This window comes from Xenopus laevis, chromosome 8S (assembly GCF_017654675.1).
Source record: "Xenopus laevis strain J_2021 chromosome 8S, Xenopus_laevis_v10.1, whole genome shotgun sequence".
Taxonomy (NCBI): Eukaryota; Metazoa; Chordata; class Amphibia; order Anura; family Pipidae; genus Xenopus; species Xenopus laevis.
The window spans coordinates 48579921-48652009 of record NC_054386.1 but is presented as its reverse complement, the minus strand read 5'-3'; the positions used below and the strand labels follow the sequence as shown (position 1 = coordinate 48652009).

The window sequence follows — 72089 nt, the reverse complement described above, 5'->3', positions numbered from 1 at the left end:
CCGCCTTGAGTTGTCGGATACTTTTAAACAATCTATTATTAGGATTAGTTCTGTACTCTAGCTCAGTGTGCTCCAATCACTGTGTAAATGTATTCACTTTCATAGTTTTTTCCCTTTTCTTTTTTGAAAAATTTTAATAATAATACCCCTGATGTAGGTTTTATGAGCTTCCCAAAGTATTGATTCATTAACATCAGGGGTATTCTTAATTTCGAAATAGGAAAGTAACTCCTGTTCAATTTGGGAACGAACTTGAGGGTTTGTAAGGATGGCTTCATTCAACCTCCATATCGGAGTACGACTCAGAGAATCTAAATCGTGTAGAACAACTTTCACAGGATTATGGTCTGACCAAGAGCAGACAGGGATTGTTGCCGAGATTACTTTTGGCAGAAGTGGGAGACCAAGTAAGACATAGTCAATTCTGGAGTAAGTCTTATTAGGGTTCGAGTAGAAGGTATAATCGCTTTTAAAGGGATTATGCTCTCTCCATGCATCAGCAAGCCCCATGTCTTTTAGTTTCGTTAGTAAGACTTTTGAAATAGATTCAGAATATTTCTTAAGTGGGTTCATAGGATCATAACGATCTTTTTTAGCATATAAAGTAGCGTTCAAATCGCCTCCTATAATTACTTGTCCTCTGTGGTGTACGGACAAAGATGTGAAAAATCTATTATAGAATTTATGTTGGTGATCATTCGGGCTATATACTGATGCTAAGGTGTAGATCGTTTCCCCAATAAGACAAACAATAATGACAAAATGCCCTTGCGGGTCGGGCACACACTTTAACAATTTAAATGGTACATTTTTGTTAATAAAGATTCCCACGCCCTTCTGTTTCTTCTCCGCCGTGGCCAAAAAAACATGTGGGAATTGGCTGTGAAAATAATTAGAAATTGAAGTCCTAGAAAAATGTGTTTCCTGCAAAAAAAGTATTTGTATTCCCATAGATTTATAATAGCGAAAGGCCATAGAGCGTTTTTGAGGGCTATTAAGCCCCTTGACATTATGCGTCAAAAAAACCGCCATTGTAGTACCGTGAAAAAACAACTCTTCAGATAATCATACCATTCCCAAAGTAACATTAGGCATTGAGCCAGCCAGAAACAAAGTGGATCCAATGTCCTTGAAATGTCAGTGCAGCATAATTAGGAAAAAAAGGAGAAAATCAGAAAAAAAAATGGAAACCAGTATGGTCGAAAAAAGAAAAACATTGAAAAGTCGCAGCAAGAGAAAATCTAACTGGGGGTGAAACTGTAATACCCTTATTGGATATACATAACCAGAACAGTCCACACTAAGATGTGGCCCCTCACTCAAAAGGATCATATGAGTGGGAAATGTCTCAATGTGGAGAATATGTTCCAGTAACATCCTCACCGATGACATTTGTATAGTGGCGAGAGGGGTAACGTCCTCCCGGCCGAGGAAGTGTCACAGAATAAACTAAACGCTACGTGGTGTAGTGTAGCGTAACAAGCTCCCATATAGAGAACAGGTGCAGAGACATATAAAAAAGAAACGGTTTTACCATTTGCGGATAAGGTCTCATGGGGATTTCAGCGGTGCTTTCTCCCATATAGTAGCCAACGGGCTTCTTGGGGATGGCGGTGTTTGAGCGGGCGCGGAGTGAGGACGATCAGGCAGGCTTTGATCCGAAGCTATTCTCAACAAGCGAAGTGTCGCTTGCCCCTCTTTCAGCGACTTGACCAGATGTTGCTTGCTGTTGTAGGTGAATAACAACTTGAATGAAAAGCCCCAACGATACAGGATATTGTGTTGCCGCAATAGCTGTGTGACAGGGCGTAACTCCCTTCTCCGCTGAATAGTAATGCTTACCAGATCCGAAAAGATTTGGAAAGAGTTCGAGTTATAGCTTAAGTCCGCAGTTCCTCGAACGGCCGCCATGACCGCCTCCTTCGTTGCGTAGTAATGAAATCGTAAGATGATATCTCGAGCCATCCCGTTGACCTTTCTAGGCCCCTCAACTTGTTTAATTTGAACACTGAGCTGCATTTGTTTCCTTGTCAGACCAAAGGGTGAGGAGGTGATAGATAGAAGGTGAGGAAAAAAGTTTTTCCCTCATAAGAAAGTGAAATAATGCGCTCTTACCACCGGACGGTACCTTGAACCAATACCTCCGTACCTTTGCCTAAACCTCCCCTCCTTTTCTCTTCCTCCTTTTCTCCCTCCCCTGCCTCTTTAACCCCCCTCTACCCTTTTTTTTTCTTCCTTCTTTCCTCTCCCTCTACCCCCCCTTTTTTTTCTCTCTTTTTCTCCTCTCTCACTTGTCCTCCCCCTTTCCCTCCCTCTTCCCTATCTACATATATCCAGTACATAACACATGATGCAAACACCAAGACAACCCCCACTAAGGGGATTCACACAATAATAAATGTAGTTAGCATTAACGCTAATGGCCTCAACTGACCCAATTCTGCTAAGCTCAGAACTGAGAAGCCTAAAGGCGCAAGTAGCCTTCATACAAGAAACCCACTTTAAGGACTCTTCGACCCCCAAGTGATCCAACAGAAATGTACCACAGCATACCCCAAAAAAATAAGACCAAAGGAACAGCTATCCTGTTGCGGAAAAACCTTAATTTTAAAGTCCTGGCCACAAAGAGTGACCCTGCTGGAAGATTTGTCTTTGTGAAGGGCACCTTAGATACCCAGAAGATCACTTTCGTATCTATATACTTACCAAATGAACGACAAGACAAAGTATTCCACACTATTGCAGAAAAGCTACTGGGATTCTCGGAAGACTTATTAATCCTCGTGGGGAGGATCCCCAGATCGACTGCTCTATGCAAAAGTCCAGTATTGCACACCGAACCTTCAGTAATATAAAAGACCTACACCAGCTACAAGTGGTAGATGCCTGGAGACTTGTAAAACCTAAAGAAAAGGACTAAACCTTCTATTCAGCGAGACACAGCTTTTACACCAGCACTATCTTAGTGCACTAGGTAATGTGGACATTCATACCCGCTCCTGGTCAGATCACGCTCCCATTTCAATGATGGTATCCCTGAATACAGACTCACCCAAAAGGGGCAAATGGAGACTGAATGAGTAAAAATAAAAGACAACACCATACTGGGCGAAGTTAAATCTGCCATCAGAAACTACTTAAAAGAAAATGTGATGGAGGATGTCAATCCAGTGACAGCCTGGGAAACCCATAAGTTTTGCATTAGGGGGACACTGATTCAGTTCTGCTCTAGGAGAAAACAAGCTCATAAAGCAAAACTGAAATCCAAAACCTTGAAAATACTCAAATGCACTCCCTCCCCAGAAGTGTTCTCTAAGCTTACTACCCTACAAGCAGAATTGGCAGACCATCACAACCTCTTTACTGAAAAAGTCATTACAAGAATGAGACACAGTTTCTACGAACAAGGGAACAGTGCGGTAAACTGCTAGCTCTCTTATTAAAAGCACGAACTACAATGAACCACATTCATAGCATACAAAGCAAAAAAGGTGATAAATTCCATCACAGCCCCCAGATAGCACAAGAATTTCACAAATACTATACCAATTTATACCAGATCAAGACCCCCACAACAATAGATGGCAGCTATGGCTGCATTCCTAAATAGGCTGTCCATTCCGCGATTATCTCTAGCACAGAAACTTTCTATGGAGGCCGATATTACTGGAGAGGAGGTCTCTCAGGCGATCAGCCCTTCCCCAATGGGCAAAAGCCCTGGGCCTGATCATACCCCACATGAGAAAAGCATTCAACGCGTTACAAGATAAAGCTGAATTCTCACATAATTCACTAGATGCGCACATTACTCTCCTGTTAAATGCAAACACCCAGATAGCTACAGATAAACGCAGACATTAAGGGGCAGATGTATGAAGGGTCGAATATCTAGGGTTAATTAACCCTCGATATTCGACTAGGAACTAAAATCGTTCGACTTCGAATATCGAAGTCGAACGATTTTGCGCAAATCCTGCGATCGAACGATCAAAGGATTATTCGTTCGATCGAACGATTAAATCCTTCGAATCGAACGATTCGAAGGATTTTAATACAACGATCGAAGGAATATCCTTCGATCAAAAAATCTCAGGCAAGCCTATGGGGACCTTCCCCATAGGCTAACATTGACTTCGGTAGCTTTTAGCTGCCGAAGTAGGGGGTCGAAGTTTTTCTTAAAGAGACAGTACTTCGACTATTCAATGGTCGAAGTAGCCCAAAAAACACTTCGAAATTCAACGTTTTTTTAATTCGAATCCTTCACTCGAGCTTTGTAAATGTGCCCCTAAGATCTTGGCGAAATTAGTGGCCACCAGGATACAAACAGTACTGAGTCAACTGATAGGACTCAACCAAACAGGCTCTATTCCTGGAAGGGAGACAAGAGACAATACCAAAATCATGCTTTATGCAAAACACAAGAAAATCCCTTTCATGCTGCTGTCAACTGATGCCGAAAAGGCCTCTGATAGGGTCAGTTGGGCATACATGTTTTCTTGCCTTGCGAAGTTCAGATTTGGGGAACACTTATGCCACTGGATCAGGTCATTATACAAGGGGTTAGGGTTGCAAGGGTTAGGGTGAATGGAGTTCTCTCTGAATAAATAACAATCAAAAATGGCACCCGCCAGGGTTGCCCTGTCTCACCCACCTTATTTGCTCTAGCTCTGGAGCCTCTGCTCATACAAATATGCTTACATCCTGACATCTCTGGGATACACAATACAAAGTCGCCGTATATGCGGATGATCTGCTCCTATTTCTGACAAATACGTTATTTACAATTCCAAATTTTAATAATCTCTTTGAGGTATATGGCCAAATTAGCAATTTCATGATCAATTTTTCCAAGTCCCAAGCTATGAATGTCTCCTTACCACCTCAAATGATCCAAGCACTTTCAAAAATTTCCCATACAGCTGGGTTAACAGGCAATTTACTTACCTGGGAATAGCTACCACTAAGGACTACGACAACTGGATAGAAAGAAACTGTAAAATACTACATGCTAAAATAAACAAAGACCTGCGAAACTGGACTAAACAACCACTATCCTGGATAGGAAGAATTCATGTAATCAATCAAACATAATGCCATGACTTCTTTATCTGTTTCAATGTGTTCCTCTTTTGTACCCCAATACCTGGCTAAAGTCTTTCCAATCCGCTATAAATAAATTTATCTGGAACGACCGTCCAATTAAAACTGCTATCTTATATAGGAAAAAGGCAGAGAGTGGATTGGCTCTCCCAGACTGCATCAGATATCTAAGAGCAACGCTACTTCTGGGATAATAGATTGGTCCCATTACCTAGACAATAAAGAGTGGATAGAGATAGAGCAACAATCCACAGCCACACACCTGATCCACCTGCCGTAGATAGACAAAACCCACCACAGGATAATACATAACTCCCACCCATTACTCAAAAGCACTATGGCAACCTGGGACCTGTTTAGCGGAAATCACAAGATCTTTGCCTTTCCCTCACCGCTATTACCTATTACAAACAACCCAGCATTTCCCTCTGCACTCAGACCTAATACCTTCAAAGACTGGCCGGTTAATTGACACTTACAATTTATCCATATAAACCAAATATCAAAAATATCAAAGGACAACTGGCGGACTTAATACTTCTCAGACAGGCCAGACCTATGGCAGATTTACAAGACTATAAATATTACCAGCTCAAACATTTCTTTAGGTACTTAGAAGGTTCCAATAAAATGGGTAGACCCATTACCCCCTTTGAAAAGTTGTGTAGTAGCACCTCCTCACCAAAACACAGCATATCTCTTATATATGAGTGTGGGCCCAGAGATAGTACAAATATATTGATTAAATATGAGTATGTGCCATGGGATGCTAAACAAGGGCTCACATTTAGCAATATAGGGTATTGGGAGCTAAATGAATAAATGGGTGGATTTAGAAAAAAGCATAAAAGAACATATATACTCAGAATATTGATGTTATTGCTGCATATTTGCAGGTTTAAATTACATCCATTAATATCCTGACTGAATCAGGTCGGGTGATATTGTGTCCAAAGCTAGAGTTTGTGGCAAGGTGGGATATCTGTGAAAGGAACAGAAATACATATTGAAGGATGACCATGAGAGACAGTGCCATCTAACACCAGCTACTGAGAGCAATATGGAATAAAGCGAACCAAGCCCTTGGAGGAAAACCCTAGATGCAGCAAGGACAATATCTCGTCTATTGAATAGGTAAGTGGGGGAATAATGGAAGGGACAAACAAGATTGATATAATCTCAATAAATCGTTTAATCTCTGGGAATCTCGGTTGTATCATTTTACCTGGCTGTGGTAAATTGTGGAATCTACATTTCATACACTATACAGATAATATTGTGGAATACAAAACAACTAAGTCTGCAGGAAACACTATGGGAGAAGACAAGCCAAGAATTCATTAGAGGAGGAAAGAGCAAAAGGCAGTCGAACAGAAGGACACAAGTGGCACATAAGAAGATTTGGGGCATTTACATGAGCAGATTTGGGGCATTTCAGCATCTACGACCTTTAGTAGTTTGAGAGGTTGGTCCAAAACACCAGAATTCAAAGCCAAAGTTTTCCCTAATGATTTGGGCAAAAGACCAGATTTTCAGAACAAAATCTTGGGAAGAGGGGGGAGAGAGCGCTGCTCAAGTATAGTTTCTCTGTGCCCCCTGCGGGAGACACAACCCCAATAAACCTCTCTCCATTTTACAGATAAACCCTCAGTAAACATATACATGTTGGTACATATACAATATGGAATAAAGAGAACCAAGTCCTTGGAGAAAAAACCCCAGATGCAGCAAGGACATTATCTTGTCTATTGAATAGGTAAGTGGGGTGTAATGGAAGTGGCATACAATCCTGCCTGGATCATAAAGTCCCCGACTCTGGAAAGTATGAAATTTGTGGACAAAACAGTTCCACAGTCTGCATAAGGACTTGCGCTAATTCTCTGCAAAGGCTGAGTATGGCTCATACAGTAAGATGGTGCATATTTCTCACTGGTGACTGAACATATCAACTGAGGAGAGAATCAACTCATTCGTCTAATTCATAACATACCCCAAAACTGCCACTTGTAATAGTATTGGATACCATATTCATCCTAAATGAGGGAACATAAAGAGCTGGAGAAGTGATACTGTATGTAACCAGTTCCACTTTCCAGGTTCATTGGCAGAGCACTCAACTAATGTATTTTTTGAAGACTTACACTACCCTCAATATTGGGTGGTGCAGGAGATACAGAATTTGAATTAAAGTAATTATCAAAATGTATCTCTCAATCTGTACACTGTAATTTTATTTAATTTAGACAATTTAATTTATTTCATTTTAGATCATCCTGTTCATTAGTTAATCATTTATACATGAATTAATACATCTTTACAAAAATATTTTTTTTCAAATTGAGTTAACATACTTAGTCAGCTGATCAATAAATAGGTAATAAGTTATAAAGTGCAAAATTTAGAGTCTCATCACAGTTCATTAATTCATCAGCCGGTAGTTCAAATTCATCTTCAGTTCATAAGGGGTTAAATTAGTAAGGAAAATCATTCAAGTTCATAAGCAATTCATTGGTTAAATATGTCCCTTGTGTGGCATCCCAGAAATAAATCCATTAACTACTCCAAATTGATGCTATTAAAAAGTTTTACGAGGAAGTGTCTGGCCTGGATTGTATCCGCTATATTAATAGAACAGCCATTCTTGATATTTGTTAAGGTGGCCATACACGTGCAGATAAAGCTGCCGATATCGGTCGTTTGGACCGATTTGATAGCTTATCTGCCCGCTTATCTGCCCGTGTATGGGGGCTTCCGACGGGTCATCCCGATCGATATCTGGCCACGATATCGATCGGGAAGGTTGGATTTTTACCCAACCGACCCGTCGGAGCGCATCGTAATTCGATCGTTCGGCCATACGGCCGAACGCTCGAATTACCCCCGATATAGCCACACAGTTTAGTGGCATATCGGGGAAAGATCCGCTCGTTTGGCGATGTCGCCAAACGAGTGGATCTTTAAGTCTATGGCCACCTTAACAAATCAGGACAGGAGAAAAACACTATTGCAACATTGTACAGCCTTGTGTCTAACGCTTCGCATATGTAGCTAGAGGCTGCCTGCTATTGTAGGACAAAGACAGTGTCTTGCATTAGGAGCTCCGGTAATTTGATGTGTGGTAAACGTGTGGGGGGACGAAGGCAAAGTGATATTGGATGGCGTCTTGTTACCAGTATGAATAGACCGGCGTAGGTACCGTGCAGTCCTCCATTGTGATATTCTCCCTCATACTGCTGCTTGTAACGCTCACGCTTCTCGCATAGCTCGCACTTCTCGCATAGTTCACTTAGAATCCTGCTGCTACAGTCCACGGATACCAGAAAGGCCAGGTTCCTCAAAGCATACACACCAACGCACATTTCACCGACCTTGGCTTCGTCAGGGAGTTACGATGTCAGGTTTTTGGTATCCCTAGTGTGGTGAATTACATCATGTTACTATGGCAACCTGTTCTTTGTATATTTTGAAGGATTTTTCCCTTTTTCAGCTATTGCTGCTAAGAACTGTGTCCATCACACTGCATAAGTAATAATACTTTAATTTTTTTGTAGATGTAAGAAACTAGGGCCTTTTTGTACAAATTTGCAACATTTGCAGTAACCACACTTGAACATTGCTTTTTGACATTTTGAGTTAACGAAATGGCTGCTAGTTAACTTATTCTTTAATGAAGGAGCTCTTCTATCTGTCATTCTAGGGAATGGGCCAACTAATTCCTGTAAATCTGGTTTTACTAATAAGAGATCCCAATTCTTTTTCAAAATGTGCTGTATGTCGCTCTATTGGTTATTAAACTCTGTAATAAATCGTAACACTGTGGTATCATCCTTTTTCCTTTGTTTATAAACCAAATCAGAGCGAACAGATTTGTTTGCTCTTATATACTGTACCCTCTATCAATAGTTATTTTATCATAACCACGATTAGTCAATCTCTGTGCCAAGACAATGCTTGATCTTCAAAGTCGGTAACTTGAGTATAGTTTCTACATAACTGAAGAAATTGACCAATTGGGATACCCTTTATGAGTGGTTCGGGGTGGTGGCTTTCGGCATGTAATATTGTGTTTGTGTTCGTGTCAGTTTTCGAAATGCCTTGGTGCAAAGAAATCCATTATTTTTAAAAATTAACAGATCTAAAAAAGCTATTTCTTGTTTGTAGATTAAGTAAGTCCATTAAGGCACAACAGAAACAACTCTGTGAACAATTGAAGGAGTATGAATCTAAGGAGTTTAAGAAATTGGACAATAATTTGAAAACATTTACTATGGAAATTATGCAGATTAAGAAACGCAAATTTGAAAGGGACATTTCTGACAATGAAAATATATATACTTATGGAATAAGAAAAAATATAACTCATAACTTTCATGATAGAAATGGAAGCACAAAAAGATCCCAAGGGGGAAATCGCAAAAAGGGCACATTTAGGCACTCGGATGGGGACACCCACTCAGAAAGTGTCATGAGTGGTTCTGGCACTTCTTTGCACACACGTAAACAGATGGATCGCAAAAAGTGAAAATTTAACACAGTGTTTCATAAAGAACAAACTATGTCACAGGTGGTGGAAGAGAGAAGCTCTCAAGCTCCTTTCCTATTTAATCTGTCTAAAGACTCAGCTCCATTAGTTAGGGCTGTTTTTTTACAATCACTCATCCTGTGAAGGTCACAGGTGATTCTAGTTTTCCTCTACACTATGATGATTAAGAAATCATTAATCTTTCTACTCTCACACTCACCCCCACTCTTGTTCACGTACTTCAAAAGGGACTTTGGTTTGTGCCATCGAAAATAATTGATCACTTATCTATGGTCAGAGATGTTCACTTATTTGCACGGAAATTACTCTTAAAACTCCAATGGGACAAAAATAGTTACAGAGGTATTATCATCATCATTTATTAATATAGCGCTGTCAAGATATTAAGAATTTCAGTCATTTTGAGACTAATGATTTTAAAACTCATTATTCACATTTATCGATCAAGCCCACCAGGCTGGCGTTATTGACCAAAATACAAATGATTTTCTTAAGGGTAACCATCCCAGAATTCCAACATTTTACACTCTACAGAAGGTCCACAAATCCATTAGTGATCCACCAGGGAGACCTATTGCTTCCAGTTGTGGATCACTCACTGAACCTATCAGTGAATTCATTGATAAGGTATTGCAGCCGTTATTGAAACAATTGGACTCCTTTATATTAGACACTTCTCATCTACTAAAGAAAATCAATGGATTAATTTTGGACTCGGATTGCATATTGGTGGGTTTAGATGTGGAGGCATTATACATGAGTATACCACACTAAAAACTGAAAGAGAGGAGAGCACTCAAACGCATATTAACTGCTTGTGATTATTTATTATTCATGCTGCTTTAAACGACATGTTTCGGGCAAGTGTTGCCCTTTCTCAAGAAAAGCGTTTGAGTGCTCTCCTCTCTTTCAGTTTTTAGTGGATATCCTGGGATGATTGGTACATCTTTGTGAGAGGATTGATGCATGCAATTAGAAAGGATTACCAGGCAGAGCGCGAATCTACACAGCTTCTATATGAGTATACCACACTGTCTGGGACTGGCAGCTATAAAATCTGTGTTTGAGCGCATCCAGAAACCCATTACTGAACAACACACTTTTATTTTGCAGGCTTTAAATTTTTTGCTCCATAAAGTTTTTTTATTTGATGGCATCTATTATCTACAGCATCAGGGCGTAGCTATGGGTGCCAAGTGCACCCCAGCTATGCCAACCTGTACCTGGGAGAGTGGGAACATCATGTGTTTTCTGCAGATGATTATGAGATGTACCTGCGCCAAGTCCTCCAATGGCACAGGTATATCGATGACATTATGTTAATTTGGCAGGGCCCTGAAAATTTGCTGAATGAGTTTTGTGGCTAAACTTAAAATCAACAATTTAAATGTATCTTTTACCATGAACTATGACAGCTCTAGGCTGGAATTTCTGGACATAGAGATCAAAAAGGATGAACAGGGCCTTTTATCTACCAATTTCGGAAAAAGACGACTAGCAATAGCCTTCATGCTAGATCCATGCATCCTCCGAAATGTATTGAAGGCATTCCCAAGGGCCAATACTTCAGCAGAATTTGTTCCTCTGATGAGGATTTTAAACAGGAGGCTTACAAACTATATCAGAGATTTAAGGCACGGGGCTATAAAACACGCTGCCTCCACAGAGCATATCAAAGTGCTCTGGCCCATAATAGGGAGGATTTACTTTATAAACTATACATATCTAAAATCCCAAAGAGTCAATTGAACAACCAGAATCAGACTAGATTTATTTTGACTTACAATGAAAATTATAGAGATGTTCGATCTATAATTCATAAACATTGGAACTTTCTATCCAAAGACCCTAGTTTAAACCAGTTGGTCACTCCACATCCATTATTTACCTATAAGAGGAATACCAGCATTGGAGATCTACTGACCCAAAGCCACTATCAAAGACAGCCTGGCAGGGCTTGTTGTAAAACATCACAAACTTTTAGATGTGGTGCCTGCGAACAATGTCAGTTTATAAAAAATTTCTAACACCTTTGGACAAGATGGATCGAATTTCGATCATTATACTTGTTGCACCACCACACATGTAATTTATTTGTTTACCTGTCATTGACATGACAGTATGTTGTGGGCAAAACGAAAAGGCCTTTTAAAAGGAGGATATACGAGCATATACAAGACATTAAGACCTGTAATCTCATGTTGAGCATTGCTAAACACATTTTTTGCCTACATAATGGTCAGTACACAGGTTCCTACTTTCAAGACATAGAATGTCTCCATGGGGTGGTGACTTGGATAACAAATTGCTCCAGTTGGAGACTACTTGGCTTTTCAGACTTAACACCTATAAATCTGAATTGGGATTAAATGGCCATTTAAACTCCCAAGCTTTTGTCAACAGATAGATATAATTGGATAAAATAGCATGTACATTTCATTTGTTCTGTAATTGCATCTTCAGTTGACTCAATTGTTTGTATTTACTTAGGTTTTTCCTTTCTTTCATTTCATTTTTTTTTTTACTTTTCATGTTTTGTTTTCATTTTCTAGTGCGTTCTTGTCCTAGTTCACTCTGGGCATTAGACATACTGGCATATTTTTACCAAATTTAGTTTTCTTCATTTTTGCCTAGCGCAATTAACCTTATTATTGAGCATGACCTTATTTAAAATTACGGAATTTTCATGTTATCACCATGCCATGACATGCTCTGGTCGCAGTGACATTATATTTTGTGCATGCACATGGTTCATGTTTTTCTCCACAGGAATGGGTTTTGTTGGAATGGACTTTAGGATGCGCGTCCAAAGTTTTGGGCATTGCTTTTCTATTTTGAAAATCCATCTATTGTGGAGCTAATATGTAATTCTTGAACACCCCTGTTGGGAGGAGGTCCAGTGCACAATTGCTATTGGACATTTATTGCCTTTATCTAGGATTGGAATATATAACACTGCGGCGCGGAGCATCATGGTCACATGACACTACTCTTAAATACTACAGCACTTCCAGATTTTCGGCCTCTTGACAAATCCACTCTTGTGGCGAAACAGCTGTCGAGGTGTGGCACTGTATCTGGCAAGTGGGGATCCCCTATGGATGTCTTGCATGGAGAACCAAGGCGATATGGAAACATGGTTGACCGGAAAGTGAGGTGAAGTCTCGGCGACTATGATATTAAATAAACGGTCGGTATAAAACTTTCTACATCTCTACATCTCTACATCTCGCTAGCTGGCTGGACATTGCCAGGCCTGGGGGCATCATATATAGCGAACTGTTGCCTCGTAATATTGCAATTGCTATATCGCTAATCCTAGCCATCTGGGATCTAATTACTGACCTGTGTGCCTGCAGCTCCATTGAGCACTTTCTGCAAACATACAGATTCCGCTACTAGTAGTACTCACCAACCGCTAATGCTGGGCTCACTGTTAACAAATTGAACATTCATACAGGGGAACAGAGTGTGCTCACATTCATTTTGGACAATCTTTTTGCCCTCCATGTGCACTACAATCTTTGGGATTTATTCCTTATATGACGATATAAGGATTCATTTATTTCTATATAGGTTGCCTACCTTTGTCGCATTATTTATGTGTCTACATTATACAGTACATTGTTTAGGCCAACCTACTATTTTGTCCCCTACAGATAGATAGACTAACACTCAACTTATTCTGTTTGCATGCATTTTCCTCACACCTGATTCACAGAATCGGTGTATGGGGTTAAGTAGCTATAATAGAGGGATCCCTCTTCCCACATGCAGCGCTGCTTGTTTTTTTTTTTATATTTTATTGAGTTTTTCAGATTCATAATAAATCAATCAACAGTTGAAGGAAGACGTAGAGAGAAGAAAGAGTGTGTAAGTAAGAGGGGGTAAGATAGAGGGGGGAGAGAGGGGGGTAATGTTTCTTAATGTTTATTCAGTACATTTTCAGTGGAGCTACTACTCTAGAAGTCTATACTTGGTGACCACTGTATTTAATCTCTGCTGATATGTTATTGGTCGTTGTGATAGTTGGATTTCCACTTTTGCCATTTATGGTAGGTGGTGTTTTCTTTTGTTAGTTGTTGAGCGATTGTTGCTGTAAATTTTTCATAGGAAAGATAAGAGTCTGTGAGGTTACATAAGCTTTCCCTGTTGGGTATCTCAGTCTTTTTCCACATTCTTGGGATTAGTAACCTGACTGAGGTGAGAATGTGAAAAAAAAAATTTCTGTCGTCAATGTAAATATCTTGTAATCCATGGTTTAACAGCGCTAGTGATGGAGTTAGTGCCATCGTAGTTGTGGTGGCTTCATTTATTAATCGTGAAACTTCTTTCCAGAAGGGAGCTATTAAGTGGCATGACCACCATGTCAGGGGCTTAGCGGCTCCCAAAGGGAGTAGTCCGGACCAAGAGGAAGCCAGGAACCAGAGTCCAAGATCGTGGTATCGGAGGGGTTAAACAAGAGAATAGTCAAAGTCCAGGCAAAGTTTCAGGAGGCAGGCAGATCAGGTTCAAAGTCAGAGTTTCATGCTGGAATCAGGTTCAGGATAACAATAGCAAACACACCCAGGTTCTATAGCACAAGAAACCTATAATTGGGCAGGGTTTCAGTGTCCAGGGCGCCCTTTTATGACAAAATCCCGGCACCAGTGAAGACATCATCATGCAACGAAACTGCACCCATGTGTTCAACATGGGCGCCGCAATCTTGGATTTTAATCGGCACCAGTGATGACATCATCATGCAGCGACGCTGCACCCATGTGTTCAATATGGATGCCGCCATCTTGGATTTTCATTGCGACCGCCGAGAAGGTGAGCAGCACCGTGGGGTGCTTCTGGCAGTCCTGACAGTACCCCCTCTCGCACGGGGGGCCACTGGACCACTTCTGGGGAAACTGTTTGTAGAACTCCCTTACCAACTGAGGGGCCTGAACATCAGAGTGTTTCTCCCAAGAGCATTCTTCTGGACCGAAGCTCTTCCAAATAATAAGGAATTGAAGAGAACCTCTGGAGATTCTGGAGTCTATGATCTTTTCCACCTCGTACTCGTGTTGACCATCCATGGAGATAGCAGAAGGGGGAGACAGATCAGCAGAGAAACGATTGGAAATTGCTGGCTTCACTAGAGAAACATGAAACACGTTGGGAATTCGCATCTCAGGGGGAAGCTGAAGTCTAACAGCCACAGGATTGATGATTTCCATGAAGGAGAATGGACCAACAAACTTTGGACCCAACTTGGAAGAAGGTACTTTCAAACGAATGTTTCTCGTGGATAACCACACCTTGTCACCAACTTTGTATGGAGGAGACGGCCTGCGTCTCCAATCAGTAGAAGTCTTGTGCACAAGAGCACTCTTCTCCAAATTCGATTTGGTTGCAGCCCAGATAGCAGACATATGGGCTGCATGGTCATCTGCAGCAGGGACATCAGACAATACAAGGTCTTGCAGAAAGGCCTGGGGATGTTGACCATACACAATCATAAAAGGAGACCTTCCAGTAGAAGTGTGGCATGCATTGTTATGAGCAAATTCCGCCCACGGGAGGAGATTGTCAGGGAGCCGGGAGCTCCCTCCAGGGAGGTAGTCTGGATTAAGGAGGAAGCCCTCTAGTGGGAGCAAGGTCGCGGTATCCGAAGGGTTAAGCAGAATCAGTAGTAGTGGTCACAGGCAGGAGTTAACGACGGCAGGCAGATCAGATGCAAAAGTTCAAAGTCCAGGCAAAGTTCAATAACACAGGCAGGTAACAGGAATCACGGACAGGGAGCAGGAATCAGGGCTGGGAGAAGGAATCAAGGCTGGAAAACAGGCAATACAGGAACCCAGGATCAGTAGTGATTTGAATCCTATTCTTGGGTGCCGTCACAGTGTTTTAGGCGCCCCTTTTATGACACGATCCCGTCCCCAGTGATGACATCATCATGCAGCGATGCTGCAGCCATGTGTTCAGCATGGCCGCCACCATCTTGGATCTTCAATGTGTCCGCCCGGAATGTAAACAGCGCCGTTGGGTACTTCTGGCAGTCCTGACAGTACCCCCTCCCCCCATGGGGGGCCTCTGGACCACCAGGACAAGGCTTTTGGGGAAACTTAGCTTGGAAATCCCTCACAAGCAGAGGAGCATGAATATCAGAGTGTCCTTCCCAGGAGCATTCTTCGGGGCCAAAGCCCTTCCACTTGATGAGGTACTGAAGAGATCCCCTGGAGATGCTGGAGTCAAGGATCTTTTCCACCTCATATTTTTGTTGACCATCCACAGAGGTAGAGTAGGAGGGGGAGACTGGTCAACAGAAAAGCGGTTGGAGGTAGCGGGTTTCACCAAGGAGACATGAAACATGTTGGGGATTCGCATATCAGGGGGAAGCTGAAGTCTGACAGCCACAGGATTGATAATCTCCAAGATGGGAAATGGACCCACAAACTTCGGACCCAATTTGGGAGATGGCACCTTCAGACGAATGTTTCGGGAAGAAAGCCAGACTTTATCACCAACCTTGAAGAGAGGAGAGGACCTACGTCTCCGATCAGCGAAGGTCTTGTGCACAAGAGCACTCTTCTCCAAATTAGACTTGGTTGCGGCCCAAATAGCGGACATATGGGCCGCATGGTCATCAGCGGCTGGACATCAGTCAAAACAAAGTCTTGCGGAAAGGCTTGAGGATGTTGGCCATACACAGACATGAATGGAGATCTTCCAGTGGATGAATGACAGGCGTTGTTATGAGCAAATTCCACCCACGGAAGAAGGTCAGACCAATCATCTTGGCAGAGGGAGACATGATTTCTCAGGAATTGTTCTAAGGCTTGATTCACTTGCTCCGCTGCCCCATTCGTTTGGGGATGATAGGCAGAGGAGAATTGGAGAGCAATACCCAAGACCTTGCATAAGGAATGCCAAAACTTGTTAACTGGGAACCTCTGTCAGAGACAATCTCCGCCGGGAAGCCTTGTAGGCGGAAAATGAATTGAATAAACAACTGCGACAACTCCACTGCAGATGGAAGCTTCCATAAAGGGATGAAGTGGGCCATCTTGCTAAAACGATCTATGACGACCCAGATCACGGTGTTCCCACTGGAGGGAGGAAGTTCGACTATGAAGTCCATTGCCAAATGTGTCCAAGGACGAGAGGGGACAGGCAATGGCTGTAGTAACCCGCTAGGGCAAGAATGACTAGGCTTGGAAGTGGCACAAACGGTACAAGCAGCAACAAAGTCTTTGACATCTTTACGAATAGTCGGCCACCAGACTAGATGCTGTAAAAGTTCTAGAGTCTTAGCAGGACCAGGATGTCCAGCTTGCTTGGAGCTATGAGTCTGTTGCAGGATAGGCAGACGAAGTTCAGGAGGTACAAATGCCATTCCGATGGGGGTATCAGGAGGGGCAGATGATTGACCAGCCAGAAATTGAGGGTACAAAGAAGCGATGATCTTGACAGGAGGAATAATAGGCTCTTGTCTTTCAGGAGAACGATCCACCGGAGTTAAACTTCGAGACAGAGCATCGGCTTTCCGATTCGTGGAGCCAGGGCGATAAGTCAAGACAAAGTTAAATCGAGAGAAGAAGAGTGCCCACCTTGCTTGTCTGGGATACAGTCTCTTGAGAGATTGAATGAACTCAAGATTCTTATGATCTGTTTAGATCATGACTGGAGGTGACGCCACTCTTCTCAGGCAAGCTTGACAGCCAGAAGTTCTCGATTTCCTACATCATAATTTTGTTCGGCAGGAGATAACTTCTTAGAGAAATACGCACATGGGTGCAACTTTCCATCAGAGGGATGTCTTTGGGACAGGATAGCTCCAGCTCCAAGTTCAGAAGCATCCACCTTGATGAAGAAAGGTAACTGGTGGAGAACCGAAGCAGAAGTGAAGGCATCCTTCAAGGATTGAAAAGCTTCTATAGCAGGCGGGGGCCATGAGCTGGGTTTACCCCCTTTTCGGATGAGGGCCAGGATAGGAGCAATACGAGAAGAGAACCCCTTACTGAATCGCCGGTGGTAATTGGCAAAACCAATAAATCTCTGGATTGCCTTGGTGCTCAGTGGTAGGGGCCATTCTTGAATTGCAGACACTTTCACAGGATCCATCTCGAAACCCTCTGGGGAGATGATATAGCCCAGAAAAGGAATCTTGAACACTTTAAACATGCATTTCTCCAGCTTGGCAAAGAGGGAGTTCTTTCTCAAACGAGAGAGTACTTCCTTCACCTGGGAGCGAAGGCTTGCTAGGTCCTTGGAGAAAATCAGGATGTCATCAAGGTACACGACCACAAACTTTCCCAAGAGATCACGGAAAATGTCATTCACAAATTCTTGGAAGACAGAGGGGGCATTGCAGAGACCAAAGGGCATCACAAGGTATTCATAGTGCCCATCACGAGTGTTGAATGCTGTCTTCCATTCGTCACCTTCACGGATGTGGATGAGGTTATACGCCCCGCGGAGATCCAACTTAGTGAAGATCTTAGCCCCCTTCAGTTGGTCAAAAAGTTCTGCAATCAGAGGCAAGGGATACCGGTTCTTAACAGTGATTTTATTAAGACCCCGGTAGTCAATACAAGGACGTAGGCCTCCATCCTTCTTCTCCACGAAGAAGAATCCAGCCCCTGCAGGAGAAGTAGAAGGGCGAATAAACCCCCGCTGGAGATTTTCTTGGATATATTCCTTCATGGCAGAGGTCTCTGCTGGGGAGAGAGGATAAGTGCGACCTCTAGCAGGCATGGTTCCAGGCGGGAGATCAACTGGACAATCGTAGTGACGATGAGGAGGGAGAAATTCTGCAGACTTTTTACAGAAGACATCAGAGAATTCCTTGTAGAAGGAGGGAAGGTCTTCAAATCTGACGTAGAAATATTCACCCTCTGGATGGGTTCAGCAGGAAGGCAGTGCTGTTGGCATAAGAGAACTCAGAGGCTTTACAGGAATAACACTCCTCACACAAGTCTTTCCAGGGTTACCTTGAAGAGGGGAACTCTGAGGCTTCACAGGACAAGAGTTGGCAAAGTGGAACTGACCACCACAATAGAGACAAAGTCCAGCCATCCGTCTCCAGAGTTTCTCCTGCTCAGAGACGAACTCTTCCGACTTGCATAACAGAACATAACAGAAGGCTGCTGGGGGGTAGAAGGTAACAGCGGTCTTTGGAAGCGAGGAGCCAACATGGGTTGAAATTTCTTGACTCGATCCCTATCAGCCTGATGTTCTCTCTGACGTGTGTCCACCTTGACAGACAAGGCAATGAGGTCTTCAACCTGCGTGGGTAATTCACGGGAGACCAGGTCATCTTTGAGGCGGATAGAGAGTCCATTGTAGAAGGCGGCATGATAGGCATCATTGTTCCAACAAGTCTCTGCAGAGTACGGAAATCAATGGCATATTCCACTAAACTGCGATTCCCTTGGTGGAACAGACGAGAAGCAGCGGTCGCACCCGACCGGGAGCATCGAACACCGTCCGGAATTCTTGAAGGAAGGCTTTGGAATCATCTAATAAAGGAGACTCTTTCTCCCAATGTGGAGATGCCCATTCAAGCGCTTTCCCTGCCAGACGAGTGATCACGAAACCAACCTTAGCTCGCTCAGAGACAAATTCTGCAGGTTGCAGGGCGAACCGAATCTGGCACTGATTCACAAAACCATGACAGGTTTGAGGGTCGCCACTGTAGAGAGGCAGTGCAGGAATACGTGGACCGGAAGTGGAGGACTGTGTAGCCATGTCGGCAGCAACTGGCGTGGGCGTTGTCGGCGTTGGAGTAGTCGGCGTCAGCATGGATAACTTTTCCAAAATCGCCAAAATTTTGCCGAGCTTCGTACGCCTCCATGCGAGTATGCAGACCTCGAAAGGCCCTGCTGAAATCTGGCTGAGCTTCCTCAGTGGGATTCAGGGCCCAAGAATAATGTCAGGGAGCCGGGAGCTCCCTGCAGGGAGGTAGTAAGGATCAAGGAGGAAGCCCTCTAGTGGGAGCAAGGTCGCTGTATCCGAAGGGTTAAGCAGAATCAGTAGTAGTGGTCACAGGCAGGAGTTAACGAGGGCAGGCAGATCAGATGCAAAAGTCCAAAGTCCAGGCAAAGTTCAATAACACAGGCAGGTAACAGGAATCACGGACAGGGAGCAGGAATCAGGGCTGGGAGCAGGCAGTACAGGAACCCAGGCTCAGTAGTGATTTAACCCTTTCCCTGCCAAGAATGTAGCTCCTACGTTATTTTAAAAAAAGGCTGCAAGTGCCAAGAACGTAGGAGCTACGTTCTTTCTTTAATCAGCTGCCTCTCTGCACTCCTGCAAAAATCGAAGTGCAGAGAGGTTCTCCTGGCCCCTCCACCCCCTAAACAACGAGCCTAGGGGGCTGCCAGTCGGGTCCTGTGCTGCGACTGTCGCAGGACCCGACTTCTTACCTGATCCTGGCTGCTGTATGCTGCTCCCCCTGTGCTGCTTCTTCCTGGACCGAACTCGTGTGAAGCTCCGCCCACGCACTTCCTGCTGTTGATCTCTGAGATCCTGGAGTCTGCAGATCTGCTTCTGATCCCTTCTTCTCCAAAAAACTGTAAGTGCCCTTCTATTTACACAGTTACACACACACACATACATGCAATCACACATACATACATGCATTTACATATACACAGCACACATATAACTAAAGGTAGATTTTTTTTAATTTTCTGGCTTTTTTTGTATTTTACAGAGTCACATACAGATATACACACACTTATACACTTGTCAGAGCTGTACAAACATATATACACAAACACACACATGTATACACAAACACACACTTATAGGATCTTTCTAACTTTTTTTTTAGTTCTTCAGTTTATCGGTTTCCCTCTTGTTATTCCCTAAAAAACTGTTGCTTTACCAGTGTGACTAGTGGATAAAGCATTCTGACCACTAACCATACAGTCTGATCAGTTATTTTGTTATTTTATTCATTTGCCTAATTGTAATTGATTTTTGTGATTTTTATGCTTTCATTGTTGTTCCTTACATTTTTTTAGCGTCATTTGCTCTTTGATCATTTGGAGTACAAACACATTTTTAGCAATTTTGGGTTCGTCCAAATGTGTACTTTCCAAAAATATATGGTTTTGGGGGTCCTTGTGCCTTTAGGAGAGTCTTGTGGCACACAATGCGCAGTCAAAGGTCTTTGTTCACAGAAGCCGAATCGGCAGCTGAGAAAATTCATATGCACTATTTGTTTTTGGGGTCCGCACATGCCAGCTGCTTTGGCATATCTATGCATATTGGGCATCAAACTGTTCAGTAGACCCTTGGCATCAATATTTAGGGTGTTTTACAATTGTATGTAAGAAATTGGGTGAGAAAAATGCAGCCAATTACAATATTTTTAGGTGATTTTCTAGAAATGTCATAAAAACCACAGCCTTTAGTGTAGCTTTGCAGTATGGTACTTAGGAGTACAAAGACATGCATACCCAATTTGTATTCGGGAGAATGTGTACTTTCCGAAAATATATGGTGTTCTGGGGTGAAATTACTCTTTTCTAACTTTGCCCCTCTCAAAATGATGTAAATGTGTTGCTTTTGCGGTACCTCAAATGATAGACCATATGGGGGGGTCTTCGTTTTGGGGCCCCTATATGCCACGTGCTTGGGTACACCTATACATATTGGGCATCAAACTGTTCAGAGGACCCCAGGCTTTCATATTCGGGGTGATTTCTCTTGATACCTAAAAGTATGTGGGTAATACGATGCTGCAGGTTAGAAATTTTAAGGTGATTTTTGAAAATGTCAGCAAAATCACCAAATTTAGGAATGGTTTGCGGCTTGGTCATTTGGAGTACAAAGACATGCATACCCAATTTAGATTCGTGGGAATATGTACTTTCCGAAAATATATGGTTTTCTGGGGTGAACCTACTTTTTTCTACTTTTGACCCCCCCCCCCAAAACGATGTAAATGTGTTGATTTTGCAGTACCTGAAATGACAGACCATATGGGGGTCTTCCATTTGGGGCCCCTGTATGCCACGTGCTTGGGTACACCTATACATATTGGGCATCAAACTGTTCAGAGGACCCTAGGCTTTCATATTTGGGGTGATTTCTCTTGAAACCTAAAAGTATGTGGGTAATACGATGCTGCAGGGTAGAAATTTTGAGGTGATTTTTGGAAATGTTGCCAAAATCACCAAATTTAGGAATGGTTTGCGGCTTGGTACTTTGGAGTACAAAGACATGCATACCCAATTTAGATTTGTGGGAATGTTTACTTTCCGAAAATATATGGTTTTCTGGGGTGAACTTACTTTTTTCTACTTTTGACCCCCCCCAAAACGATGTAAATGTGTTGATTTTGCTGTACCTGAAATGACACACCATATGGAGGTCTTCCTTTTGGGGCCCCTGTATGCCACGTGCTTGGGTACACCTATACATATTGGGCATCAAACTGTTCAGAGGACCCTAGGCTTTCATATTTGGGGTGATTTCTCTTGATACCTAAAAGTATGTGGGTAATACGATGCTGCAGGGTAGAAATTTTGAGGTGATTTTTGTAAATGTCGCCAAAATCACCAAATTTAAGAATGGTTTGCGGCTTGGTACTTTGGAGTACAAAGACATGCATACCCAATTTAGATTAGTGGGAATGTGTACTTTCCAAAAATATATGGTTTTCTGGGATGAACTTACTTTTTTCTGATAGCTCAAATGAGGTGTCTACATTTTAGGGCCCCTATATGCCACATGCTTGGGTACACCTATACATATTGGGCATCAAACTGTTCAGTGGACCCCCGGCTTTCATATTTGGGGTGTTTTACATTGATACCTAATGATATGTGGGAGATATGATTCTGTTGTTTGGAAGCTTTGAGGTAATTTTTCAAAAAATTCACCAATTTCTATAAAACATTGTAACTTTAGGAAACAATTTTAACTTGGTAGTTTGGAGTACAACGATATAAATTTGCCCATTTTTGATTCACCAGAATCTGTTCTTTTTAATAATGGGTAGTTTTCTGGGTTAAACCTACTGTTAGTGGAATGTTTGGCCTTGAAATCAGAAATATGCCATTTGGGGAGCGGTGCTTTGGAAATTTGGTAGTGTACTGCTTGTAGATTTTGATCTATACAAGTGAGAAATCTCCATAAAACGATATATATTTGGTATTGCCGCGTTCAGGAGACATAGACCTTTCCAAATCGGCTGTGTTCTCATACATAAAATAAATGATGTTTCTGATATATGTGATTGTTCTTTGTGAAACATGATTTTTTTCATTTTATTGGACACTTAGAAGCCTATATTTTTTACAGAAGTAGAATTACACCAAAATGCCTGCATATTTTGAAAGTTCAGGTTGTCCTGAAAAAAACAATATATTATTTTCCTGGGTAAACTAAAAGACCGCCCCAAGAAAGGCCCTTAAAGTGAAAGAGTGCAAAATATCTAAAAACTGCTTGGCAGTAGATGTTCGCATCTAGGACAAAACGGCTGGCAGGGAAAGGGTTAAATCCTATTCTTGGGTGCTGTCACAGTGTTTTGGGTGCCCTTTTATGACGAAATCCCGGCACCAGTGATGACATCATCATGCAGCGACGCTGCAGCCATGTGTTCAGCATGGGCGCCGCCATCTTGGATCTTCACTGTGTCCGCCGGGAATGTAAACAGTGCCGTCGGGTACTTCTGGCAGTCCTGACAGAGATCAGACCAATCATCTTGACAGAGTGAAACATGATTTTTCAGGAATTGCTCTAATGCTTGGTTAACACGTTCGGCAGCTCCATTCGTCTGGGGATGGTACGCCGAGGAAAACTGGAGAGCGATACCCAAATCTTTGCATAAGGAACACCTACAACTTAACTGTGAACTGAGATCCCCTGTCAGAAACTATCTCAGCAGGGAAGCCGTGCAAACGAAAAATAAATTGGATGAAAAGCTGGGATAATTCCACTGCTGAGGGGAGTTTTCGTAAAGGGATGAAATGTGCCATCTTGCTAAAGCGGTCAATCACAACCCAGATCACAGTGTTCCCTCTTGCGGGTGGAAGTTCGACATTGAAGTCCATTGCTAAGTGAGTCCATGGACGAGAGGGGATAGGTAAAGGTTGCAATAACCCTCTAGGACGAGTATGGCTAGCCTTGGAAGTGGCACAAATGGTACAGGCAGCAACAAAGTCTTTAACGTCTTTACGGATAGTTGGCCACCAAACTAGACGCCGTAGCAACTCAAGAGTCTTTTCAGGACCAGGATGTCCAGCTTGTCTGGAACAATGAGTCTGTTGTAGGATGGGCAGACAAAGCTCAGAGAGTACAAATGCCATCCCAATGGGAGTATCAACAGGGGCAGAAGACTGGCCAGCCAAGATTTGTTCAGCAAATTGAGGAAACAGAGATGCAATAATCTTGACAGGAGGAACAATTGGTTCTTGCCTTTCAGAACAACGATCAGCCGGGGAGAAGCTTCGGGAAAGAGCATCAGCTTTTTGATTTTTGGAGCCAGGGTGATAAGTCAGGATAAAGTTGAAGTGAGAAAAGAAGAGAGCCCACCTTGCCTGTCGAGGATTTAGTCTCTTGAGCGATTGTATGAAATGTAGATTCTTATGGTCAGTATAGATCGTGACTGGGATCGAAGATCTTTCAAGGAGGTGACACCACTCCTCGAGAGCAAGCTTGACTGCCAAGAGTTCACGATTCCCCACATCGTAATTTTGCTCTGCAGGAGAAAACTTTTTGGAGAAATAGGCACAAGGGTGTAATTTCCCATCGGCAGAATGTCTTTGGGACAGGATAGTGCCAGCTCCAACCTCAGAGGCATCCACCTTAATGAAAAAGGATGTCATCTAGGTACCTGACCACAGATTTACCCAAGAGATCCTGGAAGATGTCGTTCACAAATTCCTGGAAGACAGCGGGGGCATTACAGAGGCCAAAGGGCATCACAAGATATTCATAGTGCCCATCTCGAGTGTTGAATGCTGTCTTCCATTCATCTTCTTCACAAATGCAAATGAGGTTATATTCCCTGCGTAGATCCAACTTAGTGAGACCTTTGCCCCTTTTAATTGGTCAAATAGTTCTGCAATAAGAGGCAAAGGGTACCGATTCTTGACAGTAATTTTATTAATGGTAATCTATACAAGGACGTAGGCCACCATCCTTCTTCTCCACCAGGAAGAAACCAGCCCCTGCAGGAGAGGTAGGAGGACGAATAAACCCCCGCTGGAGATTTTCTTGGATATAGTCTTTCATGGCGGTAGTCTCCGCTGGTAGTCTCCGCTGGAGAGAGAGGATAAGTGCGACCTCTAGGGGGCATGATTCCAGGAAGAAGGTCGACTGGACAGTCGTAGTGTTTGATGAGGAGGGAGGAATTCTGCAGACTTTTTACAGAAGACATCAGAGAATTCCTTGTAGAAGGAGGGCAGTGTTTTCAAATCTCTTCAAAACCCTCTGGAGGGGTTTAGTAGGAAGACAGTGCTGTTGGCAGAATGGACTCCAAAGAGAGATCTGCCCAGAAGACCAATCAATGGTGGGGTTATGCAAACGCAGCCAGGGAAGACCCAAGACGACAGGAACAGAAGGGCAGGAAATAATCAGGAACGATAACCTGCACAGGTAACTCCCTGTTCGTCATGGAGATAAACTCAGACGTTAGAGGCTTGTCATCAATAGCAGTAACCCGAAGGGGAGTAGACAATTGATATAGGGGAACATCCATAAACTTGGCAAAGAGAGTGTCCATGAAATTCCCGGCAGCCCCAGAGTCGATGAAAGCAGAGCCGAAAATCGTTTTAGTGGCCAGACGAATCTGAAAAGGCAGAAGAAACCTGTGATAGTTCTTTTGAGATTCAGAAGTAACGCCCCCTATATGCGTCACCCTGGATTTACCTTGGGGAATAGAACCCTTAGGCCTCACAGGACAGGTATTGGCAAAGTGAGATTGTCCACCACAGTACAGACATAGACCCGCCATCCGTCTATGAAGTCTTTCTTGCTCGGAGAGACGAGCTCTTCCAACTTGCATTGGCTCCTCCGGAGGAGTAATGGAAGACTGCTGGGACGGTGCAGGCAACAGAGGTCTTTGAAAGTGTGGGGCCAGTGTAGGTTGGTATCTCTTACTGCGCTCCTTATCAACTTGGTGCTCTCTAAAGGTGGCCATACACGGGCCGATAAAAGCTGCCGACAGACTGTGTCGGCAGCTTATTGGCCCGTGTATGGGGGCCCCCGACGGGCTTCCCCGATCGAGATCTGGCCGAAAGTCGGCCAGATCTCGATCGGATGGGTTTAAAAATCCCGTCAGATCACGGCCGCATCTGTTCGTTGATGCGGTCCCGTGATCCGACCGCCCGTTTGCCGAATGCTAGGATCCGATCGTTGGGCCCTAGGGCCCACGATCGGATCTGCCCGATATTGCCCACCTCAAGGTGGGCATATCGGAGGGAGATCCGCTCGTTTGGCGACATCGCCAAACAAGCGGATCTATCCATGTATGGGGACCTTAAGACGAGTATCCACTTTAACAGTAAGAGTAATTAAATCCTCTAGAGAATCAGAAAGTTCCCTGAAAACCAAATCATCCTTAAGTCTCATTGACAACCCTTGGTAAAAAAACAGCCTTGTATGCCTCTTCATTCCAGGAGGTCTCAGCCATTAAAGTTCTAAAGTCAATAGCATAATCACTAGCGCTGTGGTTTCCCTGTCGGAGTTGCAGGAGCCGAGAAGAAGCATTAATGACCCCTCCTGGGGCATCAAACACAGTGCGAAAAGCCTGTAGGAATGCTTTGACATCAAATGGAGGTCAATGGAGAATTCTTCTCCAAGAGAGATGTTGCCCACTCGTGCAGTTTGCCCTCCAAACGAGACATCACATATCCCACCTTGGCACGTTCACTGGGGTAGTGCGAAGGTTGAAATTCAAATTGGATCTGGCACTGTGTAGCAAAACGAGGCGTGTGGGTCCCCATTATAACGAGGCAGAGGAAGGATGCGTGGCTCCCCAGCCGGAAAGACAGCAGCAGGAGGAACAGCAGACGTGGAAGGATTGCCAGCAACTGGAGACGCTGGAGGCATACAAGAGAGTATCGAGTACTTGCCCAAAGCGGAACTGCTGGGCTTCATAATTTTCCATTCGGGACGCCAATCCCAAAAGTGCTCCTCCAACATCAGGCTTAGTTTCCTCAGTGGGGTCCATGGCCCAATTATAATGTTAGGGGGCCTAGCAGCTCCCAAAGGGAGTAGTCCGGACCAAGGAGGAAGCCAGGAACCAGAGTCAAAGATCGTGGTATCTGAGGGGTTAAACAAGAGAATAGTCAAAGTCCAGGCAACGTTTCAGGAGGCAGGCAGATCAGGTTCAAAGTCAGAGTTTCAGGCAGGAATCAGGATCAGGATAACAATAGCAAACACACCCAGGTTCTATAGCACAAGAAACCTATAATTGGGCAAGGTTTCAGTGTCCAGGGCCCCTTTTATGACAAAATCCCGGCACCAGTGATGACATCATTATGCAGCGACACTGCACCCATGTGTTCAACATGGGCACCGCCATCTTGGATTTTCATTGGCACCAGTGATGACGTCATCATGCGGCGACGCTGCACCCATCTTGGATTCATCATAGCGACCGCCGAGAAGGTGAGCAGTGCCGTCTGGTGCTTCTGGCAGTCCTGACACACCATATATGGAACAAAGTCCCTTTTATTGTCTTGCACCTCCAGCAATTAGCTGAAGTGTCCAGGTACATTTTGTTGAGGACAGAGGGTGTTTTGTACCATCTAAAAATAATTTTTCTCTGGTTTTCTATGAGGTTGGTGCATATAGAGTATTTAAAGGCTGCATTGGCTGCTTGAATTCAATGTGGCAATGTGTAAGTTATCCCAAGATCTTGTTCCCATTTCTGTATATGAGTTGGTTTCACCTCTGTTGTATCGGTTGAGATTATTTTATAGACTTTAGATAGGCCTTTCTTTTGTCCTGCAGCATGAAAGCATAGTTGTTCGAAAGGCATACGTTGTCGATGAATGTTTTTTTGGAATGGGTTTAGAAAGTGTCGGATTTGGAGATATTTGTAATGATCCTGTCTCGGGAGATGGAACTCAGTTTGTAGATCTGTATATGATTTTAGGATATCAGCAGAGAACAGTTGTGCCAATGTTGTTAGTCCTAGACTTTCCCAATTTTTAACGGATAGATCAGGTATCATTGTTTCCATAGTTCTGATTGGTGTTTGTTTTGCTGGAAAGGTGTGTATTTGGATGTTAGATTTGATATGGTTCCATATTCTTAAGGCTGTTGTTGTGGTGTGGTACAGAGTCTTATTTTTATTAGTCTCATAGGGGATTCAGTCCACATCACTTGTTAGAGTGTTAGAGGATGTGCTTGTTCCTGCTCTATGGCAAGCCAGTGTTTGTGATTTGTGGGCAGATTCCACATTGCTAATTGTCCGAGGGTGCTGCCTTGTAGTAGTTTTCAATGTTAGGAACACTAAATCCTCCGTCTTGTTGTCGACGTCTGTCTTGGTCTGTTTACTCACCAAATAAATGTGTCTAGGGTAGTTTGTCTTGCCTTAAAAAATTTTTTGGTACTGTAATCAGTAGTGTTCTAAATACATATAGTAACTTGGGTAAAGACATTATTTTGACCGCAGCCATTCTCCCCATCCAGGATATGTATAGTGGTTTCCATTTATCTAATTGTATTTGTATTTCCTTTAGGACTTTTGGTTAGTTGCTTTCGTAGGTTTTGGTGACAGAGTTGCCAAGTTCAATTCCTAAATAGGTAATTGTGTCTTGTCTCCATTGAAATCGGTAGGCTTCTTGTAGGTCTTTCGCTTTGGTCTTGGGTATATTTATTGGTAGGGCTTGGCTGTATTTTGTTAAAATCTGAAAGAGTTTTGGGATAGATCGGTCCATGTAAGTTAAGGTCAGGATGATATCGTCTGCAAAGAGTGCAAGTTTATAGTGTGTCCATTGAGTTTTGATTCCTGTTATTTCAGCTGTTTCTCTAATAGTTTTGGCCAAGGGATCCAAGATTAGATTGACTATGAGTGTAGATAGTGGGCATCCCTGTCTCGTCCCGTTTGTGATGTTAAAGGAGTCAGACAGGAACCCCATATTTGTGACCTGTGCTGAAGGTTTGGAATATAGGGTCAATATTGAGTGCAATATTTCGTCCCAGAAACCGAAAGCTTGTAGTGTTTCTTCCATGTACTGCCAGTGCACCCTATCAAAGGCCTTCTTGGCATCGAGTGCTAGTATCAATGTTGGTGTCCTCTGGCATGTGATTTTCTCTATGAGAAATCCATAGTATTTCTAGTATTGTCAACTTCTTGTCTACATTTGGTGAAGCCCGATTGATCTTGGTGAATTATGTTTGGCAGAATCTCTTTCAATCTGTTTGCTATTACTTTTGTGTATAACTTAGTGTCTCCATTGAGTAAAGAAATTGGACGAAAATGTGAACACTGGTTTGGGGCTTTTCCCGGTTTAGGGATTGCATCTTATTTGAGAAACTTCCACCTTGCAGGATGTCATTGAAGAGTTCCGTCAGTTGGGGGATCAGGATTGTTTGGAACTATTTGTAGTAGGAGATTGTTAGACCATCTGGCCCTGGTGCTTTCCCTTGGGGGGTAGTGGTAATGGCTTTCTGTATTTCACTAGGAAGAATAGGTGTGTTTAGTGTATGCAATTGTTCCAGGGTTATTTGCAACAGGTTTGCTTTCTTGAGAAAGGCGCATATGTCCTGTTTAGCTGGTTGATGGATGTCAGGATCTTGTCAGGATCTTTAGGTTGTATAGTGATGAATAGTTGTTGCAAATGTATCGGCTATTCCTTTGGGGTTGGTGATTTTCTTATTGTCTTTGTTCATTATGTGATCAATTGCTTGACTAGCCTTATTGTTCTGTAGAAGATTTGCCATCAGTTTGGATGCTTTATTCCCTTTCGTATAGTGAGTTGCTTTTTGTCTTTGGAGGTAGTAATTTATTTTGATTAAGTCTAGTTCGTGTAATTTACTTCTTGCGTCCCTAAGTGCTTTAGCTGTTTTTTTTGTTAGGGCAGGCTTTGTTTTGGGTATCTAGCTCTTGTAGTTGTTTCATTAGAGTTTGTCTTGTGCTTTCTATTTGTCTTTTGAGTGTAGAGGCATTTTTGATAAGTTGCCCTCGGATGACTGCCTTGTGTGCGCACCATAATGTAGCTTTTGAGACCTCCCCATTTGAGTTAAAATCGAAATATTCCTGAAGGATTAACGATTCATTTAATCTCCAGTGTGTGAGGTTGGGGTGCGTTTCCCCACGTTGATAATTGTTGTTAATGGAGCATGGTCTGACCATATTGCCAGTCCTATTTTGGAATTGTCTACTCTTTGAAGTAGATATTTATCAGTGAAGATGTACTTATATCTATACTTCGGGTGGGTTTCACGCCATGAGTCATAGAGAACAAGATTCTTGAGATGCTTATTTAGATTGGAGGCATGTGTAAGAGTCTCTTTTCCAGGAGCTTTGCTTCCCTCTGACTTTGTATCTAGTTCTTGATTTAATGGTATGTTAAAGTCTCCTCCTATTATCACTCGACCTTGTTTGGTTTTATCTAAAGTTTTGAAGAATGTTCTGTCATGATACAGGCCTGTAATAGTTAATAAAACAGGCCAAGGTATCATGAGAAATATTTCTGCCAACATCTAAATCAGACACATAACAGGCCTCTTTTCACTATGGTCAGAGGGGTCAGAGCTGTAATTCCCTCCTCCATACCCTGGCTGATAAGAGCCATTCCATGGGGAGGGGGGAAGCCCAAGGAGTGAGAACTTAAAGTTCCCAGCAAGACCCTCAAAGGTGAAGTAAAGGTTACATATAATGTATACTACAATATATTTATCCTTACAGAACCCATACCTGTTGTACCAACAGTATAAAAAACTGATGATGGGTTCAAGGCAATTTCATCTTTCCAACAAGTCCAAACATGACTAGGTTTGGTACTCTGTATATTAGATGTGAATATCTGGGCAGGGGCAGGTCACAAAGTATTGATGTTTAGTATCTATGGAATCCCAGAGAGAATTAATAACCAATGAATTTAAAATCATCTCTCTCCTATGTTCCAATGGAGAGTTATGGTCATTATATTCTTGGTCCAGTTCCTACTCACAGGAGGTCATAAAAACTCAATCTGTGTCCTGCTAGGCCACACCCCCTTACATTCCTGAGGGAGGGGGAGTGTGCAGTTACCTGATGCCCTGAAATCACTGATAAATAGTCAGCTCTTCTGATTAAACTTTGGATTTACTTTGGAGGACCAATTGCGATTGGAAGTTATCCCGTTTGTTTCCCCTTGCCTCCAGGACCAGGAATTCTATATCTTTGAAGTTAAGTATAGGTTTTCCATGTTTTCCCTTTTATTTTACAACTGTTTGTAATCGTATTATTGAATGTATGTCTCTTTTTGTAACATCTTTTTGTATATTGCACTGTTATACCTTTTATAATATTAAAGAGAATTTAATAAGATTGTCTTTGATGCTCTAAACGAACCTAGCCTGAAAGAGTTGAGCCTTAACCCTCTGCATACTGAAGTACTTGTTGAGTCAGTAGGAACTAACTGACTATAGTGAGAGAGTGTGTAATGCATTGGTGTATTGTGAGTTATTACCTGTTAGAGAGAACAGGGGAATAGTCACATTAGGTTTCTATCGCCTGTGAATGATAGATGGCGGCAGCGAATGAGTTTTGTGGGTGTTGGTTGGTGTTTGGGGTGCTTTTGTGTTAGTCTAACCTGTGTGCAAGGTGGGTGAGAGACTGAGTGAGTGACCCCTGATAGCCACACCTAAAGTCACGTGCGGTTGGAAGTACCGTGTTCGTGACAGATTGGTAGGCAGCGGTGGCATATTTTTTATTTAGAGCATTAGTGCTTGGGTTAAGTCATTAAACCTTGCACTAAAGAACTGTAAATCCTTGCGAGGAGTTTACAGTCTTCAAAGACAAACTCAGTGCATACTATTTTTATTAAGACATACTTGCAAACAGTTTCCCTTCCCTTCTTGTTTTTCTTTTCTATCTTTTATTTTGGCAAAGTGTTGCAAGATGGCAGCATTTTACAAGAGGCAGACCAAGGAGACCCTCATCAATCTCTGTGAGCAAAGAGGAATTGATGTAGCGGACAAATAGAAGGAAATGTTGATTTGTGCCTTGGTGGAAAAGGAGCAGCAGAACTACACACCTGAGTCAGGAGACTATGCAACTCAGGATGTCCCAGTGATGAACTCTGTTCCTGGATCCTCTCAGCGAGAGGACAGTTCTAGCTGCAGTGGGCAGGATGACAGGAATTCATCCCTGCAAGCAGCTTTGCAATTGTTGGGTTCAGATGACCCCCAGCTGCGTCTTCAACTTATCCTGCAATATCAACAGGCAGAAAGAGATGCAGCAGCAGCAGAAAGAGATGCAGCAGCAGCAGCAGCAGCAGCAGCAGCAGAAAGGCAGGCAGAACGACAGCATCAACTGGAGTTAGCAAAGCTCCAGCAACAAAACTCACACCTACCGTCCATGGAACCCAGGGTGGCCCATCCTTTCCATATTTCCCATGACAAATTCCCGACCATGGAGAAGGATGGAGATATGGACACCTTCCTGCGTGGGTTTGAGAGGACTTGTAGACAGTACCAACTGCCCCGGGAACAATGGGCAAAGTACCTTACCCCAGGGTTAAAAGGCAAAGCCCTGGAAGCCTTTGTGGATTTACCACCAGAGCTCGATGGGGATTATGATGCTATCAGACAAGCCTTAATTGACCGTTACAATCTTACTCCAGAAAGATATAGGAAACGGTTTCGTTCCCTACAAAAAGGCCCTGCTGACAGCTATGCAGATATCCTAAGTAGTTTGAAAACTACCTTTAAGCAATGGGTCTCTGGACTGGATGTTACCACAATTGAGGATTTAACTGATTTGATGGTCAAAGATCAGTTTCTACACATATGTCCATTGGAAGTACGGCAGTTTGTTATGGACCAGGAGCCTAAAACAGCAGACCAGGCTGCTAAGCTTGCTGATACTTATGCAGCTAGTCGGATGCCAGAGCACCGCAGAGCATCTGTACCAAGCTACAAGGAGCGATCAACAGGAGGAATCGCACAAAGCAGTCCACAGTCTGGTGAGAATTCATATTTTGGGGGGTCTGTTGCAGCTGTGGGGCAAAAGGATACCCGCCGATGTTTTTCCTGCAACCAGATGGGCCATGTGAGGACTGACTGTCCACATAAGAAGGAACCAACTTCACCTGGACAGCCTGTTGTGATGCTTGTGTCTGGTAAGCCTGAGAATCTACATCATCATATGCAGTCTGTGATTGTGGGGGACAAAGTGACTCAGGGACTAAGAGACTCAGGTTCTAATTTTTCTCTGGTGCGTCCAGAGATGATAAACACTGGGGACATTATTCCTGGAAAGACTTTGTCCATAAAGGGAGTGGGTGGGAGCCACCCAAAGGTGCCTGTGGCAAAAGTTTTTTTGGATTGGGGTGCGGGGAGAGGTCTAAGGGAAGTGGGTGTAACTAATGAAATTCCTGTAAATGTCTTGTTGGGGAATGATTTGGGTTACATGATAACTGCTTTTGTGCCCTATGACCAGGTCTCACTAGGTCCAGCCGCGCTGGAGTGTGGCCACCCACCTCAACAGGTAATTGTAAAAAGTACAATGCAGCAAAGTAACTGGGAGGGAGGACTGGGAGGCAGGAGCCAGAGTCAACCAGTGCCTGAACCAGTGTTGTCCCAAAGTAGGGATAAGAAGGGAGAGGGGGAGGAGAGGTTTCCCCTAGGAGTCTCCCTGGTGCAGCCCGGTAGTATACCGGCAGTGAGGGATTTCCAGCGTTTAATCCCTGATCCTGTACCCAAAATGCCTGAAGTCTTGAGTGGGGGTCAGCAGCTACGCCAAGCTCAGGAGTCATTGCAGAAGCATGAGGGACAGGTGGTTAGGACTCAGAGGAGGGTCCTAGTGGATAGTGCCACTCAGACTGAGGAGAGTGATGGTAGTGGTGGGCCAGGAAAAGCCCTCATGCCAGAACCAGTACTGTGGGGGGCTCAGGTGGTCAGTACTAAGGAGGAAAGGCTGACAGTACCAGGAGTTGCTCCCAAGTCAGATAGCAACAAAGTAGTTTTTCCAGAAGTACAGAGTATTAAGGACGAGCCCAGTGGTTTATGCCAACCCAAGACTAAGCAGGTCAGTGGAGACCAGGGTGGCATCAAGGGGGTGGGAGGCCTCCAGCTACTTTCTATGTCTAGGCCCAGGGAATGGGAGATTAGAGATAGGCTGGAGGGCCCCTCAGTGAACAAGGTGGGAGGAATAGGTCAGATGCCTGAGGAGAGCAGTGATAGACCATTGCCTACTATGCAAACCTGCACTCTGTCCAGAGACAGTGCAGATAGAGACAAAACGGGAAGTGTACCTACATCAAACCAGTCCAGTACCTGGGATTATACTGATACAGCCCTCAAGGAACAAGACTTTAGGCCTGGGAGGTAGCCTAATCCCTTATACTGTATAACATGAATGGATATTTCGATAATGACCTGGCTATGGTTATGGATTTATGTTTTTATTGTGGCAAGGTTATGAGTGACCTGTAAGTCAATCTCCCCTTGCTCACTCTAAAAAGGGGAGGTGTCATGATACAGGCCTGTAATAGTTAATAAAACAGGCCAAGGTATCATGAGAAATATTTCTGCCAACATCTAAATCAGACACATAACAGGCCTCTTTTCACTATGGTCAGAGGGGTCAGAGCTGTAATTCCCTCCTCCATACCCTGGCTGATAAGAGCCATTCCATGGGGAGGGGGGAAGCCCAAGGAGTGAGAACTTAAAGTTCCCAGCAAGACCCTCAAAGGTGAAGTAAAGGTTACATATAATGTATACTACAATATATTTATCCTTACAGAACCCATACCTGTTGTACCAACAGTATAAAAAACTGATGATGGGTTCAAGGCAATTTCATCTTTCCAACAAGTCCAAACATGACTAGGTTTGGTACTCTGTATATTAGATGTGAATATCTGGGCAGGGGCAGGTCACAAAGTATTGATGTTTAGTATCTATGGAATCCCAGAGAGAATTAATAACCAATGAATATAAAATCATCTCTCTCCTATGTTCCAATGGAGAGTTATGGTCATTATATTCTTGGTCCAGTTCCTACTCACAGGAGGTCATAAAAACTCAATCTGTGTCCTGCTAGGCCACACCCCCTTACATTCCTGAGGGAGGGGGAGTGTGCAGTTACCTGATGCCCTGAAATCACTGATAAATAGTCAGCTCTTCTGATTAAACTTTGGATTTACTTTGGAGGACCAATTGCGATTGGAAGTTATCCCGTTTGTTTCCCCTTGCCTCCAGGACCAGGAATTCTATATCTTTGAAGTTAAGTATAGGTTTTCCATGTTTTCCCTTTTATTTTACAACTGTTTGTAATCGTATTATTGAATGTATGTCTCTTTTTGTAACATCTTTTTGTATATTGCACTGTTATACCTTTTATAATATTAAAGAGAATTTAATAAGATTGTCTTTGATGCTCTAAACGAACCTAGCCTGAAAGAGTTGAGCCTTAACCCTCTGCATACTGAAGTACTTGTTGAGTCAGTAGGAACTAACTGACTATAGTGAGAGAGTGTGTAATGCATTGGTGTATTGTGAGTTATTACCTGTTAGAGAGAACAGGGGAATAGTCACATTAGGTTTCTATCGCCTGTGAATGATAGATGGTGGCAGCGAATGAGTTTTGTGGGTGTTGGTTGGTGTTTGGGGTGCTTTTGTGTTAGTCTAACCTGTGTGCAAGGTGGGTGAGAGACTGAGTGAGTGACCCCTGATAGCCACACCTAAAGTCACGTGCGGTTGGAAGTACCGTGTTCGTGACATGTTCTATAGAAAGAAGACTGTTTTTTAGTTGGGGCATACACCGACGCTATAGTGTAAATGATGTACCTTACTAGAGGATCAGGGTGTTGTTTGATTATTTGGGGATTTACTGTGGTTTGGAACCAAATCGCCACTCCCTTTTTCTTTATTGTACTGCTTACATAAATTTGCAGGGGGTAATCCTTGCAGTCAAGTCTACTGGGACATCCAGATATTAAGTGAGTTTCTGCAAGGCATTGTATGGTTGTTTTTAGCTGTTTAGCCCAGTGTATAAGTTGTGATCTTTTCTTAGGGCTGTTGAGACCATTAACATTAAGAGATGTTATAGATACTGGCATTTTTGTGGTGTTGTTTTGTGTTTCTTAAATGTGTACTCACGTCTAACCGGATGTCGGTAGATCAGCTTCTTTCGTATTAGGATGTAGAAGCCAGAGTTTCCATATTCCTTTTCATTGTCTACAGTAGTTCCGACCATGTCCGTAGTAGCTGTTTCTGGATTAAGGAGGGTTGGGGGAGGAGGAGGCGAAGGGTTGTGAAAAAAAGTTAGAGTAGACAGAAATAGAGACATTATTAGCAAAACATTTGAACATTCAAACTTATATACAACATAGTATCGTAGACGGTGGCTTTTTGGTACGTTTGCCTAATTCTCCATTTTTTTGGATTGGTTAGCAGCTTCTTTTGGCTGTTGTACCGGAAAGCCAGTATTGGGGAGGGGGTGTCCGTACTATAAGGAGTGTTCCACAGGGTTTTTCTTTTGGGAAAAGTTGGGTTAGAGTGTTTGAGTGTTTCCTATGGCCGTAGGGATTTTGTGTTCAGCGTGTTATTGGAGCCATTTTTCATGTGACATTTTTGGTGCTCAAGTCATCATGGTTTTGTGTGGCCCGCGTGGTTGCAGTTCTTCGTTGGCTGGTTCTACTGGGCTGCCATTCTTGTTGCAGTTTGTGCATTTTGGTTGATTTCTTCAGCGAGATATCCTGTTGTTGGAGCAACTGCCACTGTTTTAATAGCTGCTTTCCATGTTGTGGTGAGTTTATAATGACCACTGTGTCTTTATATTGCACTCTCAGTTTTACTGGAAAAAGCCATCTGTAAGAAATGATGCTTCTCTCAGTAGTGTTGTAACTGGTGTAAATTCTTTATGGTTTTTCATAGTATGGACTCACTTCTCTGGGCGCATTGGGAGGCGCATTCTTGTTTTTGGGGAGTCTGTGTGCTCTGTCTATTAGCAATAGTTCAGGTTTTTCATCTGGCAATAAAACTATTAGCATTTCATCTAAGTATTGGTTTAGGTCTTCAGCTTTCATTGCCTCTGATACCCCTCTCAACCTTCTGTTTCTGTCTTCTATTTCCGCCAATTTGTTAGTGAGCTGTTGGACCTCATTTTCTAATTCACTGTGCGAGTCTATAAGTTCGTTGTGTGAAATTACAAGTTCTGTCATTTTATTTTCCAGGTGGTCAGTGCGTCCATCTAGCTGTTTGACCTCCCTGTGTAGTTCTGCAACAGTGTTCCTGAAGTCCACTTGGATATCAGATCGGAGTGAGGTGAGTAAATCTTTTAGAATTGGCAGAGTTACATTGTGCTGCATGCGAGTATCAGAAAGTGTTTGTGCTGTTGCACCTGCATCCTCATAGGTGCGTGGCAGGCTACTACTGCACAATCCAGTGCCATCTTGGCTGGGTGTGCATTCGCCTGCTTGTGAGGTTGATTTGGGATAGAAAGCCATAATTTTGACCGGTGATCGTCATTTCTTTGACTTCCCTATGCTGTTTGTTTATGGATAGCAATGGTGCTAATGAGCCTCCACTCAATTTGCAAAGCTCCCCTGCATATAGCTCCTTAACAGTGTGTCACTGCATCAGTAGTTTCTGACATTTTTCACGCTAACTAGCTATCTGCTTTTAGTTAGGTCTCCAGAGTGTCTCTGATCTTGGGGTCGGTGCCTGGGGTGTCTGCAAGGAGGGTGACAGCTTTGGCTGGAGAGGGGGATATAGAGTGGCAATGGGGGTCCAGTGGTTGTGGGCAAAGGTTATAGGCAGGGGTATGATGCCAGACCGGCTGATGTAGGGACTGCCCTGGGACTACGGAGTAGTAGCTCAAACATTTATTGGTTACCCCAAGTTTAGTGCCGCTTGCCCTTGACTATTGTGCACTGGAGCCTTCTGTGTGTCCTCACAATTCTTAGTGCTGCTTATTGATGGGAGTGGGACTGAGCACCCTGGTGTGCTGTGTGGCTCCCTGCACCTTTGGCTGAGGCTTAATGGGCTGCAGTACTCGGCTCTGTATATTTGCAGAGCTTGGATGGGTATCCCAGTTGTCACAGTGTTCCCCCTCTTATTGGACCTCCCCCGCTCCTTACTTAAGGCTTTGTGGCCACGCTGGGGGAGGATCACGCTTCCGTGAAGCTGCGGCTCTGATGCGCTCTCACGCGAGTCCCCTGCTTTGCTGGATTAACTAGGCCGTGCTGATATCTCCGGTTCGGCTGCAGGTGGAGATTCCATTTCTTCACGGAACCGCAGCGGGTTGCCTTTATTATCACCAGTGGTAAGTGTTGTGCCACTGAAGTTAGTGGGTCTTAGGGAATTTCGAGTGGGACCCCGGGAGTATTTGCTGGACGCGTCTGCTCTAGTGTGTAGTTAGCCACGCCTCAGCACTCAGCACTTCTTGTTTTTAAGTTGTTTGTAAGTATTCCTGGCATGGTGTTGAATAAATATTGCCTTTTTACTTTTATGTGTGATTATTTAAAATATTACAGTACTGTCTGAGCATGTTGTGTGGGGGTCGAGTTAAAATTAGTGTATATATAATTTAATTGGCTTGTTTGTGGATACCCCAACCCATTTGGTCATTACCATTACTACTATTGGCATATATACCTCGCTTGAGCTTTCTTGTTAATATTTAAAACTCTTTTATTTCAGCCTTTACTCATAGCACTGTGTTTAGTTGTAGTTGAATGCTATATCACACCTTTCACGATCTTGCAATAAAATGTGTCCACAAACATTAAAAGTGGACAATTAAGAGATTAAGTACTCTGGTTGTCACTTTTACGAAGTTACAGTAATTTAATTTGTTTTGTAACACAATATATGACAAACATTACACCTGTGATTAATGCCAGATGAGTGTTCTTTGCCTATACAGAGGCTTCCTACAACCCCTTGGTCAAGTATGGCCTGGTAGATTTAAGCCTTGCCTTCCATCATTGATAAAGCACAAATCATCTGTATAAAACAAGGGAATTATACCAGTACAAGTTCCAATGCCATTTTAATGCCCTTGGTCACTTTGCAGTTACCCTGATACAGAACAGTCATAACTCAGTCCATACAGTATGAAACAAAGGTGTGACTGGAATAAGCAATATACAACACAGTCTTTGGCAGATTTTCAGAAACTAAACCAGATAAAGGCAAATTTAGGAGGATTGAAAGATTTTGTGAACAGTTTATAATTCAGGATAAAAATAATTTCTCAGGAAACTCGATATTGATCCATGTTAATTCATCCTGAGTCACAGTCAGTATTACAAACCACTTTACTTCTGGAACCTGCACTTCTTGAATGATGGTGTTTCTCTTCCATTGCCTCCTCCATTGTCTCAGAATTTTATCCAGTGTGGCCTATAGCTATTGCAAAAACTGCACTCAGTTTTTACTCTAAACTACTATCCCCTTAGCATGTCATTCTCATATATTCATATATATATATTAAATACATTTCACAATTAATGTCTTTCATAGCAAAATCACTCAAACCTTTTCTAAATGCATAAAAACAAAATACCAAAAGTACAGTGTATAATGAAATATTAACAAACATAAATTGTGTCTTCTCAGTCCCAATGGATAAAAAAAACATTCTTATGAGCCCATATAAAAACAAGTTGTCAATGTTTTACCTTTCCTTAATAATGCTGTAAACAATATCTATTTCTTGGTTTTGCATAATTACATGTGAAGGGAAACATTATTAATATGTATATTAAGGTGCCCAACCAATTATTCAGATTCCTATATAGTGTAAATAAATGTATTCCATTTTGTAGACCACCTTAAACATCAGTCACAGTTATATGTGCCCTCAACAACATTTAAATGATATCCATGTATGATATAGGAGTTGTATGTTCAAATAAAGTGCTATTCCCAGCAGTTGCCCCATGCTTTAATTAATCCTGTCTTCATAAAAGTTGACCATTGTTCCAATAACACATCTTAAAAATGTACTTCAATGATGACATCTCTATAAAACTATCTTTCTAGATACATTTCGTACTTAAAGGGATACTGTCATGGAAAAATTGTTTTTCAAAATGTATCAGTTAATAGTGCTGCTCCAGCAGAATTCTGCACTGAAATCCATTTCTCAAAAGAGCAAACAGATTTTTTTTATATTCAATTTTAAAATCTGACATGGGGCTAGACATATTGTCAATTTCCCAGCTGCCCAAAGTCATGTGACTTGTGCTCTGATAAACTGCAATCACTCTTTACTGCTGTACTGCAAGTTGGAGTGATATCACCCCCCCTCCCTTTTCCCCCCAGCAGCCGAACAATGGGAAGGTAACCCGATAGCAGCTCCCTAACACAAGATAACAGCTGGCTGGCAGATCTAAGAACAACACTCAATAGTAAAAACCCATGTCCCACTGAGACACATTCAGTTACGTTGAGAAGGAAAAACAGCAGCCTGCCAGAAAGCATTTCTCTCCTAAAGTGCAGGCACAAGTCACATGACTGGGGGCAGCTGGGAAATTGACAAAATGTCTAGCCCCATGTCAGATTTCAAAATTGAATATAAAAAAATCTGTTTGCTCTTTTGAGAAATGGTTTTCAGTGCAGAATTAACTATTAACTGATGCATTTTGAAAAAAACATGTTTTCCGATGACAGGATCCCTTTAAATGGTCTAATCCCTTGCTGAACTACACATCTCTGCAGGAAACCAGTTCAAGGTTTTGACTACTATGATAATATTACTACAATAGTACAGTACTACAGGTTAGATTTCTGACAAGGTCAGAACAAGGTTCATGGACATTACTTTTTCCCTGTAAAAAAAACAACTCTGAGCATGACTTCATACATCACAATAATAATAATAACCTAAACTTATGTATTTACAAATGATAATCTTGTAAATCTTGTAAAGGAATAATGATAATAATAATGATCCATATTTATAACTTCCATGGTAATTAAACATATACCTCTTACAATATATTTTTTACACTTTTAAACATTTTATCACATGAATGGCCATGTCATATAATAATCCCCGGTTTATAAAATGTATATAGAGTACTCTTTCAATTCCTTTTCCTTATTCTAATCATACCAATATGTACGTTATCATGTATGTTTAAAAAAATATAATTGCGAATTCATTGACCTGCGCAGGATTTCAGTATGTGCACCTAAAAAATAAAAGTTGTGAATAGTTAACTAAGAGCAAATTATTTGATGTTAAAGTTTACTACTTTGCTACCATGCAAACATGATCATGTTAGTCTTTACGTTTTTTTCCACTTAAAAATCATTTTCACGCGAATTTACATATCATGCATGCTTTCCCCCTTCATGTACTGCAAGAAAGCATCTCCTTTAAATCCTATTTATCCATGAAGCCTTAATGTGGAAAAGGAACCCATATCCTACAACAATTATAAAGAAGTTAGAACATTTTATTTCACAAACAAAAAAAATTACTGGTCTCAACATTCTTCAGTCCTACATGAAATGTATCTTTTTAACATTTACATATCCTGTTACACATCACTCAGAGCCTAAGCTTAGCCTTTACTTTCCTCTGAATCCCACTAGCAGATGCTATTGTTCCCATGCTTCCTGCCTTACACATATTACATTTCCTATCTTTTTCCTGCCATTTTTTCAGCCATGTGAACCCAAAATTTTGGATTTTACTAATCCCAATTTATATTAGTACTTATTTAATCTTTTATCTTTTTACTTATTCAGCAAAGGTAAGTGAAATAATTGCATTATTTGCAAATATACCAAAATTCACAATAATTAGTGTCCCTCAATTTATTAAGCAATTTACGTGGAAATATAATGCAACACTTAGGAAATAAGATTTGTTTATCTGTCCTAACTTTTATACTATAGACATATGTTCATTACATTAAATACCATGTTCTAGTTGAACAGCTGTGCAAATCACTCACTGGTGTAACCTGAGTATTACCAGTGTGCCCTTTAGAGTCAAATCTTACAATTTAGAATATTTATTGTATAGATTTATTTGGGAAAAAACAAATTAACATCTAAACATTAGTCCTACTCAAACTTCTGTGGATATAATTATTTTAGATATTTAGATCAGTGGAAGCAAAATATCCTCTTTGTTCTAGTTAAAAAGACTTAAAGGGATACTGTCATGGGAAAAAATTTTTTTTTCAAAATAAATCAGTTAATAGTGCTACTCCAGCAGAATTCTGCACTGAAATCCATTTCTCAAAAGAGCAAACAGATTTTTTTTTATTCAATTTTGAAATCTGACATGGGGCTAGACATTTTGTCAATTTCCCAGCTGCCCCTGGTCATGTGACTTGTGCCTGCACTTTAGGAGAGAAATGCTTTCTGGCAGGCTGCTGTTTTTCCTTCTCAATGTAACTAAATGTGTCTCAGTGGGACATGGGTTTTTACTATTAAGTGCTGTTCTTAGATCTACCAGGCAGCTGTTATCTTGTGTTAGGGAGCTGTTATCTGGTTACCTTCCCATTGTTCTTTTGTTTGGCTGCTGGGGAAGGAAAGGGAGGGGGTGATATCACTCCAACTTGCAGTACAGCAGTAAAGAGTGATTAAAGTTTATCAGAGCACAAGTCACATGACTTGGGGCAGCTGGGAAATTGACAATATGTCTAGCCCCATGTCAAATTTCAAAATTGAATATAAAAAAATCTGTTTGCTCTTTTGAGAAATGGATTTCAGTGCAGAATTCTGCTGGAGCAGCACTATTAAATGATTCATTTTGAAAAAAAATTTTTTCCCATGACAGTATCCCTTTAACATAACTTGACACCCTGGGATGGGGTGGGTAGAATTTTAGACAATGCTCCTAATAGCCAAATGGAAGCTAGACAGGAAAACAGTTCTGGTGCAACAATGCACCAAATTGCTCTGAACCATTGAAATCTACAAAAAATAATTTTCAATTTATTCACTGTGTTTCCTTTAAATATTTCCTGTTTCTCTTATAACCAATACAACATTTGGCTATAAAATATAAAAAAAATACTTTCTAATGTTTGGGCCATATACAAAAATATTGCTTACACATTAGAAACAATGCTACACATAGACACACTTTACAATTTATATTAGAATTAAAACACTATATAATTATTCTGATATTTATAATTCCACTGACAAAATAGCTATTTAATAATCTTAACCTGGCATTTGCCTAAATAGGGAGTTGAAGATATTCTACAGCAGGGCTGTCCAACTGGCGGCCTGCGGGCCGCATGTGGCCCGCGACCCCCCCTTATTTGGCCCCCCAGATGCTATGTCTTTTTACCATATGTAAAATTTAAAAGTTTTCACTGTAGAGATAAACTGCACCCTTCATTGTTTAAACCTCAAATTCAGACTCTAATCCCCTGTATCACACCTGTGATCCCCCTGTATTGTTCACACTTGTGACACCTCTATTGTTTATATCTTAAAACCCTGTACTGTTCACACCTGAGACCCAGACTGAAACTGCCCACCTGTTCACACCTTATTCAAAATGCTAATGGGGCACCAGCACTGTCACTGTATGTAGTACATATTATAATGATATCTTTACTTGTCTCCTGCTCTGTTCTGCCTTCCCTCCCTGCAGGGCTGGAACTAGGGGCAGGCAGAGTAGGCGCCCACCTAGGGCACAATCATGGACGGGGCACACTTTTAAGGGGAATTTCCTTTCTTTCTTTTTTAAACCCTGATTTGCTTGGCCTTTAATAGTTTTTCAACTTTATAAACCCCCTGTTCCAGACAGAATCACTCCCAGCTCCCTTTTGGCAGCTGCTGGCACAGGTACATATTTGTGGGCAATATCTTGGCTGCTACTTGCACAGGTTATATGATGGATATTTGGCTGCTGCTGGCTGGCACAAGTACATATATGGAGGCAATAGTGTGTATTTTTTGGCTGATTCTGGCACAGGTACAGATTGGGGGCAATATAAGGGATTGGTTGCTGCTGGCTCAGGTACATGGGGCAATATGGTGGCTGCTGGCACAGCATGTTTGAGGGCAATATGATGGATTATTGGCTACTGCTGGAACAGATGCAAATTGGGGCAATATGATGGATTCTTTTGGTTGCCGCTGGCATAGGTACAGATTGGGGGTAAAAATATGATGGATGTTTTGTCTTATGCTGGCACAGGTACAGATTGGGGCCTGGGGGCAATCTGAGAGATTGACTGCCATTGGTATAAGTGCAAATGGAGGCAATATGATAGGTGCTGGCACAGGTACAGGGGGCTATATGACTGGTAAGGTGGGAAATGGTAATGCAGGACTGGGTGGGGGGGCACTGATTGAAGCCTTTGCCTAGGGTGCAAAAATACCTTGGCCCGGCCCTGCCTCCCTGTGTGTGCCATTCTCTGCTTGCCCAGTGCTGCTTGCCCTTCCCTACCTGTGGGATGTAAGCCTGTTAGGAGTTTGTTAGCATTTGGAAATTCTTGTTAAGGGCCCCTAAGGTGTTTAGTCATGTGTTGGGGGGTTGTTGTATTATCCACAGAGGAGGATAAGGCATATGGATTTAAGGGTATGTTTTTAACATGACTTCAATTTTTCACATATGAGTGATGAGGGATTTCCCTGCAGTGAGCACCAACCATTTGGTTTTTTGGTGTGCTACCACCATTAATGTGGATACGATCTTAAAAGTTCTTGTGTTAATATGGGGGTAGTTTACAGTGGGTGTGGTTTAAAAGGGGGAGTGGCCAACACTGACTTCCATTATCGGCCCTCCTTCACATAGGCCAGTAAAATTTTGGCCCTCTGTACCACAGAACTTGGACAGCACTGTTCTACAATATATCAGTTAATACACAGCAAACCTTGTCGGAAGCCTCCATACATGGGCAGATTAGCTGTTAAATTGATCTAAACGACCAATATCGGCAGCATTATCTGCACGTGCCACCTTAACTCCTTTTGTCTTCAGTCCTGGGTCTTTTATAACAAACCGGTCTGTCCATGGGACATTGGGAGTGGCCATTCTGTGCATTTAGTTGCTTTGCCTGAATTTGCTCTTATAAAGCATTTCCTTATTAGATGCTCTAATTTCCAACAAAAATAACAATAAGCCTGCTTGTGCGGTTTCATATCTGCTTCTTTTGTTTGGCATATTTCCCTAATCACATGTTTGTTTGAATGGTTTGAGCTTTGCAGTACAAGATGTCCCATATACTTATCAATGTAACAGGCTGCTTCTGTAAGAGTGTTAAACATTGAAGCATGGACAACAGCTCCTGTATCTAAATATGGAAATTTCTTTATAAAAGCTTGCACCATTTCTTCAGAAACTAGATCTTCTTTAATACCCATAGCTAACCTGTAAGCTTGCTAAAATATACCCATAAACACAAAGGGGGCATCATCTATGGAGGTCTTAAGATCATTAAGCAGTGCAGTGTTAAAAAAAACACTTCTCCATTAATTATATAATTAAGCTGCAAAAGCCTCTCCCTTCTTGTGCCATATATTAGATTCCTATCTATATCAATTTCTGGCACAGTCATTGTTATTGATAACCTATGGGAAATCTGTATCTGCACCCAAAGTTTAAACACTTTGTTCTTATGTTCCTCACTTAAATCATATTTCTCCATATGAGACTCAAATAAATCAGAAACCAAGAGGACATTTAACTTGGGGCTGAAATGTGGAATCTGTTTATTCCTTTGCAAAACTGACTCTATTTCTGACAGTCTAAATTCATGCTTAGAAATCTCCTTAGTCAGTCAGTGCTAACCCTGTCACATTCTACTTTTCTCTCATCTGGAGAAGTAATCTTTCCTTCATCATTTTCCTTCCTCTCTGAGAACATTAACGTATTAAACGTTTTCACCAATTGCATTATATTATGAATTTTATGTTTCAATCTGGAAAATGAAATATCATTTTTCTCTACCAACACATTGGCATTCATGCATTGAGTATACAGATCTGACCATATATCAGGCATAATGCTATGAGGGATATCAAACTTAAATTTGCTTTTACTAGCCAAATTATCAAGAAAATCCATACTCACCGGAAAGCAGAATCTTTCTCCCTGTGCCTGCAATTATGTCAACGCCTATAATACTTACACAAAACACTTCTAGGTTCTTTTACTCATATCTGGAACCTTTAGTTCAGCTACACCCTCCTGCCCCCCTTTGAAACTGACAGTGTGTGTATATGTGTAATGTCCCGGTCTATAATCTGGCTAGGCTCATCATTTGTAGAAAATTTAGTCTCTTTAAATAATTTGTGTAAGTTCTATGGTCAACAAACACTACTCACCAAGGTTATATTTAAGTATATTTAAAGGGATACTGTCATGGGAAAAAATTTTTTTTTCAAAATGAATCAGTTAATACTGCTGCTCCAGCAGAAATCTGCACTGAAGTCCATTTCTCAAAAGAGTAAACAGATTTTTTTATTTTCAATTTTGAAATCTGACATGGGGCTAGACATTTTTTTCAATTTCCCAGCTGCCCCTGGTCATGTGACTTGTGCCTGCACTTTAGGAGAGAAATGCTTTCTGGCAGGCTGCTGTTTTTCCTTCTCAATGTAACTGAATGTGTCTCAGTGGGACATGGGTTTTTACTATTGAGTGCTGTTCTTAGATCTACCAGGCAGCTGTTATCTTGTGTTAGGGAGCTGTTATCTGGTTACCTTCCCATTGTTCTTTTGTTTGGCTGCTGGGGAGAAAAAGGGAGGGGGTTGATATCACTCCATCTTGCAGTACAGCAGTAAAGAGTGATTGAAGTTTATCAGAGCACAAGTCACATGACTTGGGGCAGCTGGGAAATTGACAATATGTCTAGCCCCATGTCAGATTTCAAAATGTAATATAAAAAAATCTGTTTGCTCTTTCGAGAAATGGATTTCAGTGCAGAATTCTGCTGGAGCAGCTCTATTAACTGATTCATTTTGAAATTATTTTTTTTCCCATGACAGTATCTCTTTAATGTGTAAAAATGTGTTACTGAAGATACATACAAATTTTCAGGTATGTAGCTAGGGATGTAGCGAACGGCGGAAAAAATGTTCGCGAACATATTCGCGAACTTGCGTCAGAAATGCGAACGGTTCGCGAACGTCGCGAACCCCATAGACTTCAATTCGAAGGCGAATTTTAAAAGCTAGAAAAGACATTTCTGGCCAGAAAAATGATTTTAAAGTTGTTTAAAGGGTGCAACGACCTGGACAGTGGCATGCCAGAGGGGGATCAAGGGCAAAAATGTATCTGAAAAATACATTGTTGACACAGCGCTGCGTTTTGTGCTGTAAAGGGCAGAAATCACACTACGTCACTCAGGTGATGTTTCTGGACACGGAATGTGAAAAAGCTCACACAGCGAGGTGGCACTTGGTTAAAGACTGGGCAAACAATGCCTGCAAGGGCAACGTATACAGTAGTGGATACGGATATTATATATTACAATATATTATTGCTGCTGTATCACTCAGGTGATGTTTACGGACACAGAATTATTATTGTTATTTAGACAGAATGTGAAAAAGCTCACACAGCTAGGTGGCACTTGCATACCTCCCAACTGTCCCTCTTTTGACCACTCAACCCCCTGTCCCTCTTTTGTACTGGAAAGTCCCTCTTTTCTCTGAACTGAACAGCTAACTTAATTAGCTTTTGGCAAAGAGCTCAGAACAGCTAACAGGTGCAAATAAGATACTTTGTAACAATTTTGACTCTGGTTGGTGCTGGTAGTGGTGAACTACTAGGAGGAGCAGCACACCAGTCCCACTCCCCAACACAGCTAGACTAATAGCACTGGGCTCTTATAGTAGCAAAGTAAAAAAACAAAAAAGAAAATAAAAGCAGTCCTTACAAGGACTATTGGGTTACAGGCAGCAGTCAGCAGATGAGAGATCAGCAGCAGGACAGCTGCCCACAGCAGCTACATACAGAGCACTGCAGTAGAAGGTAGATTACTAGCCAGCAAAGCTACCTAACCTAAAATGTCCCTCAAATCCCTGCAGAGTTCTGTCCCTACAATACAGAGCAGTTATCAAGTAGATTACTAGCCAGCAAAGTTACTATCAACTGTTCCTCAAATCACTAACCAGCTCTCTCCCTACACTAGCTCTTCCAAGCACACACAGGCAGAATGAAAAACGCTGCAGGAAGGAGAGTGGTCCAGGGGGTGTAGGGGTGGTCCAGGAGGGAGAGCTTCCTGATTGGCTGCCATGTATCTGCTGGTCTGGGGTGAGAGGTCAAAAATAAGCGCCAGCTAAGGCGAACCCAAATTGGCGAACGTCGCGCGACGTTCGCGAACATTCGGCGGACGCGAACAGTCGATGTTCGCGCGAATTAGTTCGCAGGCGAACAGTCCGCGACATCCCTATATGTAGCCAGTCAAATGCTCTATTGACAGCCTACCAAAATAATACAAAAATGTATGTATATATTAATATGCTGTATAAAAGTTTTGTCTGTATTATGTGAGTCAATGTGTATGTGTCCATGTGTGTGTGTCCTGTGTGTGTGTGTGTCCTGTGTGTGGGAGCCCAAACTGCTCTTTGGCCAGGGATATGTTCAAAAAACTGTGGGAAACACCTCCCCCAGCCTACCCATAAGACATTCCATATGTGTCCTGAAACCTAATCCCATTCCAAAATTAAGGAACAATGGAGTATGGAACAGATGTGTGAATGGCAAGTCATGAGTGCACACAATAAACATATTTTAACTTAATCAATACCCAATATTTAACATGAACTGTGCACATAGCGCTCCAAGCGGGCAGCAGCCTCACTCTTTTGTTTAGGGCCGTATTTACCATTTTGTGTAGTTTGTAGACCAAAGAGCCTTTAATTATATAGTGATATCAGTGTTAGCAGATAGAACAAATTTATTCAGTTGCGGTGTCTGTCTTGTTTGCGGATCTGCAGGGAGTAGTAGTTATTCACATTATCAAGCTTTGCAGGGAGTTGTAGTTATTCACATTATCAAGCTTTGCAGGGTTGTAATATGTGTCATTGGTTTTGATGCTTTGTCTTTTTGTGCTGGGGCACACTCCACAGGAAACAGTTATAATTGACCCTTTAAGGTAGGCTCTTGGGTAGTCTGGAGAAACCCTGCTAGGTAGGGCCTTGCTTTTTTTGCTGTGGCAAATTAGTTGCAGGGCAGCCTTTCAGATATATTGCTGGTGATCAGTCTACAGCTTTTGGGTTGTTCTGTAAGTTTGTTGCCTGTATGAGCACTAAGTAGCCCAGCCCTGTGTTTGGTATGTGTCTAAGAGTACTTCCCTCTGCTACTAGGGGCTCTCCCGCTGACTTGATAATTGGCACAGACTAGTGAGGGCCAGAGTTAAATGTCCTGGAGATTTCGTTTGTCTCCTGCCTGGTGCTTGCATATAGTCTTTGCCTGCACCGTGGCCTCTAAACTCGAGGTGCCCCCAGGGTGCCCCAGCCCCTTACCCCTTCTGCTTCAACTTGGGGGTACTGTACGTTCCACTAGCTTATGGTTGCAAGCAGGTCCCAGTTCAGTTGCAGCACTGCTGATGGTGCCTATTCTAATCCCCAGCGTGACTGCACCACTAGGCCGCACCTCGCATTGCGGCTCCGGTGGCTGTATCGTTATTATAGTGGACTGTTTTTTAACCGAAAGCCTATCTGCACTGTGGGGATGTTTGTGTGAGTGTTGGGCCAGTTTGGGCTGCAGTTTTGGTCTGATTATAGCTCGGACCGTGGGAGCACCTCAGGTACACGTCTACCACGGAGCTCCATTGGGCACGCCCCCCCGTTATACTCATCTTTTGATAAGGCACTAGTAATACTCTGTGAATGTGGGCAAGGAACTTAGCTTGCTAAATATGATATTGAATCACCCTTCCGGTTATTACAAATTCACCCTGAAAGCTATCATTTATTGGGTTTACACTTTATGGTTTATTTTTACTATGAAAAATGCCTACCTATGGGTTGCTCTCTATCCTGCCATTATTTTGAAATATTTGCAACATTTCTCCAATGAGTCATCTCATTTCTGACAAACTCGCAAATTCATTATCTGGATGACTTCTTGTTTATGGGTCCAAAAGAAACCAAGACTTGCCACATAGCATTAGAAACTTTTAAACGTATGTCTATGCAGTTTGGAATTCCCTTGTCAGCGGAACAAATGATAGCTCTTTGTCATGTAATTACAGTTTTAAGTATTGAGATTGATACCATGAATATGGAATTTAGATCAAGTTGACAATTGACAAGCTTATTAAACTCAAGCAGTTGGTATACAGCAAAAGTGTCTAAAAATTAACCCTACGTAAATTAAAATCATTGATAGGGCACTTCAATTTTGCCATCAGGATCATACCAATGGGTAGAGCATTCAATAAGCGACTAATCGCTTTAACAGTTGGTATTTCGAATCCTATTTGGCACATTAGAATGACATCAGAAGTAAGGAAAGATCTGGCAATTTGGGATGAATTTCTGAGTTCTTTTAATGAAAGGACCTGTTTTCAAACAGATTTTATAGAAAATGAGGCCATAGAGTTTTATACGATGCCTCAGCATCCGCAGGGTTCGGAGCATTCTCAGAGGGATGCTGGTGTGTAGGAAAATGAACTGAATGGCACCATAATGGTTGGACTAAAAACTTTGTATTATTAGAAATATTTTGTATTTTGTTAGCCATTGAAATATAGGAAAGCAGCCTGTCCAATAGAAGAATTATTTTCAAATGTGACAACTTAGGGGTGGTCCACGTTATTAATAATTTATCCGCAAAATCACCACAAGTCATTTAGGTATTCAAACAACTTGTACTGCAAGCTTTACAATTTATCATTTGCTTAAAAGCTAAACACTTTCCAGGACAAGAGAATACTATAGCAGATGCTCTTTCCCGCTTTCAGATCTCTTATTTCAGACAATTGGCTCAGGAAGGAGACAACGCCACAACCATGTTCACTCTTCCTATGGGATTTAATATTAATCAAATAATTAAGCGGTTAAGTAAGGCTGTCTCGCAGAAAACTTGTGACAGATATCTAAAAAGCTGGGCATAGTGGCAGGCTTTTAAAAGTAACATTATCTCACAATGTAGTGAATTGGACATTTTCATTTTATATATCTTAGACATGTTAGAGTCAGGATCTTCTAGAGCTGAATCATAAAAATCATATAGCAGGAATTTCCTTCTTTTTAAAAATACTGAATAAAGTGGATATCACCAGGGATAATGCGATAAAACAATTGATTAAAGGCACACAGAGAATGTGTGGGTCCACAGATAAAATAAAGCCTATTACAATGTTGGTTCTAGTAAAGTTAAAAGATGCATTAACAATCATATGTAAATCCGAATACGAGGTTAAGGTATTTAAATTATTTATCTTGTCATTATTTGGTGTGTTAAGATTAGGGTTATATATCAAAGTTATAATTAACCCTTGAAATTGCACCACCCCATCATAGAACCAGATAACTCAGGGAACAATATTAAAACTTAACTTTTACTAATAAATTAAATCAAATCGTGAGTCCAGGAGAACATTTAAAATGAAGTTACCCCACCTACCAGAAAGAGGTAGGTGGGGTAGAATTTAATGCAAACTTTTGTGCGAACCTATTCTAAGTACCACAATTTGTTTCTGTTAATTAAACAGTGGATCAATTTTTGATACCACCTAATCATACTATCTCCTTCTATGGAAATGGGAGGGTGAATGGGTGGTGGAATTACTAAGGCTGGAAAGTGCATTGTTGGTGGAATGGTTTAGTTTAGTTTAATTTATGACCCTTATTGGCAGGTTGTGTGTAACCGATCTAAGTAATTGCCACTCTACTTACCCATCTCTTTGTACCAGGAAACTGGGAGGGTTCGAACAAGGGTGAAGGGGTGGCGGACCAATTGGGATTCACAAGTGAGCTTATGCCAGGTTTGGCAGTTGAATTGGATACCTATTTTCTATAGACTACAAGATATTTGTTATGCCTGTGGGATTAGAAGATAGGGACATTACCATCCTGGACGGTAAATTAAGAACAAACATTCGTAAATCAAAAACAGATACTATTGGAAAAGGTTCTGTAATCTGGATTAGTTATTTTCCATACATGGGGCTTTGCCCATTGACTGCCGTACAAGATTTTCTAGCAATTTGATGTAAAAAAGCAGGTCCACTTTTTATGCACAATAATGGAGAATATTTATCTTGTTTTCAATTTGAACAAATTCTTAAGAGGTGTATTGATAGTTTAGGACTCAAGGCTTTTGATTATGGTACCCATTCTTTCAGAATTGGAGCTGCAACTCAGTTGGCATTGTTTGGTTTTCAGGATAGTTTCATCAAGAGTGTAGGTGTCACGATCCCGGGTGGCGCGTCTTCTCCCTCCGGCGTCGCTCCCAAGATGGCGGTGCCTATGGCCGCTATGTGGGTAGCGGCACCGGTGCAATGACGTTAGCGTGCCGCGTCAGACACTGTATGCTGCGTCATAACGCCTGCACCGAATTGGCGCCAAATTTCATAGTAAAAGAGCGCCCAGGACACCAAATTCCTGCCCAAGTATAGGTTCTGTTTGTTTAATGTTCCTGGGTGCTCTATCTAGCTATTGAATTGATTTTTGGACTTTGATCCTTGCCTGGACATCAACTTCGATTTATTCTGCCTGCCTTTGGACTACTGCCTGGACCTTGACCCTGATTTTGTCTTAATACTTGTCTGCACCTTGAACCTGAACTTTGACCCTTAAGCCTCCTCCTTGGTCCTGACTCCCACGCTGGGAGCCGATAGGCCCCCTGACAGTAGGTAGATGGCAATCAAATAGATATAAAACCTACATTTGTCCAAGTAAGGTCAATTTAGTATAGTTTCTCATGTTATTCATCTTTTACAGGTAAAGCTGAAATGAACGTTTTTATTTTAGGACATTCTTTTGTTCATTATGCGGAAAGAGTGCAGAAAAAGGAATTATACATCCAACCTTAATTTTAACTAGAAACAAGTAAAAATTAATTGGCTGGGTTTAAGAGGGACAAAATGGTGTAATCTAATGACTGTGATCTCTCACATGAATTCCAAGTTCGGTACCCCAGATAAATTGATTTTTGTACTTATCGTTAAATCCTTTTCTCTTGTCCTACATTGGGGGACACAGGCACCATGGGGATGAAGATCCTGTTGCTTGGAGAAAGGACACTAAAAGGTGGCTCCTCCTCCTCCTGCTCTGGGCTTCATCTCCAGTCTACCTCCTCAATCCTTAGTTTTCTGACCGATGAAGAGATGACGAGCCTTACCAATTGCCTATGTGAAGAATGGAAGCTAAGCACAGTATGAACCACCTGCTGTTTGAACTTGTTGGTATTTGAACAATAACAATTATATAAGATATTAACTGATCAACGTTAACTTGAACTAATGCAGGGAGGGAAGGCCTGTGTCCCCCAATGTAGGACAAGAGAAAAGGATTTAACAGTAAGTACAAAAATATATTTTTCTCTTGCCTAGATTGGGAGATACAGGCACCATGGGGACGTCCCAAAGCTACCCATGAGGACCCCATGAATAACCGCCTGCAACACTTTCCTCCCGAAGCTCGCTTCGGCTGAGGTGAATGTATGCACCTTGTAGAATTTGGAAAAGGTGTGTGTGGATGACCACACTGCAGCCCTACAGACCTTTTCTGCTGAAGCCTGGTGACGAACCGCCCAAGAAGTGCTGAACGAACTAGTAGAATGAGCTCGAACCTGGAAGGGTTTGGCCTTACCTCGTACCTCATAGGCCTTCAAGATTGCGGAACGAATCCACCTTGCAATGGTGGCCTTAGATGCCTTAAGACCTTTCCGTGGTCCTTCTGGTAAGACAAAGAGGTTGTCCATCTTCCTTATGCCCTTGGTAGCCCTGGTGTATGTTCTGAGAGAACGAACCACATCTAGGTTGTATAACTTCTGTTCCAACTTTGTCTTTGGTTCATGACAAAATGAAGCAACCACCAAGTCCTGGTTAAGATGGAATTCTTAGGAAGAAAATCCGGGGTAGGTCTCAATACTGCCTTGTCCTTGTGAAAAATCAAAAATGCTGGCCGACAGGATAGAGCTGCTAGTTCTGAAACTCGTCTAGCCAAAGTGATGGCTAGTAGAAAAACTACTTTAAGAGTCAGCAGAGGTAATGGAATTGAATCCAATGGCTCGAACTGTCAGGTTTGGGTGCTGATGAATGGAATATCAATAACAGTATAAACTGAAAGATACAACCTGGGTAAAGGCAAAGCAAAGTCCAATAAACAGGCGGAGAAGGTCTGGGCAGGCGGCAGGCAAGCAAGGTCCAAAGAGAAGGCAAGGTCAAAGGCAGGCAGCGTTCAAGCAGGGTCGAGATAACAGGCCGAAGGTCAAACCAGGGAATCCACAGAGAAAGGAATCAGGAACCAGGTGGGAACAGGAATCAGGAGTCAAGGCAGGGAACACAGGAACCAGGCAGGGGACACAGGAGTCAGAAGTCAGGAATCAGGAGTTGCAAGTAAGGGGCTGGATCGGGCTCAAGAGCTCAGATAATCAGGCCAGGATTTTAGGGCAGGGACAGGCTTATAAAGGGTCATTAATTGGGAATGGAAGACACATGTGGATAATGAGGCAGGGGAGAAAGAATATATTTCAAGTCTGTCCAGAGCAGTGTCTAACATGAGGACCGAGATCCTCCAGTGGCTCACCCAGGTAATGCAGAACCTCCCAACAACAGGGACCAGGGTTCGATTCCTGGCTGTTCCTGACATTACCCCCACCCAAAGGATCGACCTCAGGGCGATCCCAGGGTCAGGTGGGTACATGAGTTCAAAGAGAAAGTTCCTTTTAGAAAACTCTTGAAATGATGCAGTAACTAGATTGTCCAAGCAAGCATTCAAACGTCTCTGATTCATATCATCGTCCACAGTCAAAGCCAGATAATTTAAAGTGGGACTGAGAAACCAATGGGAAAACTGTATGGATATGGACAGGAAAACAAAGTAAAAAATGAATATTCTTAAATAGACTTGAAACCAGTGGCAATAAATGAATCCAAATAAACTAGGAGCCAAATCAGAAGAGGAGTTGCCAGGGTCAGGAGCCAAAGAGGAGTTGCCGGGGTCAGGAGCCAAAGAGGAGTTGCCGGGTCAGGAGCCAAAGAGGAGTTGCCGGGGTCAGGAGCCAAAGAGGAGTTGCCGGGGTCAGGAGCCAAAGAGGAGTTGCCGGGGTCAGGAGCCAAAGAGGAGTTGCCGGGGTCAGGAGCCAAAGAGGATTTGCCAGAGTCAGGAGCCGAAGAGGATTTGCCAGAGTCAGGAGCCAGGGGACCACCTGATGCCATTTCTGGAACCGGGGGACCACTTCTGGAACCGGGGGACCACCTGATGCCACTTCTGGAACCGGGGGACCACCTGATGCAGGAGTCCAAACAGGTAAGTTGCCAGGATCGGGAGCTAGAATAGAGGAGTCGCCAGGGTCGGAAGCCAAATCAGAAGAGTCGCCAGGGTCGGAAGGCAAATCAGAAGAGTCGCCAGGGTCGGAAGGCAAATCAGAAGAGTCGCCAGGGTCGGAAGGCAAATCAGAAGAGTCGCCAGGGTCGGAAGGCAAATCAGAAGAGTCGCCAAAGTCAGCCAGCAGAGCAGAAGAATCAGCCAAGGCACCCATTACAGGTGGCGGACCAGCAGAGGCACCCATTACAGGTGGCGGACCAGCAGAGGCACCCATTACAGGTGGCGGACCAGCAGAGGCACCCATTACAGGTGGTGGCTTGCCCAGGACAACAGGAAGACCATGATGAACAGCAACAAGACTGGTAGACTCTGGAGCACCAGAACTATCAGATCCCGTAGCAGGTACGGCAGGTCTAGAAGTGGATTTGTCCTTGGGCCCAGAGGCCACAGTACACAGGTCCTCACAGACTGAAGCCGGCAAGGCTGCTGGCTCGGAGGCTGGAAGCGACAAGGCTGCTGGCTCGGAGGCTGGAATCGGCAAGGCTGCTGGCTCGGAGGCTGAAAGCGGCAAGGCTGCTGGCTCGGAGGCTGGAAGCGGCAAGGCTGCTGGCTCGGAGGCTGGAAGCTGAAGTACTGGCACAGGAGCTGCAGACGGGACCACTGGCACAGGAGCTGCAGACGGGACCACTGGCACAGGAGCTGCAGACGGGACCACTGGCACAGGAGCTGCAGACGGGACCACTGGCACAGGAGCTGCAGACGGGACCACTGGCACAGGAGCTGCAGACGGGACCACTGGCACAGGAGCTGCAGACGGGACCACTGGCACAGGAGCTGCAGGCTGGAAGGCTGCAGGCACAGGAGCTGCAGGCTGGAAGGCTGCAGGCACAGGAGATGCAGGCTGGAAGGCTGCAGGCACAGGAGCTGCAGGCTGGAAGGCTGCAGGCACAGGAGATGCAGGCTGGAAGGCTGCAGGCACAGGAGATGCAGGCTGGAAGGCTGCAGGCACAGGAGATGCAGGCTGGAAGGCTGCAGGCACAGGAGATGGCAGGCTGGAAGGCTGCAGGCACAGGAGATGCAGGCTGGAAGGCTGCAGGCACAGGAGATGCAGGCTGGAAGGCTGCAGGCATAGGAGATGCAGGCTGGAAGGCTGCAGGCACAGGAGATGCAGGCTGGAAGGCTGCAGGCACAGGAGATGCAGGCTGGAAGGAGGCTGGCACGGGAGGCAGCTTTCGGGGAACCGGCACGGGAGGCAGCTTTCGGGGAACCGGCGCGGGAGGCAGCTTTCGGGGGAACCGGCATGGGAGGCAGCTTTCGGGGAACCGGCACGGGAGGCAGCTTTCGGGAACCGGCACGGGAGGCAGCTTTCGGGGAACCGGCACGGGAGGCAGCTTTCGGTGAACCGGCACAGGAGGCAGCTTTCGGGGAACCGGCACGGGAGGCAGCTTTCGGGGAACCGGCTGGGAAGCCATCACTGGGACCGGCTGGGAAGCCATCACTGGGACCGGCTGGGAAGCCATCACTGGAACCGGCTGGGCTGCTGGAACCGGCTGGGAAGCCATCACTGGAACCGGCTGGGCTGCTGGAACCGGCTGGGAAGCCATCACTGGAACCGGCTGGGCTGCTGGAACCGGCAGGGAAGCCATCACTGGAACCGGCTGGGCTGCTGGAACCGGCTGGGCTGCTGGAACCGGCTGGGCTGCTGGAACCGGCTGGGCTGCTGGAACCGGCTGGGAAGCCATCAATGGAACCGGCTGGGCTGCTGGAACCGGCTGGGCTGCTGGAACCGGCTGGGCTGCTGGCACAGAGCCTGGGATGGGAGAGAAGTTTGGCTGGGAAGCCGGGCCGTGGTATATTAGAAAAAGAAATAAACTGTGGTTCAGGCCTGAGACCCAGGGAGGCTGATTTATGGAAAGCAACAGGCTTAGAAGCAGACTGGGAGATAACTGGAGAGTGCATTGCAGGCAGATACTGGGAGACTGACCGACCCTTAAATTTAGTAGTAAATGCAGTTTGAACTTCATCGTCTGACTCCACATCTTCCCAGTCTTCATCATTACAGGCATCATAGTCACTCTCGTCATAGGGTATAACAGGTTGATAGATATTTTTGAGGCCAACAAGTTGGGAATATCTTGGCACTGGAGGGGTAAGTTGAAATGGCTTAACAAAGCCTTGAACGACAGGAGAACTTGAGGAGGAAAAAATGTCGGAAGGGACTGGCCATAAATCACCCGTGAAGGTTGTTTTCAAAAAAGAAAGAAATGAACAGGGGTCTTTCGAAAAGTGAGCTTCTTCGTCAATGCAAGCCTCTGCCCACTCTTGTGCTTTACCCCCTAAGAGGAATATCATAACGAGTCTGCTCTTCATAGAGTCTGGAGTCTGCTTGACAAAAGCAATAGAGGCAAATTTCTTACATGCGAGTAGAAAGTCAGAAAAAGTTCCCTCTTCTCCTTCATATTTTTTATGAAGCAGAGAGTTGCAGTTCACCCTGTTCAGGTGATATAGAGGGGTTAACAGCAGGCTCCTTATTGTGTGGCTTGATTATACTGTCAGGTTTGGGTGCTGATGAATGGAATATCAATAACAGTATAAACTGAAAGATACAACCTGGGTAAAGGCAAAGCAAAGTCCAATAAACAGGCGGAGAAGGTCTGGGCAGGCGGCAGGCAAGCAAGGTCCAAAGAGAAGGCAAGGTCAAAGGCAGGCAGCGTTCAAGCAGGATCAAGATAACAGGCCGAAGGTCAAACCAGGGAATCCACAGAGAAAGGAATCAGGAACCAGGTGGGAACAGGAATCAGGAGTCAAGGCAGGGAACACAGGAACCAGGCAGGGGACACAGGAGTCAGGAGTCAGAAGTCAGGAATCAGGAGTTGCAAGTAAGGGGCTGGATCGGGCTCAAGAGCTCAGATAATCAAGCCAGGATTTTAGGTCAGGGACAGGCTTATAAAGGGTCATTAATTGGGAATGGAAGACACATGTGGATAATGAGGCAGGGGAGAAAGAATATATTTCAAGTCTGTCCAGAGCAGTGTCTAACATAAGGACCGAGATCCTCCAGTGGCTCACCCTGGTAATGCAGAACCTCCCAACAACAGGGACCAGGGTTCGATTCCTGGCTGTTCCTGACACGAACTGTTGCTCCAGCAATACGGAAAGTAAGATATTGAGATCCCAGGGAGGGATTGGATGACAGTATGGAGATATCATCCTCAATGCTCCCTGGAGGACGGTATTGATGTTGGGCAGCATTGTAAGCTGCTGCTGAAAAAGGATAGATAAGGCTGATACCTGAACCTTCAGTGAGTGGAGCATTGTCTAAAGCCTCCTGAAGGAATAACAATAGGCTACCTTCGTCCCAAGACGGTGGGTCTTTGGTTTTAGATTCACACCAGGATATGAATGTCTTCCATACTCTGTGGTAGATGCGTGCCAAGACGGGCTTTCTGACCCTTAGTAAGGTACCGACCCTGGATACCCATGCAGTAGCAAAAATAGGATGGAGAGCTCCACCTGCTGCTGTGAAAATCGCCTTGCAGAAACCGGCAAAACGTTTGTTGATAGAATCCTTAAAGGAAGCTGCATTGGCTACTGGAATGGTGGTCTCGAGACAGGTGGGTGCACTGCTGGGAGTGAAGACCAAAGGTCTGTACAGTCCTGAGTAAAAAGATAAGTTTGAGTAAAGCGCTTGGAAAATGTTCCATTGTGCTTTAACAATGTCATCCAGCTGTTCATAGGCTGGAAAGACACAAGAAGACTTCTTTTGCCTCTTGAAAATGTTTTTGGTTGGCTCTGCTGAAGGCGGTGTCTTCTAGACATAGTGCCTATAATACTGCCTGAATCAGGCTCTCAACCTCTCTTTGTGACCTAGGGGCATCCTGATTGGATTCATCTCCGGATAGGATCTGTCCCTCTTCCCCTGATGCCTCTTCCTGTTAATCAGACAATAAAGGTGGGGAAGGGGGAGGTCGCTTTGTGGCCGACTACTGAGTGACCGGTCTGTGAGGCTGTGTAGATAGGTGCTGTAGGACCTTATCTAGAGTCTCTGGTTTTCTGGCTAGATTCTGTAGACCCGTTAGAGATAGAGCGCGCACCAATTCAGAATCCGAGCTCGTTTGATTAGCCATAGCTGTCGCAGAGCTGGCTGGTAGGGCTGTGTGGGATTGTAATTGTGGAGTGACTGCTGCAGGCTTACGGGCTTCACATATTGACTCAGCCGAAACGCTAGCAATTAGCACATGCCAAATAAGAAATTGCATTGGTGGTACGTGCAGTTGCCTGCTTGGGAAGGGACTGGTCCTCTGCCCTGCCCGTCATGGCTATACTATGAAAATAGTGCCACCCAGTAAGTAAGGATATTGGGGAATATTAGGAGAGTCCAGAGGAGTGAACCACCTCTCCCTTAGATTGTGAATATAAGGGAAGTGTAACTACCTGTTCACCAAGGTAGGAAAGAATGGCTTGTTCATTCCTGTGAGAGACACTGTGGCTGGAAACGCTCAGTGCTGGAGAGAGAGATGCAGATCTGAAATGGCCACCAGAGAGGTTTCCCGGGCTTTAGAATAGTACCTTAGTAAGATGGCGCCCGTGAGGCACGTGCGTAGTGACGTGTGCGCAATGACGTAAGTGCGGCACCAGATAGTGGCACGAAAGGTCGCTGGGAAATGGCGCTGAGAACCCGGGAAGAAAGGTAAAAGTGCGGTTACAGGCGCAAGAAAGAGAGGGATAGAGAAGCTATGTGCTATGTCCCCCTGTAGGGAATTCTCTGTCAGAGAAAAGAAGTGAAACTACATGTTTTTTGCAGAGCTGACAGGCAGCAAGTAATGGGGGAGGGAATTAATTTATCTCGTGCAAGCCAGGAATGCTCAATAAAAGGTGTACCCTCTGTTGGTATAGCCTCCGGGGAACGGGAACCAGTTGAACTATAGGTTCCACGCAGGATGCTGCCACTTTGCAGAGTGATTTGTCTAAGTTAGGAAACTGGGCAGCAAACTGGAAAATGAGGTTTAATGTTGATAAATGCAAGGTTATACACTTTGGCAAAAATAATATAAATCCAAGTTATACACTAAATTGCAGTGTTTTCGGAGTTTCTGCACATGAGAAGGAGCAAGGTCTTTTTGTAGATAACAAGTCATCTGGGCAGTGTCATTCTGTAGCTACTAAAGCAAATAAAGTTCTGTCTTGCATAAAAAAGGGCATTAACTCAAGGGATGAAAACAAAAAGGGGATTTATACTTACGATAAATACTTTTCTAGTAGGCCCGAACTGTCAGTGCAGACGCTTGGGTTTATGTCTATCTTCACCTCTGGAGGCAGGACAGAAGATTAACCCCTGACCCCTCCCCTAGTATATAACGTCTGGCTCCACCTACCATCCCCAGTTCGTTTATAAAGCTAAATTAGGTGGAGTACCCCAAACAATAGGAGAATTTTTGGTCAAGAGTAGTAAAAAGTGTAGTGCTATAAGCTAGTGTCCACTGACCCATACTAAAATCAGCCTGGGTGGGACTTACTGCACTGACAGTTCGGGCCTACTAGAAAAGTATTTATCGTACGTATAAATCCCCTTTTCTCTAGTCGCCCTCCTGTCAGTGCAGACGCTTGGGGACGTCCAAAAGCAGTCCTGTAATTTCAGGGTGGGCAAGACAAACTCCAAGTAAGTTAGAATGTTTTACTAATAATCATCAACATGAACAGTAGTAGTATAAATACGTATAGTGCGTTATCATAAAAGCATGAACACAGTTGCATAACATAGAAAAACACTGGACGTTTGTTGAATTACAATGAACTTGCAGTAATAAAAACAGTGAAAACAATTTGCTGTCACATCCTTAACATATCAATAACGTGAACTGTACGAGTCTCAGAGATTGAAAAGTCATATCGGGAAACATCACTTTACTGTGCTACCACTGCTTGTAAAACTTTACGGCCAAACACGGCTAAATTTGAAGCAAAAACATGTAGCTTGTAGAACTTAATGAAAGTGTTGGGGGAAGCCCAAGTGGCTGCTCTACATATCTGTTCAGGTGTAGCCAAATTCTGAAGAGCCCAGGAGGTACTCTGTGCTCTAGTAGAGTGAGCTTTGACTTTGAAGGGTGTAGACTGCTGTTTCAATTTGTAAGCCTTGTTAATTGTCTCTACTAGCCATCTGGCAATGGTTCGCTTGGATACCCCAAAACCCTTTCGAGCTGTGGAGTACAAAACCAACAGTGAATCCGATCTGTGAAACGTAGCTGTTCTGTGCAAATAGGCCCGAACAGCCCTCACAACATCCAGTTTGTGTAGTTGTGCCTCCTTATCATGAGTTGGGTTAGGACAAAAAGATGGCAAAACTAGTTCTTGATTTATATGGAACCCTGAAACCACATGGGGTAGGAACCCTGGTACAGTCCTGAGTACAACCTTATCGGGATGGAGAACCAGCCATGGTTCTTTGGAAGATAAAGCTGCCAATTCTGAGACCTTTTTTGCAGAAGTTATCGCTATAAGGAAAGTCACTTTTAAAGACAACCACTTAAGGTCGCAGGAGCCGATAGGTTCGAATGGAGCTTCCTGTAGTGTGGAAAGCACCAACGGCAAATCCCAAGTGGGGGTAGGGTCTTTGAATGGTGGCCTAGCATGTAGTACTCCTTTTAGTAATTGTTGTATAGTGGCGTTCTCAGACCACCTAGTGTTTGACAGTGCAGAAATAGCTGAAATCTGCGACTTAAGCGTATTGAGTGCTAGTCCTTTAGTGAAACCATCCGTAAGGAATTCTGTGATGACCTGTGCGGTGCTGTCACTCCAATTTATCTGTCTGGCTGAACACCAGTCTATAAAAGTATGCCATACCCTGTGATATGCCTTCTTTAATGAAGATTTTCGTGCCTGAAGTAGTATCTCTATGGCCGGTGCAGAAAATCCTTCTTGGGACCACAACTGGGCCTCAAGTGCAAAGCCGTCAAATGTAGCATGGCTAGATTGTGGTGCCTGGCTGGCCCTTGAGTGAGTAGATCTGGCCGAAGAGGTAGTCGCCACGGCCTGGAAGCTGACATATTGATCAGGTCTGTGTACCATAGTCTGTTCGGCCAATCCAGCGCAATTAGTATAGTCAGAACTCGTTCCTGTTTTATCTTGGCAATTACTCTGGGAAGAATTGCTAGAGGTGGGAATGCATACACTTTGTTGAAGTGCCATGGAATCACCAGTGCATCCGTGAACGCTGCTCTCGGATCTCTGGTTCTGGAGCAGTAGCATGGAAGTTTGAAATTTTGTCTGGATGCTAAAATGTCTATGTCTGGTATTCCCCACATCTGCACCAACTGGGCAAACACCTCGTCTTGCAAGGCCCATTCCCCTTGGTCTATAGTCTGTCTGCTGAGGAAGTCGGCTTCCCAGTTCAGAACCCCTGGTATGAAAACTGCTGATATCATGGGTACCGTCTTCTCTGCCCATGCCATCACATTTGCTGCTTCCTGCATCGCCAGGTTGCTTCTCGTTCCCCCTTGTTTGTTGACATAAGCAACTGCAGTGACGTTGTCCGACTGTATACGTACTGGTCGTGATCGTAGCTTGTCTGTCCAACCGTAAAGAGCTAGGACGATCGCCCGCAGTTCCAGGATGTTGGGCCTTTTGTTATGGAACTTGTTAGTTTGGTCGAAACTGCCTTTTTTTCCTGTCGGAAGAAAGGTACTCTTGCCTCCTGTCACATCAGTGATTATCTGCTTCAGTTCTGGACCAAACAGGGACTCTCCCGAGTATTTTAAGTTAAGCAGTTTGTTATTTGATGCTGTGTCGCCTGACCAGTGACCTAGCCATAATGCTCTCCTGGCAACTACTGTGTTAGCGGTAGATCTCGCTGCTAATTGTGCCACCTCTATGGCTGTGTCTGCAAGGAATGCCAGGGTGGTATGAAGTTTATTCACCTCTGAGGCTAGTTGTTGTGCTGACTCTGGTGGTTGGGACATCATCTCTTGAGCCCAGTGTTTTGCTGTGCGTGCTAACCCTGCTGCCGCCGTCGCGGGGCGCAATATTGCTGTGGATTTGCTGTGCAAATAGGCCCGAACAGCCCTCACAACCTATATTAGGGCCGTTCTGAACTACAACAGCCCCTGCTTCTGGAGAGCAGGCTCACAGACTAATAATGCCTGAGGCAATAATGACCCTCTAATGGCGGTGCACGCAGGGATTGCTGACATGTTGTCCAGCCGTACCCTGTATCTCAGGCCAATTCCACTTGCTGTGAGTTGCCAGTAAGGAGGGAAATTTGCTCAGTTGGCATAAAATACAGTATCACTGCATGCCCTTCACTGTGATCTTGGTAACTCCTTTTGCTGCAAATGCCAGCAAAGAGGGAGAGTGTCATACAGCGGGTCTGGAAATCCCCTTTTGCTGCAGATGCCAGCAAAGAGGGGGATCTCTTTACGTTGAGGGGCAGCTCTGCAGAAAAATAAATAAAAAATAAATAAATAGAAAAATAAAAGAAGTTAATAGTAAAATTTTCTGTCCTACACCTCCGAGGCAGGACAAAGAACTGGGGATGGTAGGTGGAGCCAGACGTTATATACTAGGGGAGGAGTCGGGGGTTAATCTTCTGTCCTGCCTCCAGAGGTGAAGATAGACATAAACCCAAGCGTCTGCACTGACAGGAGGGCCGACTAGAGAAATTATGCCTCTTTTTAGGTCCCTGGTTCGGCAGTGCAGTTTTGGACACGTCCTTAAAGGGGAAGTAAACCTAGTCGGCGCAAACCCCCCACCCGTTTGTTGCCCACCCTCCCTCCTCCCCCCTGGCCTACCAGTCCCGCTGGGCAAATGCCCCTAACTTGTTACTTACCCTTCTGCGCAGGTCCAGTCCAGGGAGTTCACCGACGACATCTTTCACGCGATCTTCTTCCTGCTGTGAACGGCGTTTTGGCGCATGCACAGTAGGATCATTTCGCCGGTACGGATCTACTGCGCATGCGCCAAAAGTCACGCGCATGCGCAGTAGATCGTACCGATGAAATGATCCTACTGCGCATGTGCCGTTCAAAGCAGGAAGAAGATCGCGTGGAAGAAGATGTTGTCGGTGAACTCCCTGGACCTGCGCAGAAGGGTAAGTAACAAGTTAGGGGCATTTGCCCAGCGGGACAGGTAGGCCAGGGGGAGGAGGGAGGGTGGGCAACAAACAGGAGGAGGGGGTGGGGGGTTTGCTCTGACTAGGTTTCCTTCCCCTTTAAGAGGAATATAAATGAGCTGGAGAGAGTGCAGAGACGTGCTACTGAAATGGTTAGAGGGATGGAAGACAAATTATGAGGGGAGACTGGGGTTGTTTTCTCTGGAAAAAAGGCACTTGCGAGGGGACATGATTACAAGTATATTAGAGGACATTATAGACTAATAGCAGGGGATCTTTTTACCCATAAAGTGGATCACCGTACCAGTCCACCCCTTCAGACTAGAAGAAATTTCATTTGAAGCAACGTAGGTGCTTCTTCACGCTCAGGACAGTGATGTTGTGATGGCTGATTCAGTTAATGCCTTGGATGATTTTTTTGGACAGACAGAATATCAATGGCTATTGTGATACTAAACGCTATAGTTAGTATAGGTATGGGTATATATAATGTATGTGAAAGTATGGAGGTGTGTGTATGGATTCTGAGTTTTCATTTGGAGTGGTCGAACTTGATGGACTTTGTCTTTTTTTCAACCTGATTTAATTATGTAACCTTTTAGTGTCCTTTCTCCAAGCAACAGGATCATCCCCATGGTGCCTGTGTCCCCAAATCTAGGCAAGAGCAATATAGTTTCTGATGTCATTCATCTTTTGCAGGTACAGTCAAAATGAACATTTTTATTTTAGGACATTCTTTTGTTCTTTATGTGGAAAGAAGCATAAATTATACATCCAACTTTAATTTTGACAAAAAAAAAGAGTAAATTGAATTTTGTCAAATGCTTCTGGCTGGGGAGAGGGCGAACAATTGTCAAGACAACCTGGGAACAAGGGACCAGGTCAGCTGGTGGTGTCACAAACGTTTATGAATTGGTGTAGAAGTTAAAGCTTAAATAAGGTTTTGTTACTAGATTAAGAAATCAGGCTGCAGCCTTTTCCTCCAACTATTTGGTTTTGTGTATTTTATGTATTATTTGGTATTGCTTACCATTACATGCTCCATTGATTTGAATCTGATCTGTGCGGTCACACACAGGCGGAGGTCAGTATTTGGACAGAGCCGGTGAGAGCGCACCGAGGTCATTCAGATTCAAATGGAGCAGGGGCACTCAGCTTGCAAAAATATGCAGGCTGACAACAGCTGGTCCAACAGCCTTACTGCTCTCATGAAGGCCAGCTATCTAAAGTTCTATATTAGGTACTATTACAGGGGCAATAAATAGGCAATTCCATATATGGCATACACCTCATTCCCAAAACTGTCCAGAAATCTGTATAGGCAATAGGCTTACTTTTTTCAGGGGGGTCAAGGTTTTCTAAACACTACTTCCTGATTAAAAAAAAAAAAAAAGTGCCAAAATGAGTTTTACTATAGATTTCCCCTTTAGGTTCTGTATGGCAGCACACCATCTTTGAGCAGAAGGATCCTTTACGTGGTCCGTCCTCTAATTCTCAAAATTAGAATGAACACAAATTTTAAGAGGTGGTAAGATGCATGTTACTAAAGTGTAAGCTAAACCTATATTTTTCCGATGTCCCCAAGAATTCTATCCAAAGGTTTAAAGGAGATGTTCACTTTAAAAAAAAAAAAAAGCTTTCTAAGCAACTTTCTTTGTCTTCCTTATGGAAATTTGAATTTGCCGTTTAGCTCTTCATTTGTAAGACTAGCTGAAAAATACTTTAAAATACCACTTAATACACTGTGCCAAAAGTTACATATATGGGGAAATACCTAGCATAGAAAAACATGAAGGGGAGAAAAAACAAAACGGCAGAAAAGTATTATGGCTGAAATCAGCCTCCCTCAAAAAAATGCACGGAATCTATTCTGCAATTATAGAATATTTAGAGAGAGACCTTAAGGCCTCATAAATCTGCCCAGCACTGTGTACTCTACCCCACGACCTGACCAAACATACAGTAAGTGTAATTAAGACAGGCCCCTTAGTAGAGGGAGAGGTGCTTTTTTTAAAAAAAAAAACAAAAAAAAAAACAATCATCCAGTAGCTCCAGTATTGCTATGATTTATTTATACTGCTTCAGTCTAAACATCCATGATATATTTAGAAACATTGAGGAAGTGCTTAGATGTAAATGCTACTGCATTTTTCCCCCAAACAGGATTTTTCTTTTAATAGAACCAGAATTGTTGGCCTCTAAAAATACTGTACATAAAGGTGTCATTGGCTCAAGAAAATGTTAGAAGGGGGCGTGGCCTGGACGCTGAAGGAGATGGCCGCCTGATCCCGCAGCTCCGCTAAACTGCCCACCCTAAGCTTTCATTAGCACCCTTAGCACCCTGTATACCGCTACCCTCAGACAGCGTTGATTCCCGCAGATACCCTGAGCCCTCCGATACTCGCCATTGGCAGCCAGAAGTCCTCAGTAACTCCTTCCCGGCAGATCTGGAGGAAGAGAGTGGAACGCAGTGGCCATTTTTCAGTGTGGCCCGCATAGCCGGCTCCTCCAATGTGACACGCGGACCAACGTTCTACACGTGATCCGGAACGGGTGGTGAGCGCCGCTTGCTAAATAACTTTACTGCCGGTATACTGTGTAACGGCGATTGCGGCCCAAGCGCCCCGACCACGTGGATACCGTGGCGTCCCTCCACGAGGCAGCACATTAGGCCCTTGAACCTCCCCACGTCACTGAGCACCGGGACCCTCCGGAAGTCAGCAGGGGAGTCGTTAAGCCTGCTAATATATATGGGCCACAGCCTAGCACCCCTCAGTTGAGACGCAGCGACACATCCTGCACGCTATTATCGCCTTATCAGCACCTGGCCATAAAGGCTTTCCTTTGGCTAACCCCCTCTCAAGGGTCACCTTGAGCAGCTAAGGTGGAGGCTAATAGGGCGAAGTACACATTACGTTGCCACTTCGGTCTCCCCCTGTTGAGAGGTCAAGACAAGTCTCACTGAGGTACCAACGACTCTCCAAGTCTTTATTGCCTACTTGTCGCTTTGACCAACAGTCATACAGACGCACACGGCTCGTGTATTCGGCTGATCAGACCTAGAGCCATTTTTATGACTGGCTGCTTAGAGAGGGCCAAACCTGTTGTCCGCACTTACCTCCACCAAGTTTCGATCATCTCACTTGGGACATATTCCGAACTTCCCAAGAGACTCTCCCCACCTATCACCGGCTCACTATGTCGAGCAGACGACAGCAACAGACAGCTAACCCTCCTGATGGTGTGTCTGATTTTTTCAAAAGCAAATCTACCAAACCTGCCAAAACTCCGAGCACACCTATGGAACCAGAATCTGATTCGCCCTGCACTAAAAAAGATATAAATGAACTCAAAGCTCTTCTCCTGGGATTCAAGGAAGAGATCCAAAACGAAATACGGAACTCGCTTACGGATGTTAAATCTGACATTGCAACATTGGACAATAGAGTTCAAGTGCTGGAACAAGCTCAAGACTCTGTCCAAGAATCCACGTCTAACATGGAGACTCTGCTTCAGGATCTACAGACACAATTGCGAGACCTCCAAGATCTTCATGAGGACCTGGAGAATCGCACTAGATGAAACAACTTGCGCTTTCGAGATATTCCGGAAACGGTACATTTGGACACTTTTTTACCGAAATTTTTTTAAAGCTCTGTTGCCAGGAGTTGACGACAAATACCATCTGCTGGATAGAGCCCATAGAGCCCTTCGTGCTAGACCACACCCGAATGCCGCCCAGAGATGTAATTGTGCGGTTTCATTATTTTCAGACCAAGGAGGCTATCTTGAAGGCGTCCCGAACCGCGCACATGGAGCTTGATGGTGTGTTTCCGAAAATTTACGCTGACTTAGCTTCCTCAACATTGCAAAAACGGAAAGACCTCAAACCTTTGACAGAAGTGCTGAGACAAAAAGGCGTCCCTTACAGATGGGGGTTCCCCTTTAAACTCACGTACCAACATAATGGCCTTACATATACCGTTAAACATCCTAGCGAGATTGAGGAGGCATTGCCTTATCTTCAGGATCCTCCAATGGACTCCTCGGAGACGGAGGATCCTAGGGAGCAGGATACTCTAGCACGACCAGAGACTAAGTCCGCTTTGCAGTGTGGTCGAAGATTTCTTGAGACGATTATAGAAGGATATTTTGTCCATTGCACCAAAACTTTGACTCATTGCTGATGCCTGACCACAGCTACATTTAGATGGCCTATATGCCACTTCCAATCATACGTTAAGGTCAGATAAATGCTGGGCTCTGGGCCCTCGGACTCGGCAGTTGGGAAACTGGGTACCCCCTAAGTTGCTCGCTACCGTACTGAAGACTCTGACAATCTCTGCCTGAGATGCCTAAAGTTAATTTACTATCGGTCCGTTCAGCTTTTTAGTTGGGCCTTGAAACAGCTTTACCTAAGGCTATCTGATGTTTCCATGCCTTGGTACTTTCTGAACAGTTGAGCTCCTACAACTATGAGGAACTGTTGAATCTCTTGTGGATATTCTCTGGTTACAGCTGACATAGCTTACATGTTTTCCAGGTAGTTATAAATTGAATCTGCTAATACTTAACATCATTTGTGTTAAACTATCTTGCCGTTTGGTTATAGGGTATAGATAGCTTTATTATGGGGTGGGCTGCGCGGACTGGCTTCCCTTTTAGACTCCACTCCGTGACCCCACTTATTGAAGGTTTCCTAGAGAGGGGCATCAAAACTGCCCTCTCTCCCCCTTCTTTTTTCTGTATTTTTTATTTTTAGGAACCTTCACCAATCTCCCTTTTTGGAAGATTATACGTCGATTGACGTGTACTTCGTTTTGTGTCTTTTTTTATTTAATTGTCTGTCTTCCCCTCCTTCTCCCCTCTCTGTTTTCTGACCTATCACTACATTCTTACTTCTGTTTTTCCTCCTTCCCTTCTCCCTCACCTACCACTTTTTCTTTACTGTTTTACCAAAGCAATTCCATTACCCCTTGTCTTCAACACTTCTCACTGAGTGTTTTCCCGTCCCTTATTTTTTCCTTTCTTTTCTTTATCACTAGCATATCATCGCAGTGACGTCTTGCTCCCTCGACACTCTCCCGAGATGGCTGCACGGGTACCCCCGGATCCCCGCTCATTTGACCTGAAGGTAGGCTCACACAATGTTAATGGCCTCAATGTGCCTCAAAAGCGCACTATGGCCTTCACTGAATATTTCAAATTAAAGCTTGATATCTTGCTGCTGCAGGAGACACATTTCAGTAGAACTTCATCACCCAAATACCTTTCCAAACACTACCCCCAGATTTACTTGGCAAATTCGACCACAAAAACGAGAGGGGTAGCCATTCTTATCGCTAAACAGGTAAAATTTCAACTTATGCAGCAGTATATAGATCCCGATGGCCGATTCATCATCTTAAAGGGACACCTCCAGAACCATCTGACTACGCTTGCTTCAGTTTATGCCCCCAATAACTCAAAACAGAAATTTTTCATAATTTTTTAAAAAAAAATTATCAGAAATCTCGGAGGGCAGAGTCATTGTGGGGGGTGATTTTAACACGACCTTGAATAACAATTTAGATAGATCTCGGGACATTTTGGACACACAGCCAACTGGCACAGGCGATAGAGACGCGAAACACCTTCTCACTCACCTGAAAGAGGAGGCACTAGTGGACGTTTGGAGAGAGAAAAATAGATTTTTGTACTTACCGTTAAATCCTTTTCTCTTGTCCTACATTGGGGGACACAGGCACCATGGGGATGAAGATCCTGTTGCTTGGAGAAAGGACACTAAAAGGTTAAAGTGGCTCCTCCTCCTCCTGCTCTGGGCTTCATCCCTGCCTACCTCCTCAATCCTCAGTTTTCTGACCGAAGAAGAGATGACGAGCCCTACCAATTGCCCATGTGCAGAGAAGGAGCACCTCCCCAATGCAAGCCAAGCACGGTATGAACCACCTGCTGTTTGAACTTGTTGGTATTTGAACAATAAAAATTATATAAGATATCCACTGATTAACATTAACTTGAACTAATACAGGGAGGGAAGGCCTGTGTCCCCCAATGTAGGACAAGAGAAAAGGATTTAACGGTAAGTACAAAAATCTATTTTTCTCTTGCCTAGATTGGGGGACACAGGCACCATGGGGACGTCCCAAAGCTACCCATGAGGGCGGGACTTTTTACCCCTAGTGTTCAGGGAATAACCACCTGCAACACTTTCCTGCCGAAGCTCGCTTCGGCCGAGGCAAATGTATGCACCTTGTAGAATTTGGAAAAGGTGTGTGTGGATGACCACATTGCAGCCCTACAGACCTGTTCTGCTGAAGCCTGGAGGCGAACCACCCAAGAAGTGCTGAGTGAAGAAGTAGAATGAGCTGAACCCGGAAGGGTGTGGCCTTACCTCGTACCTCATAGGCCGTCAAGATTGTTGACCTAATCCATCTTGCATTGGTGGCCTTAGATGCCTTAAGACTTTTCCGTGGTTCTTCTGGAAAGAAAAAGAGGTTGTCTAGCTGCCTTCTACTCTTGGTAGCCCTGGTGTAGTTCTGAGAGAACGAACCACATCTACGTATGTAACTGTTCCAAATTTGTCTTTTGTTCAGGACAAAATGAAGGAACCACCAGGTCCTGGTTAAGATGGAACTCTGACACCACCTTAGGAAGAAATCCAGGGTAGGTCTCAACACCGCCTTGTCCTTGTAAAAATCAAAAATGGTGGACGACAGGATAGAGATGCTAGTTCTAAAACTAGTCTAGCCGAAGTGATGGCTAATAGAAAACTACCTTAAGAGTCAGCAGAGGTAATGGAATTGATCCAATGGCTCGAACGTTTGCTCCTGCAATACAGAAGGTACCATATTGAGATCCCAGGGAGGGATTGTATGATGGCATGGAGGTATCATCCTCAATGCTCCCTGTAGGAAGGTCTTGATGTTGGGCAGCATTGTAAGCTGCTGCTGAAAAAGGATAGATAAGGCCGATACCTGAACATTCAGTGAGCTGAGCGCCAAACCCTGTTTTCTAAACCCTCCTGAAGGAATAACAATAGGCTACTTTCGTCCCAAGACTGTGGGTCTTTGGCTTTAGATTTACACCAGGATATGAATGTCCTCCATACCCTGTGGTAGATGCGTGCGGAGACAGGCTTTCTGGCCCATAGTAAGGTCAGTATGGCCTTTTTTGGAACTCTGGCTAGGATTATGGCTTCAAGTGTCATGCTTCAGTTAAAGCCAGGCATGGTGAACTCGGGTGGAGGATCAGTCCCTGAGATAACAGATCCATTCTGTCTGGAAGGTGGAATGGTGCGTCCACTGATGAACTTATGAGCTCTTCGAACCAAGTGTGGTGTGGCCAGTAGAGTGCCACTAGAATGGTTTCTACCCTTCTTGATTACCCTTGGCAGAAGTGCCAGTGGTGGGAAGACATATGCTAGGTGAAACTGCCACGGAACAACTAGTGAGTCCAATGCTAGGGCCAGAGGGTCATTGCTTCTTGTGAAGAACCTCCGAAGCTGCTTGTTGTACCTGGATTCCATTAAGTCTACTTCCGGAGCGCCCCACCTTGCCAGAATCAGTTGAAAAAACCTCTGGGTGTAGGCTCCACTCTCCCTGATCTAAGGTCTCTCGGCTGAGAAAATCTGTTATCCAGTTGTCCACTCCTGGAAAATGAACTGCGGAGATAGCTGGTACTGTGTTTTACACCCACAGAAGAATTTGCTGTGCCTCTGCGAGGGCAGCTTGACTCCTTGTGCCTCCTTGGTGGTTGATGTAAGCCAACGCCGTCACATTGTCTGACTGTATTCTTACAGGTAGATCT

The 72089-nt window shown here is 43.6% G+C and overlaps 1 long non-coding RNA gene across 1 annotated transcript; it reads left to right on the top strand.

Moving 5' to 3' along the window:
* Positions 1-36965: 36965 nt before the first annotated feature.
* Positions 36966-70051, top strand: LOC121397665. Its single transcript, XR_005963811.1, has 3 exons — positions 36966-37063; positions 64883-64979; positions 69326-70051. It is a non-coding gene; the product is annotated as an uncharacterized LOC121397665 (long non-coding RNA).
* Positions 70052-72089: the final 2038 nt, after the last annotated feature.